The sequence below is a fragment of the Sylvia atricapilla genome, chromosome 2 (genome assembly GCF_009819655.1).
Source record: "Sylvia atricapilla isolate bSylAtr1 chromosome 2, bSylAtr1.pri, whole genome shotgun sequence".
NCBI classification, from domain to species: Eukaryota; Metazoa; Chordata; class Aves; order Passeriformes; family Sylviidae; genus Sylvia; species Sylvia atricapilla.
This window is the reverse complement of record NC_089141.1, coordinates 86,045,644-86,117,732: the sequence shown is the minus strand read 5'-3', so window position 1 is coordinate 86,117,732 and position 72,089 is coordinate 86,045,644. Positions and strand designations below refer to the sequence as shown.

General features: G+C 38.9%; 1 protein-coding gene across 1 annotated transcript; it reads right to left on the bottom strand.

The window, feature by feature from the left end:
• Positions 1-51,388: 51,388 nt before the first annotated feature.
• On the bottom strand, positions 51,389-71,311 carry TMEM182 (transmembrane protein 182). Its single transcript, XM_066313696.1, is given in 9 exon segments — positions 51,389-52,741; positions 60,595-60,722; positions 65,040-65,045; positions 69,161-69,263; positions 70,630-70,729; positions 71,172-71,213; positions 71,215-71,249; positions 71,252-71,290; positions 71,293-71,311. Coding segments are annotated over 9 exon segments (696 nt in total). The 3' UTR covers positions 51,389-52,517.
• Between the last annotated feature and the right edge of the window lie 778 nt (positions 71,312-72,089).

Below are 72,089 nucleotides of genomic sequence, written 5' to 3'. Positions count from 1 at the left end.
ACAGATTTTCTACCAAATGTGCCGGTTATCTACAAGAAAACCAGAAACAGATAACAGAGGGGGAAAAAATGAAAAGAGAGAAAGAGATTGTTTAGCTTTCAGTAAAAATGCTTATATTTTCTTCATTCTTTTGCTGATTGTGGTGCGGGATTTTATTTTTCCCAAAAGAAGGAGCACCCATCTCCTGTCTGACTCCTTTTATTGGTCTTGGATGTAATTGAAATACATGGCTTTGCGCTCTTTTATTCCTTAAAAAAAAATCGGCATGGGGAACTTTGAAATAAAAAAACAATAACATTTTGGGGTTTGATGGGTTTTTTGTCGATGTTGGGGTTTTTTTGTATTTCCCATGTAAACTAAATTACTTCTTCACCCAGCCAAAATATGCACTCAGAAACATGCTGATGCTTTTCGAATTGTAGTAGATAGAGGCACTTAATCACCAGTTTAAGTAGAAAATGTGCACCAAGGGAATTTTCCATGGGGTGATTTAGCTGTATGCAAATCTGATGTGTACTGTAGTACTGAGGCGCTCAGGAGCTGAACACTGTAGAGCTTGTCAAGGGATTAGGTAACAATGAAGATTTAAGAGCCAGGACAAAGCTAGATGTAGGTTGGGAATAATATCCTGGTCAATATATCCTCTGGTGTAGACAGCTAGATAAACATGTAGATAAAACTTACTACAGCAATGTTCAAGCAAAATGCACCGCAGGCAAAGAATTGAAGAAAAACTCCCACAAGGCTTTTTCCCTTTTTCTTTCTCTTTACTGAATATTATTGTATTGGATGGCAAAACCTCAGGACTGAGCCCATTGTGAACCCAAACCTCTGGGGGACGCAATTTGTAATATTTCTCATTCACTAACATGAATCCTGCTGATGAGGTGGGTGACTGTGGGTGCATGCTAGTTAGCAGATAATTTATATGTGTAGACTAAAAGCAGTACTGCTGTAAAGAATATGCATAAGGATTTTTATAAACAAACCAAAGGTGTAAATAAATTGGAGTTTCACGTGTTCATAGTTCTCAGTGTTCTGCATCATTGAAAGCTCTACATTAAGACATAGTCTGTCATCCTCCAAGTATACACATCAATTTCTATCACGCTTATAATGGCTCAGTTGCTACCTGCAAAGTAGCTACAGTAAAACTGCAACAAGCTTCCAGGCCACAAAGAAAAAATTCCTACTGTTGGACTTCCCTGCCATCGCACCCTGGATGGGTGACTTTGGGTGCAGGATGGTTCCCCTGAGCCACCCTAGACAGATGAAAACTCAGTATGGAGACAGGTCAGCCAACACAGGAATCAAAAAAGAGCAAAAGTGGATCATTAAAATGCAATATTGCAGACATTTTGTGCAGTGGAAAGAGAGCTGTAAATACACTTTAAAAATATTTCAGCTCATCTCACAGCTACCTCCATGCAAAGCTGAAACAGTGAGAACTTTACATAGGACAGAAAAATCATTCTTCAACTATCTGTATTGAACAGTGAGAAATGCTGATCCTTAAGTGCCCGTGAAAACAAACCAAACAACCCTTAAATTTTGTACCTCATGTTGAGGTCTGTATGTATCACTGGGTGTGAAAAGTGAATCTCCAAGTCAATGGCTCAAATACAAATGTTTCAGTCCTCTGCCTCAGTTTGTGATCTTAAAATGAATGAGATTAGGTTGGGTTTTTTTCCTTTCTTTTATCCTTCACATGTGTGTTTTGTGAATTATGAGTCTCTGGCAGTGTCTTTACTATAAGCACTCTCCTAATTTATATGTCTCTGTTAGACAGGAATGATGGCAATTAATATCAGTATTGCAGTTCATTATGTTTCCTGAGTTCTGGCCCTTTAGTTGAAAGAAAACAGCTTCTTAAAAAATGTAAAGTCAGAATTATTTTAACTGTGGTTTTGGTTGTTTCATGTGGAAATGCAGACTGAGAGAAGATGGATTTTTCTGGTTCTTTCTCTGAAAGTGCCCATGACTGTGATGGGGTAGATTGGAGCACAAGGTATAAGTATTAATGAGAATACCCTGATACAAGCACAGTGTACTATTTTAATGAGGCTGAGGCTTGTGGTAGTAGGAATTCTCAGTTTTCTGCCAGATACCAGGTTTGGCAATGAGGCTTTTCCTTTCCCAAAAGCCATCTTGTAAATTGTGGCTTTAGGTAGGCCTCAAAAAGACTTGGGTTAGCTGGAACAAAATCTGTCTCCACAAAATGAGCTACACAACCATTCATGATGACAACTTTTAATGTAGATGGTCAAAATTTAGGAAGGCACACTTTGTCCCAGACAACGTGCTGCTGAGGGAGAGTGAACTCAAAGGATAGAGAAGCAAAAGGCACAGCAGTGTTAGTGCCATGAAGTACAGGAGCACAAAAAATGGTACAGCACTGTCTGCACAGAGCAGCAAGCCAAATTTGTGCTTGAGGAAGGGTAAGTCCCTGAGCAGTGTGACATGGTTACACCTCTCACCTGAATGGTACATCTCATGGGCATAAAAGATCCAGAGATGTTGATCAGCTGTGGAGTGCTCTTCATAACTGGAGGACACATGATTACTTTTTATCTGCAAGATACTCTAATCATCCTGTAGGCATCCATTTCAGGTTAAAGAATTATTATTGAAAGCCATTTAATTTTCAGTGGCAGTCACTTGAGTGGACAAAACAGAGTATCACAAGAAAATTACTTAGCACAGATAAAGATCCTCCATGATTTCCGTACACACATATAATTTTTATTTTCTGCTTATAAAGAACGGCAGTAAAATACTAATATGTACTGAATGCAGTGTGTTGCTAGTATCAGACTCTTAAAAGTAGGAATATATATATAATTTTTAATTATACCTGCATGAATTTTCTGGGTTAAATGAATAGCAAATTTTTACGTACAATTGTGTGATATAGTATTGTTATACTGCACATATAGAACTTCTATGGGCAATAACCAAAGTATCCACAATTATTGTAGTAAAGAGAAGGAACACAAACAAAAAAGATTCTAAGACTTTTAGGAAAGCATCTAAATTCGTATGCTTCAAGGCATAAAACAGTCTGTGGATTAAAAAATTTTCCCTGTGGACAAGCAGTCTCTGTAACAACCTACTGCAGAGTTTCTGGCATGCTCATCTGAAGCTAGCCAATTTTATAAATGCTTTACTGAAGAAGGTGGACAACTTTTCTGATCCAGCATTTCCTCTGTGTACTCACATGAAAAATGAGAGTCTCTTATATTATGCCTACCATGAGCAGTTTTGTCTGCTATAACTCTGTTCTTGATACTTCTCCAAATGTAAATGAAACCAACTGGTGGATAAGGTTTCCTTTTCTGTATACCTTCTTCTCCTCCTATTCATATCCACACTGCAAAAGACTGTAAAATGCCATCTCCTTACACTACAGGCATATAACATGTCTGGGAAATAACACCTGGAGCTCAGAGTGGTGCTGGCAGTACCACAGGAAGAGAAAAAGAGGCCAGCTGCAAGGTCCTGCTGGGTTCCTGCCTTGCACTGGGTGATTCATATGAGGCTTCACTTCACCTGTTGCATATTTGTGTTTGCAGTCCTTCTCCATGATAAGGTGACTTTAATTAAAATGGTAACTAAAACTCACTACATGGGCCCCATCAGAAAGGAACGAGGTCTCAGTGGGTTGAGGCAGAAGCTACAGGTACACTGACCCAGGAGAGGGCAAGCTACCTCTTTCTAGTGTCTGTGCAATTTAGGGCTTTTTAGGGATGGGAGCTGTAGGCTACAGTCCTCAACAGTACTATCTGTGATGTGGTCTACTTAGGCTGTGACATACACCCGCAATTCTTCCCTCCACGCAGGATCCAGGCAGAGAAATCAAAAGGAAGCCATACTCCAGGTTTAAAGGAAGGGTTACAAAGTGTGAGTATCCAGTCTTCCTCCTAAGGAATCTCCACTGGGACAGTACTTCTGCTCCTCAAAAGGCTGAGGAAATGTGAGACCTGGAGAACCAGCATTACTACAGGCATTTAATGCTGTATTTATTGCTTTGATTTTGGGCATTTTAGTGTAAAGTCAGTAAAAGCTCCAGGAATTCAGCATGTTGGAAAATCAGACCCAGTTTGTCTTAAATTGACTATCTGGGGCAGAAAGCTTCTCTGGGAAAATTTTACTGTGGTTCTGCAGATGCAGTTGCATACCAACTTTTTTTTTATTTAAAGGTATAACATCATTCAGGTTGTTAAAGAGCTAAAAGTTGTTAAAAGCTTACAACTTTGCCTTCACAATGATTTTGGTATTTTGATAGTTTTCTGTGAAAATTAAATACTACATTTTTTATTGCTGGTGAGAAATCTTTGCTGCATCTCAAATTTCTTGTATTTATTTATTTATAGGGAGGTAATATAAATCACCTCCATATAGATCCTGAGATTTTCCCACTGTATTCCACAGAAGCATAGTCAGTAAGACTGTGGTGAGAGTGAGACTTGTCAGTGAAGGCTGGTGTCTGGGCAACTCATCTGGTCCTAAACACAGAGGAACCTTCATTACAACCCATTTCTGGAGCCTACAGTAAACTATGGGCTCTGTCTCCCACCATGATATCCAGCCAGCTGGAAGTACCTCTGGGTACAGGGCCATTTCCATCATTTCCGCAACAGGATTAATTTTTGCAGTACTGACAGAAGTCTGCAGCGCTATTAGTTCAGTAAGTTTGGAAACTGCTGGATAAGAGGACAACTCACAGTATAGCAAGCTGTTGCCTGAGGATTTTTCAGAAAAAAAAAATAGAAGAAAAAAGGAGAGCAAAATAAAAGCATATGAGCTTATGCTAAAATGGTCCTCTGACTTGGGGCATTTCAGTTTTAACTCAGAGAGAAGATTGTGGGAACTCAGAATTTTCACAAAACAAATCCAAACCAAGTGTCTTAAATTGACCACCCAAAGTCAGAAAGCTCCTTCTGACACTTTTTGCCTTTTTTCTGGTGTGTGTATGAATTATTAAACTGCTATGAATTACACATTCATCTTCAGGTTTCTAAACTGAGTCTGAAATCCTGTACATTCTGTATAATACAGAAGATTAAGATTATACAGATGGAAAATACTTCCCTGCTGCAGTTTTCTCCTAAGATGTCTTACAAATACTGAGCACAGAGCCTCCGTGCAGAATGCAGCTGGGTGCCATTCAAGTAGTTCTTTCAGGGATGGTACAGGAAGATGTGCGTGGAGATAGGAGTATCTGAGGCATCCACCAAGAGGCAGTAATTCCAGGAAGCAGTGCTCACAGGAAGGTGTGGTGCTCCTTTCAGCAGTGGCATTAATGCTTGCTAATTTCCTTGAATGCTACTGCCTAAGCACTTTATGATTGCTTTTCCCATCCCTGAGAACTTCTGTGGAGACTGACAAACTTTTGTGCTAGGATTACTAATAGAGTTTTACAACATATCACCAAGATCTTGAGAGGCCTTCCTTCAGAATACTTGCAGGTATTCTGTTGATGACCAATGTTTGCTGAATCTGTTATTAAGTAATAGCCATTGATTCAATAATCTACCAGAAATTAGGACTCTAAGGTGCTTTCAGTATTGACTTTTATGGATTTCTCTGAAATTTCATCACATGACAGTTTTCAATCTCAGCAAGCTCCTCCAGGTCAACAAGTAAAAGGCAGCAACAAAGGAAAGGAAAACATTTAGCAAATTCAATGAGCATCTATTATCAGCCTGATTACACACTACACCACATAGAGTCCTAATGATTTCAGTGAGGCTCCATGTAGCATAAGGAGTCTCCCATGCAGATTAGTTTAAAAGATCAGGGTCTCCATATGGAACATCTCCTCCATTCACCCCTTCCTGTTCTGAACAGAGCACTACAAAACAAAGGCCTGCTTTTTTGCATATTCACAAGGTTAGAATTTTTGATGGGCTTCTACAATGATTCAAATGATATCAACTACAAAAATATTTCTCAGTGCTATTTAAAGCCTGTGTCGGCTTTTCTCACCTTGGTCACTCACTGCAATCTTCTCTGTCCAATTACCTTTCTAATAATCATTTTGCTGCATTTCAGCTGCCACAGCATTAGGTGTAAATGCCTAAAATCATACCATTCAGTTCCCAGGAATAATTTCATGGGAGGACTGTGATGGGTGTGTAATATTAAGGGGGAAAAAAATCAAATGTCAGAAACTTCATATTGATACTTTGATCAGAAGCAACATGAGACCGAAAGTTTTTGAACAACAAACCATTTGAGAGTGTGTAACATGCTTGTGAAAATATTCATAGCATAATTAGATAAATAACAGATCCAGTGTCTATTTTTACTTTCCCTTGATGAGAAGCTTTGCAGGAGAGACTGCTGGTAGTTAATTCTCCCTAACAACAATCTGTGTAATCACAAACCCCAATTAGCTGTGCCTGTTCTATGCTATACAAACTATTTCCTTAGCGCTTCACATCACTACTTTGTAATTAGCTTTCATCTACACGAGCTTTGACTAAAAAAATATAAAAGAGTGTAAGTGATTGTACTGCCACTCAGTATTCTGCGAAATAATCGCTAGCGATTTCAATCAGATTAATTTTATCACCCGTATTAAGGAAAATTACCTCCCTCTTCACTCTCTACAGCTGAGGGCTATTTCATTTCCTGAGATGTTCATAAAAGCATAATATAAAGCAATCTGTAATTGTAAATATCCTTCCCTAATAACTTTGAGATATTTCCTTAATACATCTTTACATTTGGAGTTTCCGTTCCATAAAATACAGTAACAAGTGCTCTATTATGTTTTAAGTGCGTGCTGTTAAGCTGGACAACTTAGCGCTGTCCTTCCTGTTTTTACATAGGGTTATATTTAACTTGCAGATAATGGGAACAAGGTTTAAAAGTGATGGAGTGGAATAATGGCGTTACAGCAATAATATATCTTGCCTTTGTGAGGAATAGAACTTTACGGCCTATTTCAGGTCAGCCAACACCAATTCCATTTTTCACAGCCTGACAACTTTCACCTTCACCCACACTCCAGATGGGTACTAAACACTACTTTCCAAACAAAACTGAGGTTTGGCTATATCCATATTTTACACCTGGGGAGAGCCCTTTGATACTTAAAATCTACTAAAATAAAATAAAATAAAATAAAATAAAATAAAATAATAAAAACTGGCGGCCCACAATAGCCACATGCCACTGGCTTGTGTGGTGAACCTCACAGTTATTCAAAGAGCACAACAAAGCTGCTCAGGTCCGGTGGGAGGGGTCATAGGGGAATTTCTGCAACTGCAACACTTGCATGTTCAACTTCTGCAGCAAGGACATGGCATTAGTAAAAATCTAGCTTCTGGTTTGGGAGAAACATCAGGTGTGTGCTAGAAGGACCACAGCAGCTCAATATAGCACCATCAAGAAGATTCATTTAGCTGTTCAGGCCACCAGCAGTTTTCTGAACACAGATCCAGATGTGTGGTGGTACACATGTGATGGCTTGTGTGGGAAGCTCTCTCCCTGAGCTGACTGCACCCTGGGTTGGTCTGTAAGTGTTGTTCCTGAATATATCTATGTATTTTTAAAAAATTATACCAAAGGAAAAGAGAAAAAAGGCACTGGGTGACTAAAGTGCATTCTCACCCAGAGATGCGCATGTTGTGTATATTGCAGTGCTTTCCCCCAACATCCTCAGTTTCACCACACAGGGGCAAGGCCACTGATACAGAAAGCACTTATATCAGGGCCAACACAGCTTAAGGCTGTGTTAAGCAGCCCCTGTTCTCCTCAGAAGTTAGTCTTCCACCCTTTCAAAGGTAAAGGCATCTCATCATCTGAGTGGCTCTGTACTCTGCTTTATCTGGCTTATCCCTTGGACTGTCTCACTCATCCCTAATTATTGCAGCTTGAGAGCTGCCAGTACTCAGAAGTCTGCCTCTCATATTGGAGAGATGACAAAGATCAAGATAGGTAAGGGAGCGTCCCCACTGGAGATGGAAACTCTCCCTGCCTGCTGCAGTGGAATCTGAAATGTTCCCAAATGGTGAAGCTCCAGGGATAAATGAGGGGAGCAAATCACACAGGTTGCCCCAGCACACTTTGAATCACTGCACATTATTGTACGTGCACTTGGACACTCTGCACTGCATGTGAAATGAATAACACAGTGTATCTTGAAATTTAGGAATGGGGTGGAGGTTGGAGATGTAATGCAGTTTCATCAACGTCAAAGTGACAGGATATGGCAGATGTTATAGATAACATCTCTCTGGAATCAAACATATTTGACTCACTTTTCTTTCTACAGGAGCAAGACAAACTTTCCAACCTTTTAGTCAAGTATGAGAAGACGTTCATTCTCATCTAGAGCAGCACCTTGACTGTTTGTAAGCATGCCTCTTTGTATACCTGGATGAGACACATCAGATACATAGGCTGCAATGAGTTAATTTCCTTTGCTGTTCACTGGAGAGACATTTTTGTCCTCACTTTATCATCGTCCTCATTTCCATGTCTGTAGAAGACAGTGAAGACCAGATTACATGCTTCATCTTAGCATGACAGAAATTCTAAAAACTTACCAGAAATTAATTTTCAATTGGCCTGAGTCTCTGCAGGAATCCCTGCGCCTGAACTTTTTCCAAGGCTGTTGTCAAAAAAGAGGCCTGCAGCTGATATATCTCCACATGGCACAGATATTCCCAACAGAAGTGTCATCTTCCACTCCCTTTTTTTCTGCTTAAGGAGCGTGCAGGGACAGGGATGCAGCAGAGAGAAACACTGAATCCCCTGAGGAAAAGGATACAAAATCATTGCAAGAAGAAAGGCTCAAGTTCATACATCTCCAAAAAAACTCGAACATACGCTAAATTTCAATTTTCTCATGCTCATATTTCCACTTCTGAAAAGGCCAGCTAATGAACAAAGTCACCTATTACAGTTGTACAAATGTTGTATCCCTACTGTTTTATATTGTCAGGAAATAAAGTGAAACTAGTAAAAATTCAGCATCCCTGGCAAATATCTGAAACTCTTTTATGTGGAACAAGGATACAGCCAGGAACATGTGTTTTCAGTCCCACTGAAAATTTCACTGTCTTCATATTTGCTTTTATCCCAATTTGGAACAGAAAGTTAAACATTGACTACTGAAACTTCTGAAAATCACAAAGTTCAGAAATGTCAAAACATGCCACTTTAGTATTTCTGATCTAAAGGAAATGCTGAATATAACAAAACTGCAACAGTGAATAACATTTTCTGAATGAAACCAAAGCATTTCTTTTTAGCTCTGTTCAGTACCAATGTATGTCTGACATGATCTTGATACCTCACAAAAGCTGGAGAATAGACGTTTTGTTTTATTAATTTTTTCCTATGGACAGATTTTCTGAGTGTGCCACAAGGTACACATCACCCATCATACAATTCCCCAGGTAAGACATCCAGTTGCATCTTGTGAAGTGTAATCCACTGACAAGATGTTTCTATATGGATCTTGATCATCAGGCTCTTAGGGACAACAGCACTGCAGACCAGCGCCAAAAATTGTCCAATAGAGCTGATATCAAACATTTAGCTTAGTTGAACAAGATAAACGCTTTGGGTTTGTGTTGATCCAATCCCAAGCAAGACACACTTCAGCAAGACACACTTCTCCAGACTTATAAAAAGACATTCATGTAATTGTTAAATATTATACTGAATTACATTACATACTGTACTGTCTCTGTACAGTGGTCATTGATAAAGATATTCTGGACTCCATTTGGGTAAAAATAATGTGCATTATTGGGTAGTTATACAGATCACTAGTGCCATTTTTTGTTAGAGATTAAAATACTGTGAGGTTTTTGACTGAGATAAAGTTAGTTAAGATAATGACAAGTTTTCTGACCACTATAAATACATTTTGCTGTCACATTTATAACAGTAGATAATTAATGCAGAGCCAGCTGCTACTAATATACAGTATTAAAACTTGTTAATATAAGGCTATAATAAAGCTGTTAATACTGATAATATCACATAGCATTTTAAGTTACAGCAAAATATTCTTTAGAATTTTTTTTTCCTTGCTATGGAAGGGTTTATTACATTTTTGGTTTCGTTTCCTAATTAATCTCCAACAGCATATATCATGTTATATGTCATAAATAAAGTCAGCCTTTGCCTCAAGGGCCCTGCAGTTTAACAGGCAACAACAAGAAAGTTGAGATGTGTTAGAAATCTAAACCAAGTAGGATTCATTATTTGCCTTATAACAGAAAAGCTGGATACCCCATCAAGCACAGGACTTCATTGTTTGCATGTGCATTTCAGGCAGATTAGGAAAGATAGTCTTTGTCCTGAAGAGTTTGAATTAAAATATAAATTTAGAGGAAAGTACAGCTTAAAAATTTGCTTTTTGCCCTTAAGGGTCTCTCTTCCTTCTCCTTTTCACTTAAACTCAAGAAAACCTGCAGTGGGGATGGGTATTCAAAGATGCAATCAAAACCTCTTGAAATCTATGGAAGTTCTGATGTATTCTTTTAAAAATTGAACTCCAGTTGTCCAGATGCCTGAGAAATATCCTACTGTAAATGAAAGGAAGGCATTCGCTACTAATTCTCTCACTTTTACAATAAAGCTAACTGAAAATATGAATAGTTCTGATCACCAGAGTCCGAAATTGGTATTCCAAGAGTTTCATAACAGAAATTGCTTTGCCTCCATTTTACTAAATTATACTGTTCAGTAGTTAGAAATTCATTTTATAAGCAAATACGTACTTACCTATTTTTTAAGGCTCTGACCCACTGATCATCTTAATGGCTTATAACTACGAGTGTTCCAACTGGTTGATACCATCTGTCTGAATCTGCTAGACAAAAGGGTAGCAGACTAGATCTGTGGCTTTAGCTCATTTAGTTTATATTCAAGAAAATGTGACATTAGTCTTTGGTATGGAACACTGTTGAAATATTATGAAAGCCAAGTGATTGTTCTTCTTTAACAGAAAAAGTAAAAGGCAGTGACTAATTAAACAGCAATAAAAAAGAATGACATGGCAGCTGTGGACTGTTATTCTCTGGTCCCTAGACACAGATGGGCATTAAAATAGCCTGTCTTCTGGGAATGCAGTAAGATACACAGGAAGGAAAAAAGTAGGTTTCCAAGTGCCCAAAGTTAAAACTGCCTCACTAAAATAAAGGCAAGGAGGAAGAGGAATAGATGACTGCACTGAATTGTGTCTGGGGACCAAATCTGTGGGCTTGTGTATCATAGCTGTGGAAGGTCCTGTGGTTGGTTCCCATGTGAATTCAAGGAATACAATCACCTCCAATAAGCGGAAAAGAATGTCAGTGATAGATGGAAAAATCCTCTCTGCCTCAGGAGGTGTCAGAAGAGTGCTCAGCACACGGATGTTAACTGCCTTCAGGCATAAGTAAAAGGCAAGTTTCTGTCAGTGACCAACATAGTTTCTGACATGCAATGCCTATGACATTGAATATTAAGGGTAAGAGAGATCAATGCCTCATTTTATCGAACTCAAGGTCTATATTCTACAAGCCTGTTTAGAACAGGCTTGGTTATGGTTTTCCCCATAACAGTTAAAGACTGACTAGAACCTTTTGAACATAAAGGGTCCAATTTGCTAATGATCTGTATCCATTGTATCCATGTACAAATAAACTTAATAGCACTATTTCTGGAAATATTACAAGTAGAGAGATAAATTTCACATTCATCAAAGCTGTTCAAAACCATTAAACCATTTGGAGCCTTTTTTTAAAAATTTGCCGTTTAAGGAGACATCAAGGCTGTTTTCAGGCAATTATTTGAAATTGTTAAGATCTGCCTCTGCTTTTTCTAAAATGCACGTTGTGATCTCACTAGGGCATCTCTTTAAAAAGTGTAGACAATGAATATTTTTTCCTTCTCCTTTTTTTTTTTTTTTAATATTGTTTGGAGGTGCTTTAAGGACTCTGACCTTTTGGATCTGTATCTGTCTTGTTTCCTTGAGAATTCTAAGTAGCAATTCCTGAAGAATCAGAGATTCATTTGTCTTTTGATACTGATGAGTATACTTACCAAAAGTCCAAAATCTTTCCAACTGACAAATGGTCTTTAAAAAGACTTGGTGTTAGCAAGAATTCTTTTCTCCTCAGCAGGAGGAATGTTCACAAAATTTAGATCAGGGTAAAGCTAAAAATTTATTTCTTTCTTTTTTTTCACCAAAAATAATTAAATGTATACTCAGCTTGGTGCATAATATAGTTTGCCTAGGTTTTATAGAGCTTATCAATCCCTGCGGCAGTTCTGAGCACCATTGCTCAAAACTTATACAATAATGTTTTTACCCAAATCTCATTTGTCCTGATTCAGGGAACATAGTTAAAATACAATGAACAAAGTTTCCAGTAATTACATCAAAATTAAAATTTCCTTTTACTCCAATCTAATTAAAATTAATTGAAAGAATATGCTTTAAACCAGCTTGCCATACTGTCAATGTGATCAGTTTGTCTTATTGTAGATAAAGCCATACCTGCTTGCTAAAAGTACACACGTTCTGGCTTCTTCTCCTCCCTTTGAATATTAATAAATTACCCAGAAGGCAGGTGAGAACAGTTTTCTCAGTCACTGCTTTGACTTTTGGTGAAAAATACTTTGAGAAAGTAAAAAAGAAGTCATATTATCCAGAGAACTCAGCCAGGTCATGAAATGAAGCTGAAATGGTCTTTCAAGGGACACTTCCTTCAGTGTCTTCAGAGATACATGGTAAGTGTGATTTTAAAAAGTGAGTTTTAGGGAAAGGGAAGGGGAACACAGACTCAAGATTGAGGAAAGGGCAGTGGAAATGTTTAGCATGTTCATAAATCACAAGGCAAAACTCCTTTCCTCATCTGGCACCAGGACTGCCAGTTAATACCACAGGATTCTGATGGTACATAATGTATGCCTGCTTATTGAATGAAATGAGAGAGTTAAAAATAATAATCTGATAAATATTTCTACAGGATTCAAAAAGGCAAGGAGCTGCCTTCTTTTCCTGCACATCCAATATTTTCCCTTCTTTCAGTTGAAAAACACAGCCCTCTAAGTGAGGTACAGACAAAAGTACACACACACACACAGAGAAATACACACATGCATCCATGCATGCACACATGTTTTAGCTTGATATTTGTTTTAAAGGCTCCTGTGCAAAGTCTGGTGGATTAATATTATGCATCTGCAGGACAAACACACACAGTGTGTTTTGGAGACACCACTTTGACTCAGAAACAAACCCACTTTTCCCAGCATTAAATAAACATGCTAACTAGAAAGAAGAAAGAAAGAAGAAGAAAAAAAAAAAGTGAGTTAAAAATCAAAAGACAGAATTTCCTGGCACTGCCAGCTAGAGAAAGTATGTAGGTAAAACAAATATTTCAGCTTCTCTTATGCTCCTTTCTTTTTGTTTTGTTCCCTTTTGTAAAAATGGATTGATTCTTTTATGAAGAGTTACTCACTTTGCACATTTTGCAATCAGAAGTGAGTGTGTAGAATCAGTCCACTAATGCTCTTCATCTCCACTGTCACTTTCGTCTAAAGTTATCAGAGGATGCCACTACAATATGTAATCCCCACAATGCTAGTTTGAGTATGAGCCACTCTTTTTTACAAGTAAAATCAAAACTGCTTTTTGGCAGCAGTGGAAATATAATTAACCCCTTTGCTTTCCCCTTCTCTCTTTCCGAGGTCCTCAGCACATTTGTTCTGACCTCTAAGTCTTGCACAAATGTTGGTGAGCCACTTGGTAAACAGTATCAGAGAACTAAATATGCTGAAAAACTCCCTTTCTTTGGGGGCAAAAGAAAGCTGTGTTCCAGCCAAGGCAGTCCACAGCTGAGTTTCACCATGCACGTTTGTGCCAGGACAGCACCAGGGCAGAAAAAATTTGCTGACAGATCAAAGGGCAGTACTATGTCTCCTAAAGCTCTCACTGCCTTTGCATATCTATAAATAATCTAAAAAAAGAATAATTTACATATTTGTTTTGGTTCTACCTCTTCTAGGATCAGGGTCAAAAATCAAACCTTTATTTACCCAGCCAAGGTCACAGAGAAAGTCATTAGAGGCAAGATATGGGTCCCAAGGTTTGTTTACTGGATCTGCATCATCCTGATAGATGAACACTATTCAAAATAGCTTTTTAAAAGTTTTCAGGAACTAGCTTCTCAGGATATATACTTGCACATTACTGTGGTATTTTAATCACTTCTGAAAGTACTGTCTGGAATTGTAAAGTTATTTGAAGACAAAGCAATCTCCAGCATGCATAGTTTAAAATGGGCGAATATTAGAAGTCTGTGCTGCTCGTGGGCACATTAGCCAGGCCTTTTTTCCCCCCTCCTCCCCTAAACTGCATGCCAAAAGATGTATGATGCACTTTCTGAGCCAGGTCACCTTAAGAGCACAGTGACATGCCACAGAATTATTCGCCAGTCCTCACCAGAGATGTCTGCAAGTGCAAAGCCTGTGACAAAGGACTGAAATGACAGCACTTTGACTCACTTCTACATTGTGTTTGTTTAGGAAGGTCCTAGAAATTGTATTTCACCAACCACATTCGCTATCAACACACAATTATCTGGCTTAATCATGTGGAACAGTGGCAAATTCACCTGGGGCTTAGGAACTAATGACATTCTCGTCTGAGCTGCTTTAGTGAAATGGCCTAGCACCTGAAGCAGGAACAGCAAGATTGCTCAAGAAAATTTGGTTTTCTTTTTTCATTTCACAGCATAGGGGCTCTGCTCAAATCAACAAACGCTCCTGATTAAATAGCTGTGGTAGTTGACTTATTTGCACTTGTGTGTATGGCTCTGAATGTACATTGAGAATCCCTAACCTTTACAGGAAAAGAATTGTCTGTGACTTGTTTTTAATATGTTGTGTTTTGACATAGAAAATAGTCAAATAATTTTGCATTTTATAATTTTGGTATGATGATATCTGTAAGAGCGGGTAACTCCAAATATTCCAAAACCAGCACGGGGCAACAGCAAAAAAAAACTCCACCTTTTCTTACACTGAATGTATTTGTATCTATTTTTGTCAGCAGCCTGGGCAGGGCCATTTAAATTCTGCTTGCTCAACAGAAAGTCAGATTCTTATGTTGGTCTGCCCCCTAGTATACAGGAGATGGGATGAGTTGTGTTGCTGCTGACTATGCCACTAAATCTCAAAAGTTTAGAGGCAGCAAAGATGAGCTATTGAATGTTCAGTCTCCTGAATGCTTAAAAAAAGGGATAGGGAGGCTTTGGGACCGCCTAACTCCTGCTGTTTTGGCCATAGGAAAGAAACTATCTCTATTTCCATTAATAAAGTCTCTTACAAAGCATTCAGAAAGATATAGTAGGTGAGATTTTCAAACTCAACTTTCATGTTCCTCTTTGACATTTCATGTTCAAGGACTCCAGAGCAAAATACCGACAGTCTGGCACAGACAACTGCAAAACAAGCCAGCCGACTGTCGGGCTTGGTGTGACCACTTTGCCTGTAATGAAAATTAATTAGCATTAAATGCAATATGGATATCAGCTAAGACTGGTACACAGATGAAATTGAGTTTATATGGATAAGCTGCAGAGCCACCCACTCAGAATTGATTCTGCTTTTGACTACTACTAATACTCTATCCTACTAATGCAGCATCAGCACAAAGAAGGATTTGTAGCAGAAGGCCCCCCCTCCCCAGCCTCTATACCCTTATTACTCCCACATCAGCAAGAGAAGCAACCACATAAGGTTGTGCATAAAGCAGTTTTTGCTAAGCCAGCCTATGTAGCCCCCATTTTGGAATCCCAGTGCCCTACCACTGATTGCCTGGCTCATTGTAACAAAGCTCTGGCAGCAACAGCTTTGGCAATTTCTGGAGGAGTTGGTAATTCAGGATTCCTCTCAGTAAGTGGTGCTATTTCAGATAGTCCTGCTAGGTTATGTGAAAATATGCATTTCCCCTTTGTGAATCAGTGCCTCAACATAGTCAGGTATAAATCTGGCCAAAAAGGTCACTGAAAGATTGAAAAGGCAAGTCCAGTTCTGTAAATACAGGAATAAAAAACATCCATAGTCTCAGAAGCCCAGAAGGAAGCTATTCTATATGGTCAGAAATGAAAAGAGTTAGGTTTGATGTTGATCTCCAGAGGAAGTGATGGCTGACACGCCATGTCATTTAACTGGAAAGAGCTGAAGCTTTGCAGCAGATGGACTGAAATGGAAAAAGGGTAGAAGGGCAGAGTTGTTCAGATTAGCTCTAGTGTAATGTTCAGGCATCTCAGGAGGAGCCTAGAATATCCTTTTGTTTCTTGAGCTATCTCAACGAAAAAAACTAGGTAAAACAAGAATAATTTTGGAGGCTCTGTAAGAAAATAGTTCTTCATAGCAAGGCTTCTGTGCTGTAAGCTGCAGAGGCTCACCTGCTCATCACAGGATAGTCACCAGGATAAGCTGACACCAGTACCACCTTCAAAGCCCTAAGCATATTATACTTCCTCAATCACTCAAAGACTCCATTTCTAACATAACATATATAATGGTGTAGAGGTATCTACACCATTACTGTTGCTCTCTTGGGGAGCTTGGGGTTTCCAGGACCCCCGAAGATATTCCATCTATTTCCCTAGCACTGGGATTGGCACTGTCTCAGCAACCACATGAAAGCCTGCCTTTGGTGTCTACAGCGAGCTTTGCGTGACTGCAGCGATTATTTCCCCTTGATGTCTCAGTCTGTCATAACTGTAGGGTTTTTTAGCACTCCAGGTCATGGTGCTTTTTAAATCTTAGCCCACCACCAGTATAAATCAGTATAGCTAGACTGAAGTCAACAGTTACAGCAGGTAGTATTGAGAGAGCATACAGACACTAAATCCAACTCACTGAAATGAGGAAAGTTCTTCTTCAATATGTCTATGTCACTGCTTCTGTAAGACCCCTATGTGCTCTAAGACCATACTTTAACACTGGAATATCTAACATCTCAGGGGAAAGATCACAGTCACCAAACTGGCTGTATTTCGGTGACAGATAGAGGGATAAATGCAGTCAGCACGGATTTGTATGGCTTCTGTGACAGGAGTGCATTGCCATCAAAAGCAGTTAAGTCAGTGAGTTCAACAGTTGGAGGACACAATAAATTCACTGTATGCCAGCTAAAGAATGTCACTGATAATGGGAAAACTTGCTTCCAAATGCTCTTCCCCTATGGTCATTTTGGATATTTTTCTCTTAAGGGTGTAGTACTGGTTAAGTGACAGAGAAGAAGAAAACGTGAGACTGGATGCATTAATGCAGATATGTATGTGAATCCTATCATTAATGCATTTGATTCTAGTCCCTACAAAGAAGTTACCATACATACAGTCACTTATCACTAATACTAGGTTTCATCAGGCATATCTAAATCAAGAAATAATATGGTAATTTTCACAGTCACCAGGTGGAAAATATTTATGGTGCAGTAGTTTAATATATCTGTATTTTATATTTCTAAGATTGTACCTGATGACATAATAAGAGTTTGAGTTTAAATAACAGCTGGGTGATTTCAGAAAGAAAAAAGTGCACTGGTAGAAAGCTTACTCCTTTATAAAAAATCTTTTCCACGTTCATCAGGATTGCCAGCCTGGGGCAAACTTAATTAAAGTCAATGGAGAAAAAAATTGAATACTTAAAAGTGCTATTTGGGGCTCATAGAGCTTGAATGACTCAAAATATGAAATATTCAATTACTAATAATTGTGGGGTTTTGTTTGGTGAGCATTTTGTCACTCACTCCACACTTCACATCCTCCTCCTTTCATTCTCTTCTAGATAGAAGGGTTAAAAGAGAAGAAAATTAGCAGCTCAAGTTCCAGCTCCCAGAGTGAAGAGATACGTAGATTTCACCAGACCATTGCTCTTCATCATCCTGGTCTCTCCCTTTGATTCAGACCTTGTGCTTGTTGCTATCTTGCTGGCTCCTTTCCTCTCTCCCTGAAACATGTTCTCTCTCCTCTCAGTCTTTTTTTCACTTTTTCTGGGTGTGATCATGATTCATGAAGTGATAATATGACTTTGAACATGTCCTTACATTTAGCAGCTCCCTGGCTTAGGTGCCAGGGAGGGTTTGAATTTCTTACTGACTTGAACACACCATTTAATAAACTCAAATGCTTTAAATGGAGATTTGAAGGAAATAATACCAGGACATATTTTTCAGCAGAAGCTCAACAGGGCTTGTAAAGGGAAATCTGTTGGGCAAAGGCAATGAAACTTGAAATGGTTTTGTTTACTGGACTGCAGTATTAGAGAAGGTGAGCTAGAATTTAAATATATCCCCTGCCCAAAGTGCCTTCTGATTCCAAGTATTTAGCTTTATGTCTTGAGGGGCAGAGTTGATTGGGATTGATGCTTCAGTGAAATACAAAATACTATGCAAGAGGTCAAGCAAATTCCTCACCTCTGAAATTAAAACCAAATCATATCAATTTTTTAGATATATATATATATATATCAAAATAGGACATGAAAGAACTGAAGTCAGCCTCACAGACCAATGTTAAAGGTTTACTAATTTCAAATATTCTCCAAGAACTATGAAAAAAAGGACAGTTTGGGGTAAGTTATGAGATATTCAACAATTCCAGAATTACTGGAAGAAACCAGAGTAGTGTTCATTAAGTGACTGATGAGGACAGGCTATTAGAGTGAAATTTTTTAAAATATTTTACTGTCTTACAATAAAAGAAAATCCTAACCTGGAGAAATAGCAAATTAATTAACATATTCTCCAGTACTTAGTGACACCTCAGTAGAAAGAAACTCTTAAAATGTGAAACCCTTGACATTGCCAGAATAGAAAAATAAAGTACATGTCTCTCAGTGGGTACCAGAGACCTATATTATGTCCTACTGTTGGTTACAGAATTTTCAATATTTTCTTATCCTTTTTCACTCATATGAACTGCAGCTTATAGCAGTGGTAATCATTTCCTGTGTTTGAAAAAGAGATGAAAGCATTCATGGATGAAAGCAAGTTGGATTTAATCTCCTTCTCTCTCATCCAGTGCACTGTACTGATCATTTTCCAAAAAAACAAGACTTAAGCTCATTTTTGTCATGACAAAACTAGTTTCATAATAATCAGATGGCAATTCCTAGTGTACACAATTCTAATATAATTACCAGGAGGAAATGTAGAGGGAGTTGCAGGTTTGAGATAAAGAAAAGCCTGTGAATTTTGTATTAATGTCTCAGACTCTCTTATTTGTGCAAGTAATCAATCTTTCAGGGAGTAGAATAGTAATTCTTTGTGAAAAAAATGACAAGAGTCTGAGGAAGAAAGAAGATAATCTGAGTTTCATTCTGTACACAGCAGGTCAGCTGTGATTGACAAAGCTCATCACAAAACTATAGCTCCCGGAATAATCCCAATAGCAGAGTTTCATTTGCAGCCGAAGCAGTGTTAATGACATGTTTAACAGCTGCTTGTTGAAGTTTGGAATCTGCATTAACCTGCAGAGCAGTGAACAGAGAAATGAGGGGAAGTATTGAAATCAAGCCCTCATTATGCCGACAGCCCAGGGTAAGGGGTAGCAAGGGGCTGGTGGAGCGGGAGGGCGGAGAGGCAGGTTTGGAGGGCTCGGTTGCAGACAGGGATACCGGAGGAGATGGCAGCATCTCATCAAGGAGCACAAAAGGCTGCACAAGGGAACTGACGGGCTTGACTCACCGAGGAAGGGGGAAATTCAACAACTGGATTGAACAAAAAGGGAGAGGTGGAAAATGGAGGACTACCAGCACGGCTTGTGAAGAGAAGAACCAACAGCACCGTTCCTTGCAGGTTATCACACTCCTCAGCCAGCCCATTCTCCAGTTCTTCTCTTTTACCCAGGGGCCTTTGTCTACCCTATAAAGGGGACTAATTTCACAGCATTCAGTCTCCTGCTGATATTACTTTTAAGATCAGATGATATTCCCTAATGGAGAAACAAAGACAAGACACTGAATGCCTTTCCATGCCACACGGATATCCAGCAATCAGAAATTTAAAAATGCTCTTCTGACTCCAATCCTCCTACACCAGTGCACACGTTAAGAGCCTGACTGCACTTGAGCTGGCCGTAGACTGTACTGTTCTACAACTCCCTCTTTCATACTGCTCATGCAAACATCAGTTTCACAAAAGCAAAGGGCAAAGGCCTGGAAATGTCTGATTCCTATGTGCATGCTTCAAAATGTTGGCAGTGCCAGCAGGCATCCTTTGATAGAGATGACAATTAATACAGACATAGATACAGTACCTTCATTGGTTAGACAAAATGGCTCATTGTTATTCCTAGAGCTGGATCAGCTATGGGGTTCCATTAAAAGTCATTTGAAGGCCATTCCTCACACCAATTTTACTGACTTTTTTTGTCTGAGGGGCTTCTTAGTCAGTGGTTTTCACTGGACTGGGTTCCTCTCTGTTGCTTCCTGACATGAGTGGAACACATTTAATCCTTTTAAAAATCATTTGATTTAGTCCATAAATTGTAGATGAACAGCATTGAACTTTCACCTAAGTCCCAGATTGCCCTAGGCTTCCAAGCATGTAAATTCAAGCACATAACAGCATGAACTGAAGAGTTTCTTAAGCACCTGGTCTAACGTCTTTCTGAAGACCAGCTTTGGAAAAGATAGGTACAGTATTGGTAAAGTCTAGCTAGGCTAGACTCAGCTAGCCCCTCAAGGTGCCTCTGATCTGCTACTATAGGGGCCTTTACCACTAGCCCAAGTGACTAGTCCTGTGCAGCTGGAAAGGACTTTTGTCTTTAAGAATATTTGTCATTTAAAGCCAAAACATCCCAAGGATAAGTAATGGCCATGAAAAGCAAAACAAAATTTTAGAGATGTACAAGTCTGACAAAAGTTTAGAGGTCACGCTAGTGGTAAGGTCTACCATTCAAACCAGTCACAATTTTCTTATCATGCCTGCATCTCCAGTGTTCTATTTTCAATCTCTTTTTTGTTTTTATTTCAAATGTCTTTGTGTCTATTGAGGGTCAAAATCTCTGCTCTGGAACAACACTGTCTGGGAAGCAAGCCAAAACACAGTTGATGCTCTCTGAAAAAAACAGAAGAAAGCAGAACGACATTGAACTGGCATGGTCCAGAGGCTAGAGCAGGAGTCAGGGACCTGTGTTATATAAATACCTTCACAGTGATTTACCATAACACCAATGACTATATTTCTTGACATTCTTAGTCAGAAGAGGTTTTGTTTACAAAAAACAACCCCAAAATTAGGGTAAATATGGACTGTTCCTGTGGTAATTTTCTCTCGCCTGTTTGGTGTCATGTGGTGAACATATTTTAGACCATTTTGGTTGGTAGTCTTTTCACAAACATTTTTGCAGTCAACGTTCTAAAATCTTAAGGCACATAGCACCTCAAAAACCACATCAGGGCAAAACTGGAGGTAGAGGCATATGTAAGGTAGAAGTAATATACCTCATCTCTTCCAGTTAACATCTTCCACAACCTCAGAAAATACATGTGGTTTGCCATTCTAGCCTCTTGCACAGAAAAATTTTATATCCTGCGGAAAATTTCACTTACTCTCTTTGCTGTTCTGTGAAATCAGGCATTAAAAATCAGACAAACTTTGGTAACATTTTCTTATGTTTAAACAACCATTTTCTGACTCTGAAAAATGTCAGATACTGCTTGTGGTTTTTTCCTTATGCATACCTGCTAGCTATTGCATTATCAAAAGACTTAGATAGTATTGTTAATTTGTCCCCTAAAACATATGCAATGGATTTGCACAGATCCGGATGGTTTTGACAGTAAAATCTACTCCTGGGAGAGTCTTCTTAATCCGTGTTCCCAAACAAACCTGAGGGCAAAGACTGAATGATAGTAAGCCGTTGAACATGAAAATAAATAACAAACAAAAGGAAATGAGATATATCTATGGAACAATTTGGCAATGTGTTTGAACACTTTTGTTGAGATTTTTCAGAGCTATTTTTTAAATAAAATTACTCTGTTAGATAATTTTCTCAGAAAGGGCTTAGGAAGCCTTATTATTTTCAGCTCAGCCTTTAATTTGGCAGTGGCCAGGAAGTTTATTACAGAGAATGTAAGGTCAGAAGAAGGGTTAGTCTTGGAATACAAATACATAAAATTCAGTCACTAGAACTAACCACTGTTCAGTTGCCACTTCATTCTCCTTCACAGTATCAGAGGTCTATAACTTCTGTTGAATTTGAGCATAATTTATGAATTTTAATACTTTCTATAGCATAATAATAATCATTGAGGGGTGTTCCTAGCATTGTGTACTGCTTGCAATCTCCGTATCCTACTTTGTCAAGTGCTTTATCTTCTCCTATTTGGCTTCTCTGCAATACATACATTCTAGTATTACACTTCTAACAGTAAAAGCTCAATTTCACTGCCTGTGCAGAGTTTGGAAGGCAGGGATTTGCTGAAACTTGGAGATGGAGTATGTAGGAGCCCCAAATTATAAGAGTTTCCTTGGAGATAAATATTTTCCACTGTAAGCAGTATAACTTTGTTTTAGGATTCCCTTTGGGAAACAATAGTGCTGTTGCCATCTGCAATGACCATGACTTTATACCAGGTCTACTTAATGTTCTCCATTAATAGTATCTAGTTTTGCAAGTGCTTTAGAGAGACAGCAGAGTGTTTTAGTATCACAGTATCTGAAGCACAGAGAGTTGAAGTGACTTAGCTGAAATCCCTCATCAGACCAATGGAATGCTCTTTCCCATTCTCCTGTCACACAACTTCTCTATGCAGAGTATTTTGTAACCTGACAGTTGAACTAGCAAGTCTTTCAGCTTTGCCAAGGTGAATGGTCAGCAGTGTTACAGGAAACTGGGATAAACATGTAGAAATTATGCTGAAGATACTGAAACGTCAACAAAGCCAGCAGTTGGTCTAAAATATAGACAAATATATACATACGTAATGTATACATACAAAAAATACATATTTTTGTTGACTTTACTGACCAACAAACACCCTTACCAAAAACCCCTTTGACACTAAAGATGTTAATCTGTGATAGTGTTTGGGCTTCATCATGAAGAAATGTCTCCACAAGCAGTGGGATCGACACCTCGCACAAGAAGGAATTGTCAAAACAGGAATTTCCCTGTAAGAAACTGGGAGTATGCACAAATAGAGAATACACTGATTTTCATTCTGTTTCAGTGTAAAAAAATTACAATCATCCTGTGACTTTTCTAAAGTTGTTTAAGTTGTCTAATTTCAGACCAAAGAAAATTAAAATTAAATAAAAGGAAATACAATAAAATAAAACTATTTTTAAAAGAAAAAAAAAAAAAACAGAAAAGAGACTCAGCTTTTGCCTAAATACATGTACATTACACACACACACACACACACACACTAATTTGGTGTAAGGAAGCGAGAAGATTTTGACACCTTTTATTGGGAACATATGCTATATTTGCCATTAGCATTTCAGGACCTTTTTTTATAGCTGGATAAGAATGGGCTGGCAGAAACATAAATGAGACTCCAACTCCATACCTGTCTGAACAAATTTCTTGCACTAATGGGTTGAATTACAGGAGACGATCTTGTTGCCATATGTGCGTTTTGCTGCTCTTAACCATTTGGCTTTACTGCTAAGCAAAATATTTCTAGATTTCTATTTTTTTCATCCTCAAGCTGGGACAAATGTCAGCTTTTTGAAATTTTTCCCACATTGAGAATCAGGGAAAAATTGTCTTAAAGCAGTTAAAATATTTCCTTTATGTCTCAGACTTTCACAAAAGTTTACAGTAAATTACTCTAGCTTACTAAGCAATCATTTATTTTGTGCTGGGAATAGTGATAGTTTTAATACAGCTAAGTTCAGGGCAGACTGATAATCTATCAGGTTTTTGAAATTTTGCATTCAAATGAATCAATATATTTAGAAAATGAGTACCATTTCAGTTGAAAACTTTTTCAAGTTATGTCAAATAAACGTAATGCATGCTTTATAATTAGAAGGGAAGCCAATAAGCTTTTTCTTAGTGCAGGCAGTGACTTAGCAAAATGTGAAGGGGGGTAGAGGGAAGGTAGCCAGAGGTAGATTTTGTATAAGATCAGAGGTTTCAAATGGATCAGGACAAAATTAAAAAGCAAACAAAATGAGCAAATAAATCAGGAATGTAAAAGCAGAAAACACAAAAGAAAAGGAGCTTTGGTAAGGACTGTGGCTTCACCCGTGGTTAGGAGCGAAAATATTAAGTCTGTAATTTGTCACTAAGCTAGCTATGACTTAAGCAAATTGCTGCCCTTATTTTGAGTTTGAGTCATAAAACCATATGGTCATAAGAGAGCATTGAAATGGGCCACAGAGGTGGTAATGGCAAATAACTGCTTACCTTGTGTGTCTCTTAGTTAAGTTTCAAGCAAAATTCACAGATCCCTAGTCTACCCCTGGGTAGACTGGTAAGAGCCAGGGACAGATTTGTTTCAACAGCACGCTTATGAGCTGGGAATAAAATGCTGATGCACGGGATCCTAGACTAGCTTTGTAGAGAATGATAGAAGCAGTCAGAGCACCTCCCCTTTGAAATTACTTCTTAAATGGAGGGAGAAACAGTGGAGAGCTAGATGGATGAGTAACAGCCTTCATTTAGCATTTTCTCACCAATATCCATGTCTCAACAGAATAAGAAAATATAAGTGATCCTTCATCTTTCCCTTGATCATGAAAAAAATATCAACATCACTGATTACCTGAAGAGGATGGTAAAAAGATGCAGAAATTATGTCCATCACATTGCAAGGCAGAAATACTCTTTCTTCTGCCACATTTTGGGGCAGAATGCAGCAAGAACTGCCCCTGCCCACTTGCCATGGCTAGGAAGCATGTTACCCACCTACATGACCAAACACTGCAAACAATTTTCCTGGTTTTCTATTCCATGTTAAGAAAGAAGGCACCTGGGATGCTCACCTTGACAGAGCTAAAGGGGCAGAGAGGGCCTGCTCTTCTTTTTAGCAAGTCTTCCCTTTCCTGATAAGCCCTTAGAAAACTCATAAAGAGAAATGCTTAAAAATGTAACATGGATCTAAAAGCAGATGCATTCTCTGTATTAGTGGGAGAGAAGAGGTGGGCAATTATTGCTTATTTCATAATCATTTTAGGTTTTAAGAAATCAATTAATGCAAAGCTAATGCATGTCTTCCCTGATGTTTTTAAAGGTCACCCACCCTTTTCTTTCACAGATCAAAAGCATGAACTAATACCATAGTAAATGTTCAAGCCTGCAAAGTGTCCCTCCTCCGTGACATGACTTAGGTGTTTGTTCCTTTCCATGCTTTGATCTTTTCCCAGTAGCATGCAGGCACTGTAACCTTTAAGTCTGAATTGAACTTGCAAACTCCTAATGACTGAGCAGGTTGAAAACTGAACAGAAGTTGTCTTTTCCATTCATTTCCAGTAGGAATAGAGGAGTTTTCAGAGTTTACACTGTCAGCATGAAACAAGTTGCCTATGAATATTTACCTTCAAATTAAAGAGAATTTTCTACAGCTTCTGCTAAAGCTAAATTTTAGCCAGTTTCATGATGAGGCTGCTCTCACAGAAAGCACAGTTCTTGTCAGTATCTGTCAGGAAAGAGAAGTATTATATGAACCCTTCAATGGCAACCCCTTTTTCTACCTAGCATGGCAGTAAATATGCTCATGAAGCATCTTATAAAAAAAGACTGTTGTCCCCCAAAACCATAAGCTAAGAATTTAGGGAAGAAATTAAAAGACATTTCTGGAGGCTAGGAGCTGATGAAATTTGGCCATTACTACCTCTGCTGGATTTTGGAGCACTATAATCTGTATTGAAGCTCTTGTATCAGAGTCAGCTGTTATAGTAACAATCACTGAATGCACAGCTGATCTCCTACACCAGTTGACTCCCACTGATCATTTGCTCACCACATTTCCAAAATTTATATTAAATGGAAAACACTAAAACATTAATATTTGATTTCTTTGTAAACAGTTATATTTTCCTGCAGGGATGGACTAAGACGTTTCATTCTTGCTTGGGATGAAAAATTACTGAATTACGACAACCTGAATGTCAGTCTGCTCAAGTCATACTTCTAGTACATGCTAAAGCCTGTTACAAACATACCAGCATTTTCTCCTTGAATTTAGAAGTATGACTTCACTTATGGTCCCGTGCAAAGACAGTGACTCAGTTTCTAGGGTTTTTTTTACTATGTGGGTAGAAGGCAAGATACTACATATACCCCTTTATTATTATAACATTACAGATTTAGTTATTTAAGAGCAAAATAGTGAGCCACTTAAAAACAGATATCTTGGAGACTGGAGTGAGCAGTAAATCACTGTTAAATTTAGCTTTCTTGTTCACAATTCTACCCATTATTAAAATATCTTTTCGAGTCTGTGAATTGATTTGAAGCAGAACTCTGTGGATATCCGATATACTCTCTCCAGGGGAATTTAGAGATTGCAGCATGTTCTGAAAGAGCAATGAACTTACTGCCCCTTTCCATGTCAAGAGAAACTCCTGTCCTAGACAGATAGCAGCTGTATCTCAGTAAGAAAAGAGATTGGAAACTGCTGTTTTGTTCTGCAATGGTCAGTTTGGGTTTCTCATTCAATCTCCTTTTTGGTGGGGATGAACTGTGCTTCTAGCCAAATTTTACATTCAAAAATTGAAAAAAAAAAGCTTTTTATTTACTGCATGTTTATTTGTGTACTTGAAATCTACTTCCCATTAAATTTGTATATGCAATGTCAGACAAAAAGGACACAGACTGCAAGAAATATTTCTTCTTGGCACGTGATCAAATGAGTATGCAGGAATCGGTTTTAGCATACTTCTTTTTCTTCTTGCTTTGTTTCAATCTGTGAATATTTTTGCATTTACCTATTCATTTGCCTCCAATTTAAGAAATTTTTTTTTTTTTTTTTTAAATAGTACTTGGCAAAGAGCACCAGCATACTCAGAATTTGCCCAGAAATAATCCTACCAAAAGTGGCTGATAACCACAACTTGTTTTTCTGACTCTGAAGTATTATGAAAAGAATAACAGTCCTCTTGTTGCTCTGGCAGCCGGCATGCTGCACCAAAGCTAAAATCTTACTTGAGGTTTAGTTATCAGAAAGGAGAAAACTTTGATTCTCAAAGTCAGGAGTAGATGAGTGCACATCATAAAAATGTTATGACCATTTAATCGTTTTTCCATAAGAAAAGATTAAAATGCCTTAGTTATGCTAGATTAAATGCTCATTGAATAATTGCAATGGACAGTATGCTTTCAGAGAAGGAGAATTAAATTAAAAGAAAGACAACTACAGAAAATGTACTAGTGGTAGAATTAGACAATGTTTCATCAGTCCCTGATGTCTCTACAGTAATGAACCTGTCAAAAGATAATAATATTTTAGTGAAAGGTGTGATTGGATAAGTCACATTATTTATTAACTGTTACCCTAAAATATCACTTTTGTCTTATTATTAAAGAATGGTTAGAGGGCAGCAGGGATGCCTGACACAAAGCATTAAAACATGGATTATGGCTATAACAGGCCATGAAGTGTATATGCTGTGCTGTAAACTCTGTAGCACAACTGGATAATACCTGAAGACTCAGAGCATTCGAGGAACCATAAACTAGCAGACTTTCTTCAAGGGCTGTGGATGGGTCTGCTAATTCAGGAGTGTATTTAGCTATCTTCCTGGAGCTTTGTCAAAACATCTTAACTGCCCAGTGGCTACAACCTTGGATTATAAATTTGATTTTAAAAGCACTGCAATTTCTTCTTCTGTTTTTTGGTTGGTTTGAGTTTTTTTTTAGTTGTGGTGGCAATGGTAGTAGGCAGGAGGGTGTTATGGAAAAAGGAACTACACAGAGCAGTAAACTCAGCAAAAAGTCATCAGTCAGAGCTCACAACAAGCTCTCTGGTACTCCCACACCATGTGCATTTTATTGCTAGTCCAGCCTAGGTCATCTAGTTTTACGGAAAAGAAGGAATCTCTACAAGTCCACTACACAAGAGAATGAAGATTAAAATTTACACAGTGGTGTTATGGATGAGAAGAAAAGAGCTATAATGAGACAGGAAGGATGTCTCATAATAATCTCCTATAATGAGGAGGCCATATCCGAACCGCAGATAGTATTGTACACTGAAAGTTTCACTCAAAACACTCCATTCTTTGATTTTGTTAAAGCAACAGGAGTGAAAAATCAGGAGTCCAGACTTCTACAGCAATGTCTGACACTTTTACAAAAAAAAAAAAAAAAAAAACGGCACAAATAATTTTTCATTTTTTTAATCCATATTTCCTTGGCTCAGCTCAGGATCAGCAATTACAAGTAATATTCTGCCAAATCATATTGCCCTGTAGCAGTTGCTGGTTGCTCAGAATAATCTGTCTTTCCTGTGGCCGTTAGACCACATCACACTAATGAAATGCAAGATGTGGCATTGTATATAAAAGCAGTTTTTGAGCAGCAAATGTTGAACTTTCAACTAAGCATATGAGCTTGCCTAAAACTGGGCCTCAACTTTATTCTCAAGCAAAATGTATCTTGCACTTCAAGAAACTGTTTTAAGAGAAGACAAAAAGTTACCAATTATATTCCAAGAAAAAGCTAGCCTTGTGAAAAGAGGAAAAGCTGTTAAAAGTGAATTCATACATTGATAAAAATGTAATTACTCTTGTCAGATGCAACTTGATCCAAAGTGCTGTGTGGGGTTATATCCCTCATGTTCCTTGAAATACAAACCCTTTGATAATTCAGTGGCAGCAGCAAGGTTTTGACTTTTCCCATTAGTGCCATAAGAACTTCTGTTAAATAAATTAATTTAGGGCATAATAATGCAACACTGGACAGCACCAAACTGGCAAAGTCCTGCAAGTACACCTAAATGTTTATGTTTTGTTAGAAAGTTTACTCATGAACAAACTAAGATGAGTGACACAGTGGGGCAGATACCAGGAGTGTGCACATCACCTCAGCTTTATCAGCATCATTGAACCTCAGCACATCCTCTTGCCAGCCTGCAGATGGGGCCTTCAGGGCTCTTAGGGACACACAGCACCTGTGTGGAAAGACCAAATCCCACAGAGTGTGTATTTACATACATAATTCTCATTCCTTAATATTGAGCAAATTCCACCAGCTTTTTTGAAATGAATTAATGTTATCAAGACCAAAGCAGATGCTGAGTTGCTGAGAAAACCCAAATCTTGGAGCTAAAGCTACATCTGTTTTTGGTAAAGTACACAAACCTTGTCCTGATTTCCTTTCTGTGAAAAACTGAAATCCTGGAAGGCCTCCTGAGCTGGTTCACTCTTTTGAAATTGTAGCTGAATCAGTACTCTGGTACCAGGTTTCTTCCATCCTCTGAATGATCATGAAAATCTTTCCCATGACAAACCAAAGCTCATTGATGCTGGAGAAATTATGTCAAATATTTTTTACTGTTTGACTCTTCCAAGGATGATTACTGCCAACCTAATATGTAAATGAGAGTATCAGAAATATGCAGATTATACATGTTTAAACTCTAATACAGGATTATATGAGAGCACTTACTATTGCAGTGTTTGCCATTGACACAACTTCATTGAGATAACTTGGCTGTACCAACCAAGAACAACACACATACCATGATGCTCAGTTTCACAGGAGGGGAGGAGAATGGACACAAGCAAAGCAAATTCGTGTTTTAATGTAAATCTGAATGAAGTATCAGAATAAACACACACCACAAAACACGAAGACAGTCAATACACCCTGTAATTTGGTGACCTCCCCAAATACACTGCAAATCAGTCATGGCAGGAATTGGAGGTGTCTGAGGTGGTTTGTGCAAGGGCTGTTAAACACCTTATTTGCACCTTTACGGTTAGCAATTAGATGTTGTAAACAACTATCTAATATCCCTCCAAATACCTCTACACAATTACAAGAATGTTCTTGTCCCAAGGAAGTCCTGGACCACACAATATCCTTTGGAAACAGATGCTTCAATGGCACAGAAGATAGCCCACTGTTCAGGTTTCTAGAAAAGCAGTTAAAAAAAACAAGGGGGAGGAAAGATCTGTTTTCGGCTCACAACAGATGGACTATTTGTAAAATGGCAAAGCAAGAGTTAATCTAATTCCCTAAAGCTCCTTATACGATGACAGTTCTTAAAAGGGTTGTACCTACACTTATAGCAAACGATGCAAGTTTCAAGGAAGTGGAGAATCAGGCCCACTTGACTCTAATCCTACTGAGTAAAATATATATTTGTACGTTAATCAGAGTGTGCACAGAAATACCTATATAACAATACATAAGGAAATGAATGGATTAAAGCACAGAAAACTCCAGATGCTGGAAAAGATTTTTGCGTCCTTATTTTTAGCAGTCAGCATCAGCAAGATTGTCTTTCAAAGGAAGGAGAGAAACTGACTTCACAAAGACCCTTGCATTTCAGGTCAGCGGTACTTAGGGAGTATTTCGGTTCCCAGATGGCTTCCTGAGTATATTTATAAGATGCAGAAAAAAAGGACCTGCAAATATTTCCGCACTCACTGCATTTTAATCTGGACAAGGGATTAAAGGGAGGTGCTTCCCATTGCTTGCATAACAGTCACTAACACACTTCACATGCCCATGCCTGTCTGAACAATTTCCATGCCAAAAGGACAGGAGATACTTGGCCCTTGAAGCCCTACTACAGGAGCCACAGAAAACCAAAGGATGCACATGCACATCAGTGCCAAGGATCAGACAAAAGTTATTGCCACTCTCTGTTATTTACTCCTGAAATTCTTTGTACAAGCAACAACAATGTACAGGGATCAGATAAACAGTACTGCACTTTTTTTTTTTTTTTCTTTCAAGGTCAATTCCAAGAAACCCTTGCTAGAATCAGCTAATTAATTTCTGGCCTCTTTAACTACAGGGTATTTGAAGCCACATGTTATGAATCATTTTCAGTTGAGATATTAAAATCAGATTACAACAGAAAAGCCTTGTAAATATTTGCCTTCAAATGAGGCTAAGAATAAATATATATTCAGTAATTCATCCATATTTAGCAGATATTAAAGAGACAAAGCATAGCTTTAAATTCACTTATCATTTTATACAAAGAGGGGAAATATGAAACTTGGCTTGATTAGCTTGTTTCTTCCTATGCTTTGTAATACCTTATTAAAATTTGAACTTTGAAATTGATATTATCAGTCAAATAATGTCAGCAGAAATATTTAATCTGTGGTTAGAGCTTTATTAATAGAACTTTTATTTGAAGTGTTTTATGTCCAAAGAGGAAAATGATAATAATAATAATAATAATAAAAAAAAGCCTGAAATGGATTTGGAAGGCTGATTTGACTTCACCAATCTCGTTTTGAAATAATGTGCTGTTAAAGAAAAATCTCTAAATCTAGCTTCCCACAAACACACACTTCAGACTTCCAAGACTACAGATCCCTCACTGAGTAACCTGTTCCCTTTTGACTGGCAGGTATTCAGGCAACACAGGGTTCAACTGATCTTCCACATCAAGCAACAAAGACTGTTGGGCTCACTGGACTCATAAAAGACATTTTCTCTCTTCCTCCCTCCTGATAATATTTTAACGATTAAAGAATGTCGATACAGTATAGAAGGGAAATAGGGAAATGATTGCTTCTTGTCTGGTTTTGACAAATGAATAGTATTAACTTATAAAATAAATTTGTAGACCTCTGATAGACCAAACCCCAAAATTAAATATAATTATTCTGACAAAAATGAGAATGACATTGCAGAGCCTCCAAGGGTGACATTAGAAATAAAAATCACTTCAGAATTTTGCTTATACAGGATCCACATTTATGGAAATCTGAGCGACTGTCATTCATAGTATTCCATTTTGTGCCATAGCAATGACATTGGAAATAGATTTCAGTTTCCCTGTAAAGTATCTTTTCATCTCCACTGACACATGCACCAAATACTACAGAACACAACCTATAAAGAAATATATATGAAAAATAAAATCATGAAGTCTTGCTGTGTGTTCTTGTTTTTCCAAGTAAATATTCTAGTTGTCAGCCCTGTCAGTTATAAATTTGCAAGGACAGGATTTATCGTGAAAATAGAGGAAAGAGAGAGGGACAGAGAGGAGGGAAGAGGGACAGAGGGAAGAAGGGAAGCGGAAGGATAGATGAAGGTGACAGGTAAGGAGAAGAAGGGGAAAGGGAAAGGGAGAGGGAGAGAGGAAGGAAGGAAGGAAGGAAGGAAGGAAGGAAGGAAGGAAGGAAGGAAGGAAGGAAGGAAGGAAGGAAGGAAGGAAGGAAGGAAGGAAGGAAGGAAGGAAGGAAGGAAGGAGGGTGACGGGAAAGAAAAAAGGAAAATGGAAAGAATTAAGAGACAGAAAAAGAAATCTGCCTAACTAAATAAATTTTAATATGACTCACAGTATTTAAGTGAATATGGCAAGGAATAATGTGTTGATTTTACAGGGAATCTGATTTCAAAAGTGTTCAATAATCTTAAAATTTGAAAAATGTAATTCCTCTATTCATTACTTTGTTACCACCAAAGTCTTTGTTATGTAAGGACAAAATAGAAGAATTCTGCATGTAGTCAAAAGATCCCCACTAATGTACCAGACTTTCTTTTTGTCACACATGCATAGGTCCAGATATTTGATTCATACAAAAACTACAGGTCACAGCTCTTAGGAACAAAGAGGGAAAAGATAATGCTCACCACTTCATCAAGGTTTTATCAAGTCTAGTACAAAGCCTAAAACCTAGAGGTACTTGCAAAGAGCTGATCATCCTTCGTCAAAACTAAAAATAAAACAAAAAGCCTTTCAGGTCTCTACCTCCCTGTTGATTTGTGAATGCCTGCCTTTGATAATACTCCATTATACTGGTAGAGGTTATGGCATTATCCACTGTGAGCAGTTCATGAAGACAGATACAAAAAAGAGGACTTTGAATTCTCTACTTGACGTTTTCTTTCATAATGAAATTTATGAAATGTGTTAGAAGTCACTCTACAGTAGCAGGGTGAAACACATTGTTTCACTACTGAAATTTTGACTAAAATCACACAGCCACAATTGAATTTCTGTACATAGAAAGGGCACTAAATAAATTGGTTTCCCAGGACTGTGAAAGTAACGGCGAGAAGGGGGAAGAAGGGTGCTCATTACAAACATGAAGTATTAAAGGAAGTTATATAATCACCAAAGTTTGAAACAAGGATTCTGCTGCTCATGCTGTTTTACAACAGGTTTGCAGAAAATCTCCATGTCTAATGCTTTTCCTGCTCTTCTTGGCACTGCTCCTTTCACCCCTCAGCCCCATCCACGGGAGCTGGGTGCAATCCAAGGCAGGAGGATCACATGCCATCTGTGGCAACCCTCAGGAGACCTCAGTAGATAACCGCAGAAATTCACTTGGATTTTTATTTCAAGCAGCATTAAGCCTTAGTCCCCCTCCTAACCCTTGCACTCAGTGAAAAAAAACTTTATTCAGGTATAGCAAAAAAAAAAAAAAAAAAAAAAAAAAAATTCCTGCCAACCAAACACTGATCAGAGGCAGAAGATTTGGGTCCAACTGGGACTCAATTTACAGAGAAAAACAACAAAAAATAATGCAAAACAAGAAAAATAAGAGAAAATATAAGAGAAAATTCAGGAGTGAAGGTTTCTGCTTTGTGCCACTCCAGTCCCAGTCTGTTTTCTTTTTGGCTTAGGGATTTTTTTTTTTTCTTTTTTGTAGCAATATTTTTTGGTGCATAATAGATGCTACTATTTTGTTTGTAGCTTTTATGCTGCAGAGTTTTCTTTGTCAAGACAATGTTAGCACTCACACTTTCTTAGTAGACCTTAGCCATTCGATATTACTGGTATATTAATATGAGCGTTGATATTTTAGTTACTTTTATAACTAAAAAAATGCTATCAGATTCGAGATTGGTCACAAACAGAAGGGCTGAGAGCTGTTACATAAGATCAACATTCTCTTAAAAGCATCACTAATTATATAGTCGAAATATTTAGATATTATTTGGTTTGTCTTAATATTATCTTAATATTCACAACTTACAGTTTATTGTGGGAGAATTTGTAAAAAACAGTGACATTAAGTGTGAGATTGTCAGAGAGAACCATAGAATTTGTGTCACTGGTCTGCAGAAGAGGTACTTCCCTGAAGAGTAACGGGAAATTTTCAGAGTCCCACATCAAATTGGCAATAATATTAAATGGCAAATGTTGCATGATTATATCAGCACTTTTCATATTTTCTCTCCAGCACCCCAGTATACTGAATTAATTCAGTATTTCCCTTGGGTTGGAGGCAGAAAATAGCACGAAGAAATGCAAAATAATCTGCCGCCATTTTTAGAAGGGGACTTGTTTGTGATGTTTTCTTTAGGACTGCAATCTCCTGAAGAGCCAAAGGGCATGGTTAGTTTAACAGGGTTTATATGAGACAATGGCTCCAGTATGCATCCTTTGGGCAAGTCTGTAGGACACGGCAAGCTGGGATGATCAAGCTGAAATGTGCATAGACATCTCCCCTGAAAAGTAGCTGTGGTCAGAAAAGCCCACATTCTCAGGGACACAGGGATAGCTGGGAATCATTTACCACTGGCAGAGAAGCAGTAGCCTCATCATGGACCTGACCTGAGATTTACCTCCCTCCTCCTTCACTGAGCCCATGGCAACAGCCAAAGCAGACACACAGAGAACATTGTGGGAGCTGGAAATTTTGAAATCTGGAATGGCAGGGGAAAATTAATTCTGAAGGAGACATGAGGCTGCTTAGGAAGGAAGGGAGGGAGGAAGGCAACAGCTCACCCGGCTGAGCCCTCCGCGCTGCAGAAGAGGAGCAGAGGAGGCTGCGTGTGTGCTCTTCCATCCAGGAGGTATGCCAAGCATATGATTGCTGCTGATGGGGAAAGAGTTTGAGCGAACAAGCACATTCTTTGTAATGCAAAGATGTTCCATTCCTAACGGGTTGAGGAGTGTTACTCCAGCTCTGCGGGTGCGTGGAAGGGAGAGGCGGCATCCTGACCCAGCTGGCGTGACCCAGCTGTCGAGGCACCACCGCTGCACGGCCCAGGAAGGCGGCTTTCTGCGCAAAGTACCGCACAGTCAGCGCCTAGGTCTGGGTATTTCAACCCCTGAATTTAAGTGTGTGGCACTCCCAGAAGGAATAGATCATACAGTTGCTCAGTGTGCAAGACTAGCTACAACCTCAAGATTTAAAACAATATCTGAAACACATTTTAGGCAAGAAAGTAGCAAAATCAGTTCAGTAATGGCTTAGACAAAAACACAGACTGACTGGCGTCTTTTTGGCTTATAATACCACCTACATGGCCACAGTTTGAAACTTGCCCTGGCAAAACCCTGCAACTTGAGTTGGAAATGTTGAGAAATTTTAAGTCCCCTCAAGGGACTTTCATTTTTAACCAGTTTAAAATACTTTCATTAAGCATTTCTATCCAGTTCTGCAGTTTTCCCCTCTAATGATTTACATCAATGCACAGGGCCCAACTTTTTTGCTGCTCTCCTACCATATGAAAATGATGCTGGTGTGTGCTTCATACTGCCTTTCCCCATCACCCAGTGGGTGAATTTTGTAGCCTGCCTTGTTAGTGGCACAGCAGGCCGCCAAAAGGAAACCGAGTTGTTTGTATGAGATGAGATGTTGGGCTGCCAACTGTTATAAATCTTGTGCTACTTACAGCTTCGGCTTTTCTTCAAGTCTACTCCACCCCCTGCTGTGGTTTCGACTGTTGGAGCAACATTAGGAGGCACAACTGAAAGCAGTAATATTGGCATTTGTGGGGAAAATAAGAGAAAATGCGAGGCACAAATATTTCACTGCAAGAACTATATGCATAAGACCTGTAGCCGCAGACATTTGGGCTTTGTGACAGTGGAAAGGGGATTTGCCCCCTGCAATATTTACCTATAGCTGTATACATTGCCACCAGCTTGTTTTGTAAGTGTAACTGCTTGTAACCTTGCACGTGCTTCCCCACTGTCATATCATATTAAATGAGCTATAATTGTAGTCTATTAGAGTGCAATAACCTAAAAGTGATAGTGCATGACAGCACCTGTCAACACGTCATGGAGGATTGTACAGAATGCTGAATTATACCCATTTTATACCACATTAATGAGGCAGCTCATTCTTATCCAGTCATAAATAAACAGGTTTCAATTTCTTTATACTCCATGAGAAGCTGGTTGTTTTTTTGGGTTTTTTTTCCTTTTGCACAGAGACACAGAGAAGTCATGATAGGGTGATCTATTGCCTTAAAAGGAATTTCAGAGTGTGGTCATTAAAGACAGCGAGGATATTATTTTTATCATTATTAATTGTTTTATAAATCCATCTTGGTGTGACTGCTTCTTTCTATTTTTTCTAGGGAAAAAATATAGAAACACATAACAAAAAACAAGACTGGTTGTCCCTAGTAAACTTTTAATATGAAATAAAGCAGCACCCAAAGGACAGAGAGATATGGGCAGAAACTTGATCCCCTTAAGATCAATAGCTGTTCTGGGGTCTGGTTCTCCCTATAAACTCTTTAAGTCAGGTTTGAACTGGGAATGGGAAGAGAAAAAAGGAAAATGACAGTAGGGAGAAGAAAGAATGAGAGGCTTTCAGACAAATCAAAAGAAAAGGAAATGTATCAAAGCACAGGTATAGTGCCCATTATTTTCCATATCCAAACTAGATCATGGTGTCTTCATTTCAGAGAGCTGCTTAGGCTTCAGAGCCATAAATAACTGCCTGTGTTCTTCTGCTGAGCCCACATGAGCAGAGTCAATACAGTCCCCGTGAGCGAAGATCTCACCCAGACAGAGGCCCTGGGCACCAAATATACAAGGTCAGTGATTCTGAGAGGTGGATGTGAGAAGGCTGGTCGTGTTAGACAGCTCCTTTCCTTTTCGTGCTCAAAGTTACTCAGCTAATCTAAGAAGCAGCGATCCATTCAGGAACTTTTAAGTGTATATATAAAGTATATATAATGTTAAATAAAGCACACTTAAGAGATACAACCAGTAAAGAGTAGATTATATTTATAAGAGAGAAAATATGTTCAATGCAATGAATATTAAAAGACTGGAAGAAACTGCTAACAAACAAAATGATCACTAAATTCTGATCCTTTGCCAGGCATCTCCCACAGGGTCAGTGTGATGGGCGTCTTTTGGCTCCTGGGAAACAGCCTCTGCTCCTTCTTTGATCTTTGAACTGTTGCAGGAAGAAGAGCAGGCTTGAAAGCACAGCCCACAGGAGGCATGCCAGCTTTTCCTTTGGGAGTGAAAAAGAGAGATTCAGCCTTGGGAGCTGACACCTGGGCAGTCAGCGTGACCAGACAATGATCTCGCCCACCCTCAACTGCACACAGGACCCCCAAACTGCTCTCTGCACCTCGGGTAACCACCAGCTTGCCACAGGAATGATGACTTTGGAACTACAGAGAAAACCCCTGATGCTTATCTGAATACTCTGACACTACAGGCTATTTTATTTTATTTTTTCCTGAGGACTGGTGATGGATAATTTTGCCACTAGTGAGTGTTATGGGCTGCTTAAGTAAAACTTTCTTAATTTGTCAAGCCTTATTTACATTATTTATTTATTACTTAAATATAAAAAACTAAGTTAATTCTTCACTTGAATATTTTCTCTCTAATCTTAGCTTCATAATAGAGGAATAGATTTAGAATTATGTTGTTCATGTTGAACAAACATAGGTTTAAAATCCTCATTTGAAAATCAAGCCATCATTTCCCTCAGAATTTGCTTACAACCTATCTTTCAACAAGTGCACAGTCCTGTGAAAGAAGGGTTGAAGGACAAAGGGAAGTAGTGTTGTTAGGTACTAGACAAACAAGTCAGGTCAAAATTTTTTCTGAAATTGGCTTGATTTGGTTAATAATTTTGATTGAAAAGGAACATTATTTCGTTATTTCAAAGAGAAATTATTTTTGTATTTTCACAATATTTTAACATATTTTTTAAAAAAAATTGTTTAAAAGTTATTTCTAAACTTCTCTAAATTTAAAATGCACTTAATGAGCATTTGAATTCCTCCAAATAAATGAATCATTAACTTTGACTTCAACCCCAAATCATTTCCCCTAATTTTTTTTTTTTTTAATTTTTCCGAGAAAGCCAATAAAATTTTATGCTTCAGGTCAATCCAAAATGAATGGGTTTTTTTCTTCAGTTTGACCAGTGAACTGAAAAATCAATTTTCACACAACTCCTCTTTAAAATGGCTTAGAACCGTCTAATTGTGCATATAGGCAGTTACTTACTGTGTGATCTTATTACTGCTGTCCTAATTCTTGCTCTTTTCCCGCCTTGCTTTGTTGTGTTTTGTTCTATGTCAGACCATAGACTGTTGCAGTCAGGCATTTTGCCTTCCTGACATCTGAGATATGTGTGCAAGGCAATTATTCCTGCACCAGTGGTACATAAGCAGCACAGGGCTGGGTCCTTCACGTGTCCATCGGTTCTCACGAGCATCTGGATGCCTTCTTTGTCACTGCAAGTGACATCCCCAGTACCCAGGATTCATGGGCTTCTATTTTCTCCTGAAATTAATAATTCTGTTTCACAAATTAACCATTTAACCTTTCCTATCTGGCCTGTCCACTGCCATTTGAACTGGAAGCCAACTCAGGAAAGGGAATACAACAGAAGCCTTTCAAATGTCCATAGCAGAGGGAGAGCTAAGTGTTTGATTTCCAAACTGGAAAGCAGGTGAGAAGAGAAAGTTGGAAGAGTTTGGTTTCTACCTGCTCAAAAATGTCAGCAAAGCACAAATGGATTAATGAATGAATGATCATGCAAATATATCTTTATCTTTCACTGTCTTTCCCAGGTGTTTTGTTGTGTGGTTTATTAGTTGATTTTTTATTTTCTTTCCTTTTAAAAGAAACATATAGTAGTGTTTTCTGGTCTCTGCTTAAATCAGTTTTGAGTTTATTTCAGTGGACTTACGTCTCATTTACAGTGTGGCAGTTAAGGTTTTTTGCAACCTAAGAACAAAATTTTAACTGAGATTCACTGTAAAAATGCGTGATTCCTCCTCAAAATAAAAAGGATATTTCACCTTGACCCAGACAAGCAACAGATGCTGCCAAACACTTACTGTAGCAAGCAGAGACAGAGGAGAAATCAAGTTTTGATCATGCACTGCCCTCAGATGACTATCAATCATCCGTAAATTATTCCTATGTTGTTTTGATTTTACTTTTTTTTCTTTAATGATTTTTAGTGTCCTTATAAACCATCAGTGCATCTCTCTTCACCACAAACTAACCATGTAGTTGAACCAACCTTCTCTCAAACATGATGCATAGTCTGGAAAACATGCTTCTCTCTGAAAAGGGACTCGCTGGAAGCTTATAAAACCAGAATCTTTCTATTTTTAAAATGTTTCCCATATATCCTCTGGACATATAAGTCATAACTCTCTGCCTTCTGTGACTGAAGCCAACCAAGAATCTCTGCATTAAGCAGAGAACTGTGCACTGAAAAAACACTGGTGGAGATGACAGTGAGTGATCAGCAGGAACCTTTCACAGAAATTCTGATGCTAGATTTGTTTTCCAGCAGCAGAGATTTAGATCTTGGAGATCCTAGCTTAGAAGGCAAAAGATGTCAAAGATGGCCAAATAAAAGCCAACCAAAGCCCAGACTCCCCAAGAGTTTGGTTCAACAGAAGACTTTACATTTTTGGTGTTAGTCATGGCCTCCTGAACCCCGGGTTCAGGCCACGGTCTGGCACAGAGGGGAGAGAAGGAATCAGCACCTGACAACAGGAGCCCAAGGGACAACTCTGGGAGCAACAACTTACATCGCTAGCAGAAAACCACACACCATTCTGCATGTAAGGAACAGACTATGGAATAAATTGTACCTACTTAATTAACTGTACTTTGCAGTTCTATATTATTAGCTGCTGAGGGCAACTGGTGCCTTGGCACTGCAGTCAGTGTGGATTGCATACACAGCCTGAACCTGCTAATTGAGCATGAGCAAGTGCATGCAGCTCGGCTGGCTGGCGGCCCAGGCTCTACCGCACAGCGAGAAAAGTGTCTCAGGGTCTTCTGCTGGACACCCAGCACAATTATGTGTGTTAGAGCAGCACCACCTCTGTAACCTATGAAGGAGGAACGACTTGCCAAGCACTTGCTTGCTACATGACATCAAATTTGACACCTGATTTGCAGGGGCTGTGCTGGGTACAGAAGGAGGCTTCCTTCTCCTCGGCTGCATTTCTAAATGAATCTTTATCTGACACCCAAGTACCACCCACATTTGCCAGCTGACACCCTGCGTCAGGCTCTGCTCCCGGTTTTGTAAATTCCATTAGGACCCCAGGGACAGCCAAAGAGCAAGAGCAAACAGATCTGGGGGCCTTGTTTTGGAGTTTGGTGGTGGTTTTTGCTACTCTTCTATGCCATTTGAATTTAAAAAGATAAGTACAAACGATACAGATTTGTGTAATACTTGACATAGATTTCTTCAATATCTGAGCTCTCTACAAAAGAGTTTGCAGTTTAATTAGAATGGCTTACATCCAGCAACTGTATTCAGAACAAACAAAAATTAGAACATAAAGATATTTTCTTTCCTGAAAGTATCTCAGATAGGGAAGCAGGAAGAATTTATTTACATTCACACACTGAGTTTACTTTAGAAGTATACTGCCAGGGCAAATACTTGTGGCTGGAGGCCAAGGGGAAAACCCTGCAGGCTCTGTTAGATGGGGTCCTTGCTGTCCAAAGTGCTAGTGGGAAAAGGAGAGACTGATATTAGGCCTCTGCCCAGAACCCTTTTTTTCTTTATTGTGTTCCAACAGGAAAAGATATGTGAAACCTGATTGTCTTCATAGATGATTTTCTATCTTTTGAACTCTTCTTCTTGTTGAAGGTATCTTGGGTAAATCACATTAGCTTTGATCTGAGCCTTTCCCAACACCCCATAAAACGCAGCTTGCATACCAGGGCATGAACAATAGCAATAAAAGGGGTGCACTTACATGTAGGATTTTATGGATCCATCTGCCAAGCATTCTTCACAAGAGGAGAAACACATATGACTCTAAGCAGATGCCAGGTCTCACCAAACTGCAGCAAAACATCAAGCCGTACTATAATTGCCTGACTGGTTGTTACACATTGGAGATGATCTGAGGAAATCACTGATGTGCTCACTCCGAGGGAGCACTTCAGGGACTGGAGATGTGAGGAGATGATGCTTAGGGCACTCAAGTCCTTTCTCTTTATCCTTGACCAAATATGGTCCTCACCAGCAGAGTTATTGAGTTTCTCTGAGGATACAGATGAGGGAAAGATGTAGACAAGATTTATGATCAGTTGAGGAGATGTCACATTCATCCTGATCACATTCCTGACCTCTGAGAATGGCAGAGCAGAAGAACAGTCATTGCTTCTGCAAAAAACAGATAAATAGTATGCAGGAAAAAAAAGGGCACTGTTCAAGATATGGATAAGTAAATATGACCCCACATTCATAGAATTACAGAGTTATTTTAGGGTGGAAGAGACATTTGGATGTCGTCTGCTCTGATTACCTTCTCAAGACTGGTCTTGCTTCGATGTTAGTAAGTTGGAACTACTGTAGCAATGGGGTTCAACTAGTTGTAAAGGCCAAGATGGATTTTAGAGCCCTGGCAGCATCTTCTGACATCCTCAGTGCCCCTGAACACACAGAAGTTTCCTGAGACCCTGATGAGAGGCCAAGGAGGGACAAAGGGCCCATGCAGTGTTCAAGTGGCTGTATAGCACTTATTGAGCCTTCCCACTGGAATAAAACTCTCACAGACTGGGTCTAGGTCAGTTTTCCCAGCAAGTGAGGCAATCCAAGCCATGCCCAGTGTTCACATACCCGTGTGTTCAGAGCATGCCTAAGAAGAACTTTCTGTGAGATGGCCATGGCCAATTCCCCTCTGCCTCTTCACAGTTCGTGTTTGCTGTCACAGAAGACATACTACACAAAGGTACTCTGGGGTCAAGACATGTGCAAAATATCTCTAAATAAGTGTTGTTCCCACTGTCTCCCATTCATTTTTTCCTCTCTTCTCTCTTCCCCCATTGCTTTTGCTGATGTATGGACTCCCAGTATTGCTTAGGAGAGGTGACCATTTGACTTCTACTTTCCCAGGCCTCCAAACACCTTCCCAGCTGCAAACACAAGGGCAGAGCATGGGCAAGCACTCACCAGAAGGGCCCATGCCCTTAGAGAGAGACATTTTGTTTGCACAGATTAAAGCTCCCCCTGCACACCTAGGTGCTAGAAAACCTGACCACCCAAATGTTTGTGCAAAGGGAATAAAAGGAGCAGGAACGTGATCAGATGGAATCACTAGCTAGCTTTAGCAAACATGGGCTCTAATTAATTTTTTCCTCCCATTGTTTACCCAGCTTTGTATGTAACTGAGAGCTGAACTGGGCTTATCAGTAATTACCAACAGTTCTGGAAACTTTACACATTATGTGCTGTGTACTACACAGGGTAGTGATCCATGAAGATGAGTGTCTCTGCATTCATTGCTAAGCAATGCCCTAAAACAATCAAAATTTCCCCAACCCCCTATTATGGTTGCTGTGATGAAGGGGAAGAAAGGAGGGAAAGCAGAGGGTGGCAGCACGCCTGCTTCAGATCTAATTATGAAAGTTTCCGGGACACAGTGGCACGCTACCTCGGCAGCAGTGTCAGAGGATGCTCTTCCTGCAGCCAGACTTCTTTACCAGCCCTGGAATTGCATTTTACCATTCCATAGTGACACCTGCTGGGAGCAACTGAGCGGAGACTTCCCCTGCTGCTCTGCTTGGCAAGGGGCTGAGCAGTGCAAAATGAAGGGTCTGTGGCAATCAGGCATATTGAGTCCCCTCCTTTCCTTACAGATTGAGCCAGGCTTCTTATCAAGAGAGAGAATGGATGTCTGCAGCATGATTAATGCTCAGAAACACCCCACATGAGCAGCCACTGAGACAAGACATGGAGTATCAGCTGGAGGCCTGCAGGAGAAAGGAATGAAGAACATCAGAGGGCTGTTTTGCATGCACAAGGCCAAATTAGCCCATGTAGCAAGGAGGTGAAAGCAGGGTTTAATTTTTCTCCTTTGCAGGAGCTGAAAGGTCATATGAAAGGAAAGGTCATGCTCCACTTGCTGTTTGCTAAGAGTCTTCTGTAAATATTGGGCAGTGTAGGAAGAAAAAGATCTTGGGCCAGCACCTTTGGTCTGATTCGATATGGTCATTGTGATGGCAGGCCCAAACTGTGGCTTCTCTTGCTTTCTATTCCTCCTTTCCTCCTGAGGATTTCACTGTTCCTGCCCAGCATTTAGATTCCGTCATGCCTGGATGTGGGCTGCAATGCAGGCATGCAATAACCAGGGAAATGGAAACTCTTGCCCTAACCCTGCACTTTACTTTCCCCTCTCAATCTGAAGAGAAAAGACAACTCGAGAGGAAAAGTGCCAAAATGTTTTAGAAATAAACGACAGACACCAGAGTCATCACACATTTTCCTAGGCAGGATAGTAATTTCTTGTAATGTATTTTTTAACCGTGAGGAGTGATGGGAGGGAAGCCACTTAAATCTAATGCAAATGAAGGATTTGTCAGTTACGCAGTTCGTATAATGTCATACGTAGAAAATGTTATAAAAGTGGAGGGATTATGGTGAGGAGAGACATTTCTAAAATGGAGGCCTATCCTTTAGGGCGTTAGCCCCTCACTCTTTCAGATCACTGGGAACGTTTTCCTCCAAGGAAGGGCAGGAGTCTCTCTCAGAAACTGTCACAGCTCTCTAAGCTACATGTTACTTAAGAAACTTCACTCTCCTCACTGCTACCTATTCCGTTTTTGCCAAACTGCTCCTTCTCCTTATTTCAGTTCTTCAGTGATCCCCAACACTTTAAGCACAGCAGGGGCAGTTTCCAAGTCTTCCAGGCTATTTCCTTACTCCCTTCAAGGCAATGGCAGGTTCTGTGGTCAAAACCCATAGCTAATATGGAGGCCTTTCTACCTGTTTGGTTTTAATTCCAGATTGGATTAAAGGTGCTAGACACAGGACGTTTGTCTGGCTGATGCCAAGTGACAGCATCAGTTTATGGGCACATCTGGATTTCTTCGCAGCAGTGGTTCAACAGGGTTAATTGCACGGACCTCATTTATTAAAGCACTTAAGATCTTACGAACGAATATAAGTGTTTTCTTAAAAAATCCAATGTATTATAGTTATTAATATGTATTACTCTCATGGATAATTATTTTAAGCAAGAAATTATTGAAGCACCCATTTACCACAAAAGTAGAGCAGCACCGCAGCCACAGGAGCCTGGCAGGCGGAAGGAACATTTAGCCCAGCATTTGGGGCCATCCTGCCCCACTAATGGCCTTGGTTGTTATCAAGGCTCCCGCGAAGGGTAAAACGTGCTTAAAGCGTATTAGCCTCTACTCGGTTGAAGGCTGACAGACGTGAGACCTTCAAATAAACAGAGAGGCCGAGATACCTTTAAATGGCTAAACCTTGAGCTAACAGCAAACGCCGAGCCGCGGGAGCAGAGCAGCCGGGCTCTCATTAGCGCTAACAAGCCGCTTTCCCGGGAAGCGGCTCCCGGCAGAGCTCCTTTCGAGGGGAAATGAAGCCCCCCGGTGGCCGCCGGACGCCTTGCAGCCCCGCTCCGTCCGGCACGGCTCCCGTACCCCTCCGGCACCACTCCGGCATCGCTCCAGCACCGCTCCGGCACCACTCCCGTACCCCTCCGGCATCGCTCCGGCACCGCTCCTCGCCTCTCCGCACCGCTCCCGCGACCCCTCGCCTCGGCCCCGCTGACCCGCGGCTCTGCTGGGCACCCTGCGGGTTCCCCCCCGGCCCGGCCGGCCCCACACAGCAGCACACCCCTGGCCCACACATCCCCTCGCCAAAATTCTGAGCGCCGGCTTTCCCCAGCCCGCCGGTATGAGCGGCCAAGTTGCGAGTAAGCGCCTCTCAGGCGAGGAGGTTTCCGTCCTGTCTGCAGCAGGTTGCACTGGGGGGGCGTGAATGCCTCCTATGTTCCTCTGAGATAAACAAAATACAAATCTCAACAAACACGACGCAGATTCTCCTTTTCACAGGGGGTGAAACTGGCGGGCTTCCCAGTCTCGTGAGGGGCGAGTTTGGTTTTGCCAGCCATTCTCTTAACGCTGGAGCAGTTCAGATCAGACACCGATACAGTACAAGTGTTCTTTCCAAACCTAAAAGGCCTCACCTTTGGCATTCTTCACCGGCAGGATCCAGGTGCACTGAGAAGCTGCTTGTGGGCCAAAATTGCTTTTTTGGTTAAATTGCTCTCTCGAAGTGCTATCTTTTTCTGTTATTGAGCAGTTTTTAGACAATTCTTGCATCTACTGGTATTCCTGCATATAGGCATACAGGCAACAACTGAACAGGCAGTTTGTTTGTACTGGAATAAGGATCTGACCAAATAACCCAAGCAAATGGCTGATCAAGGAGTTTCAGATACCAAGAAGTAGGGCCTTAGCTTCTAACTGGAGCTTCTGCTTTGTACTCTCTAGTTCATTAATTCCTTCCTACTCTGACTGCAGAAGCTTCAATTAAAATAAAGAGCCCATAGCTGATTCATGCAGAGTCTTCAATGGATTTGTTCATTTCACTGGAGCAGTGGAGATATGGACCAAGGGCAATCTGAAGAGTATTTCACCGCCATTGAAATATGCATAGAATTTGTTTGGGTTCTTTTCTGCAAAGAAAAATGTCAGACATGTTTTTTTTACAGCAATTCATAATTGGAATATAATTACTTAATATTCCCATGCATCTGATGCAATGTTCTTATTGCAGAAGGTTATTGAAATATTCACTGTGTGAATCACAGGTTAGATTTATAAGAGAGTCCTTCTGCAATAGAACCAACTGTCCACCATCCTGTCTTTGAGTGTGCATGTCACTGCCTTTGTCACAGATTTCAATAGGATCATCTTTACATAAGGTACTCCTAGGTTCTTATTAGAGCTAGAAAAAATTAGGCTGATAGGAGCTAGCTCTTTTTTTTTTTTTTTTTTTTTTCCCCCTTAGTCGGACCTGGAACTTTATTTTCTGATAGATACTAGAAGCAAGTGCCATGGATTGCATTCTCTGTAGATACAGAGAGTAGCCAGAAAAATCTTCCAAGGAAATATGAAACTGTGCACAGCTTTCTGTAGTAGTTATCAATCCGCTAAAGAGCTACAACTTACACATACCATGTTCTGTTCTGAATCCCACCAGTCTCATTTCCCCAGTCACACCGAACACGGGGAAACCCACAAATAATGGTGTATTGTGCAACTTCAAAAACATAACAGGCACTTGGAGCTACGTGATAGGATCACAGTACCAGTACCCTAGGCCATGTTTTTGTGGGGAAGGCAGAGAGCATAACCTGGGTTGTTATCCCCCTCTCTTTTCTCACACACCACAGACACACAGCCACCATCAGCTGGCAGAGTACACTAGTTGTAAGTAATTTTTTCAAGGTAGTTTCCACTTGCACTCCATAGACATGTCTGGAGACTGTATTCTAAGTTGTCCCACTTTTGTGATCCTGGAGCAGCTCCAAAAGCTCTTCAGGAGCCTCTCAGAACAGGCATGGTGCCAGGATGTTTGTGCATGGCGCAGCACACCAGTGCCTTGAAGGATGAGGTGCCTCAGGGAAGCTTACACTTCCCTCCTAAAGCTTGTTCTCAGAGAAGGTGAAAGGGTGATCTTGTACTGGATTATGGAGTAAGTGCCAAAGAACCAAGCTACTTAGCACTAGTCCCAGAACATACACGGAAATGCTGTACATATGCTTGACTAGCAACTGTTATTTAAAGTTCAGGGCAAAGATTAAACCCCAAAAAGGTTTTTCATAATTGCAGGCGGGAGTGTGAGGGGGGAGGATGATGACGACAAAGGGGACGTCAGAAAATAGGAGTAAAAAAGGATTACATAAAAAATTCAGTTCCTATTAAGACTCACTGGAGCTTCTTGAAAGCACTATCCCGTATTTCCTAAGACAGGTTAAATGCAAGTTGATCACTCCAGCTCCTGAATTTAATACATCTATCAGAGTTCACAATGAGTTGGGCATGGGATCAGTCACTTTGTTTTCCATGGAAAATTCTACTATTCTCCATTAATAGAATAGCTAAATTCTCTACTAAATACAGTGTATTATTGGTTAATTCTTCCTGGGACTAGCTTTTCTTGACTTTGTTCAATGTTTTGTAAAATTCAAGATTAGTCTTACGATATTAAGAGCAGGTTTCAAATCTATTTCAAATCTCATAAAGATATCCTTTCCTGTTACAAAATCTCACCCTGAACTGACTATGGGAAGACAAAATTAGTCCTTTTCAAGACAGAATCATCAAAGATCAATGACCATCAAAGAGCTTCACTTGGAGGAATAAAGAAAGAGGCCAAATTTCAAGATAACACAGACAGTCAGTGAGACTGGAGTGCTTGAAGCTGCTGGAATTTTTTTAAGTTATTCACAAATACTATATCTACCCTTGACAGGTCATTTCATTCTATTTAGCACTTTTTATTCTCTGTGGTTTATAAGCTCTTAAGCAAATGTAAGAGGGAGGAAAAGCTAACGTGTCTGATAATACACTATATCAGGCTGACAACCTAACTGAATTTCCCCTGTGGTGCTAGCAAATGCTGTTCCAAAAGTAATAATGCATACAAAAAGAAAAAAAAAAAAAAAAAAAAAAAGAGAGAGAGAGAGAGAGAAAAGGGGGGGAAAAGGATCATAGGGATCATGCCGTCACATTTAATTTCAGAGAACAAAACCTGAAGCTGATTTCTCTTTAGATCAGTTGTATACCAGTTGGAACATGGGTGCCTAGCACTGCGACTGAGTAATATGATCTGAGCTTTAAATAGCTGCCAAATAACCATGTGGTGGCTGGCAGCATTAAACGTGTTGCAACGAGAATGATCTGTTTCAAAGTAAAGCCACATAACAGAGGATTAGTCAATCTGATGTGGTATAGAAGAGGAGGGGGGAACGTTTTTCATTATCCTTCTGGGTTTCTTTCTGGTTTAAATGTGTTTCCAACTCAAAGATGCATTAATTTAAGGTCTTTCTCTCAACTCATTTAAAACTTGAACCATGTCCAGGTCATTTCAGATAACATCTCCTAAGGTACCCGGGTACAAGGTGGGGAGTAACAGTGTGACAAATGTGAAGTAACACCACAGAGACGGTTCCCTTGATTTAACCTAGTACAGAGTGGCTGCCTCTCAGTGTGAAAGGCACCTTTCCCTGTGCAGAGCTGCTCTCCACCTCCCACCCCACCACCATTCCCCACCTCCCTAGTTTGTACCAAATGCATCCCTGCCAGATTTCAGGAACAGATAAGGAACAGAACTACAACAAGTAATATGGGGTGATTTGTACTCCAAGCCCTCTCCTTATCCTCACAGCAAAATGTGGAGCATTGCAGCACTCTATGAGCCCCTTCTGGGCTCTTTGGGACATAGGGGAAAATAGGTGCAGTTTGAAGATGTCTAATATAGGAGTTGCTGCCAGCCTTCCATTGCTTCTTACCTTCAGTCAAATGGCTCTCCTGACCAGTATTGTAAATATGTCTCCTGGGTAAGGAAGGCACATAAGGACAGAAAGACAGACCAGTTTTGGTCTTAAACTGGTAATGTGAGTGAGAGATACAGGGAAAGTGGTGCTGTACGTACTCGTGATTCTTCCTTCTGTCACTTTTGATTACAGATGACTGACTTCTGTTTTCAATTTCAGTGTCTCCACCAACTTCAGCTGCATCAGTTCAGACTTACTGTGAGTTAACAGCAGAATTTCATGTGAACATACTTTATCTAGCCTTCACTGCCTGGGAATCACTGCCAAAAGGACAAATAAGAACAGGAGAGCCAGCTGCTGCATCAGAAGGTAAATAGCTCATTTAAGATGTTCAATATGACTTCTTAAAAGATAATAAGCACAACATACTTCGCAGCCAGGATAATGAAGACAACAATAGACACTTCTTACTACTGTCCTACTAGCAGTTTACTAGCACACTACAGAGCACAGTCTCAGCGACAGCAGGTAGACACCCTGCAGAGAAATAAAGCAGGACTTTTTTGCATTTCCTCAGAGGAGCACACTGTTTTACCTCACTAATGTAAATACCAATAAACAGACAAAAATTTCATGATTCAGTGAAACCTACAGCAGCCATCCAAATGAGTGAAAAGAATAACTGGGGCCAATCCTTTTGACTGGTCTTATCCACAGCTGCCTTTGCCACATTGCATTGGTGCATCCCCCAGGGATCAACAACAGCTGCACAGAGGGCTGGCAGACGGCATCAACAGAGGGACACTCACCTGTTCTTTCTCCCTCCTTTCTCACCTCCTTCTCCTCATTCCACACTGCCTCCTTTGTGGGCAGTCACAGTCCTTGCCATGTTTGCACTGGACAAATGGATGATTTACAGATTGAAAGTAATCAGAAAATGCTTTTTATTTACTCTTCTTCCTCACTCTTCCAAACATTTTTTAAAATATAAATCTCTTTTCTTCCAATATGATCACAGGCTATTAAGCCAGCTAGGAAATTATTAAGGCAAAAAAAAAAAATAAAAATCCCAAACTCCTATGGATTTGTGAGAAACACAGTTCCTTGACCAATTTCACAGAATATTTTGATTAGCATGTTTAATCCTCTTTACAATATTTTATTCAGCTCTCATGAAAATCCCTGCATCCCTGCCAAGGATTTTCTAGACAAAAGCATGTCTGGAAGAATGCCACAAAGCAAGTCTCCTTAGCTGGCCTGTCTTCCCCAAGTTCTTACAAACCCATTCCCCTGCACATAGCTCTTTAATGAAATCAGAAGAACAAGAGTTTAACTATGTTTTTAGGCAATATCCATCCAGAAATGCCTCCCCACCACCCTTAACACCATGCCTTGGTCTGCAGGAACTACTTATTACATATATGTGCTTACCTACATACATTTTTTGGAGGGAGCAAACAAACCCCACCATTTCAGAAGGAACCTGACTTTCAGTTCTGCCACTAAGAGGGAATCTGATTAAATCAAATTGATAGAGCTACAGACTGCTGCCAAAGTATGAGTTTGAGTGAAAAATTTATGAGAACTCAAGAAATTTCTACTGGTGTTGGAGAGGCTTCTAGGTATTTCCAAGGGAATCCTCAGAAACACCTTGGATCTCAACAGCCATTTCATCCACAGTCCAAAGGGTTGCCTCCAAGAGAGGATGTCTTGCACACAAAAGTGTAACTAATTTAGCTGCATAATGGAGAGAGTCCTGAAGATGCATATGGGCTAAATTAAGGGCGCCACGGGAGCCTTTGGCTCAATCCTTGCAGAGTTTATTAGTTGCTGCTCCACACATGGTTGGTTGGGTTTGCTGGAAGAGGTCCAAATCTGAGGCACCTCTCAATTCCTCCAGCTTCCAAAAGCTGCAAGAAAGTGGCTCAGCCATATTTCTCCCTTTAAGCTCTTGTGGAGAAGGACGCTCCCCTGCAGAGAAGCAGAGAGGGTTTGGGAGGGGGTACCTAGTCAATAACTCTTGATTATTGAATTTTCCTTCACAATTACCAGTGTGTGTCCTAGACTGTAAAGAGGGCAAATACCAACAGAATGCATTTGGGAAACAGTATGTGATTGTGTAATTAAGGGCAGAAATATAATATCATATGCACAACGAGCAGGGTAAATTTCAGCATTTCCTGACTAACCAATGGCATTATGGTGTAACCCTAATGTTCTCCGGATGGCTATCATTTATGTGGGGTTCATATATATGCTTATGAATATTTGGTTAAAATTCACCCATCATACTCTCTGACACAGTAATTAAAAACACCGTGTTATTTGCCAATAAAAATATTTTTGTGAATTGGTAATTATTCTAAACCCCACAGTCCCAGCTTCCCTATCTCCCACTCTTGTTGTCTTCCTGTTCTATAATGTATAACACTAATCTTGATGAGGGAAAAATAAATAAGTAGCAGGAAAGGCTGGAAAGCTTCCAATCACAAAACCTCCCAAAATGGAAGTAACATTCAGTCTGGCCCACCACATCTTCTCTGTGGGCATTCCTTTCCTGCCTTTTAGCAATGCTTTCAGTATTCATAACAGCTGTGGAATTAAGCATTATGAACAAGACAAACTGACATGCAGCCTTTACTTTTCCCCATCAGCCCCAAATAGTCTGCATTGAGTTACAAAGTGAAAACCAGCACACTCTCGGATGGAAGTAATTTCTATTTAGGCCCAATGCCAGACGAAGTTTTCCCATTGTTAAAACTCAACCCCATCTTTTCCATACCATGCATACAGTCTCATCCTTACCCCATCTTCCACAAATGTGTGCACACACAGAACCAGCCACTCCTACAATGCAGAACCAAATCCATCTCCCGCTGTCTTTGCTAGGCTCATTGCTTTCCCTAGCAAGCCTAGTAGGCAAGTTGGATTTGGTCTATAATGCAGATCTTTAACATGTGGGAAAATGAAGGCTGCATAAGACACACATTTTAATGTCCTAGATATTGTCTTGATATAAACCTTTTTTAATAAAAAAAATAATTTTACACAACCATGAAATATTTTTAGAGGAGCCAATTGTTCCACTGAAAAATAAAAGGGTTAAACTTAATCAAAATATTAATGCTATAACTCAAAATACAATTTTGGCATAACTTTAGATAGTGATTGTACTATGGCGTTTTGGCTTACAGAATCATGCAATACATGGATTTCAGAATACAGAAGTATACAGCTTTCAAATGCATACAGAAAAGAGAAATGGGTAATAGAACAGTTAAGCTTTTACACATTCATGGCAATTGTCCTCTCTCTTGTCCTCTTCCTATGGATACTGCATGAACAACTGCACTCTATTTTTATAAAGTGCAGACATGTTTGCTGCCATTAAAGCTACGACAAGTAGTGGAAAACAGGAGAGGAGGTAGATTGAATTACTGTGTTTGCATGTTTGCCTTCTCCTCTACCTTGTGCCATTCTCTACAAACAGAAGTAAAGTGTAAATGCTAAAAGATAAATGTATAAAATGTTGATTTGAGCCAATTCATGTTCATGTTTTATTTGCAGAAAATTTTTGTCTTCTTGTGTTTGTTAACCAACAAAAATGCTGCTATAATAGTACACTGTGAAGAACCACAAGTGTACTTTCTAAAGAATTAAAAACAACTAGTTGGGACTAAAGGTGGTTTCTTCCTGTATTGAGTTTTGTGTCCTTTACCCTTAAGCAAGTAATAGAAGAACTTCCAGAAGTCTGCCTGCACACTTAGGATTACCATGTTGGTAATAATTTACAAAATTGTGCTCCAGTTTACACTTGTCACAAAGTTTCCCAAGTACTGCTGTATTCCCTTCAGCTGCGTCTGACTAGTCTGAGTGTAAATAAATGTCACGCCCTACCAACAAGAACAGCATTCCTGCTAATAAAGCAAAAAGTACTCCTATAGGAGCCAACATAAACGACCAGCCATAACGTACATAGACAGCAAAGTCTGGGCAATCCATTTTTTTCATGTTTGTGTAGTTTTCCAGATCAGCCATGGCCTGGACCCAGATGACATACATCACGACTACCAGCGAAAATAAGACACCTGGAAAAGAAACACCAAGTTTTGATAACAGAGTGTGAGACAGATGCTGGGTGCATTTACTGTATTACCTAAAAATCCAATCATGCTTGAGGTCCTATCTGCATGGCACAGTCAGCTACCATGGGATAATTTTTGCCTTTGGCTTCCTCTAGCTAGCATTACCTCCACCTTGCACCTTGCACTGAAAGGCATACTCCCATGACAAAGGAGGTATCTGGGTTTGGTAGGCAGTCTATGATGACAAAATTCATGCAAGTATTTACTGGTTTGAACTCAGGAGTCAAGGTGGGGGAAGGAAGGGGAATGGAATGGAACATCTGGAAAAAACTGTACTATTTGCTTCCCAAATTCTGGCAGTGTCTTTATCAGTCTTATGGATGATATAGAAAGGAGTAGGAAATCTTCCTATTATCTTGACCTCTCTGCTTCTTTATTCTTATGAAAAGGGCTGTGTATGGAATACAAAACTTCAGAATATTCTACTTAAATGTTTTGCATAAAAATTCAAATATATTTAATTCAAAATCATCCACATTTAGAAAAAACTCTTAGTAGAGGAACAAAACCTAACAATAATTAAATATAACTATGAAAAAGGCTATTAGTAATAACCTCAAATTGGATACAACAGTTTCCTGAAATTAATCCACCACATAATTCACAGCCTTTTCCCAACCACTCCTCTGAAAGGCCTTTGAATTGATTATACATGATAGCAATAGGAGCACATGTCCTTACAAACTTTGATAATCTCCTTGTTACTATACACCAGAAGGAGATATAAGAAGAAAGGGCTTCCCAAAGTATCAGTTGCATTCCTAATATTTCATTTCACTTTAGCGGAATGTGGACACTTGAGAAATGCAAGCCTGCAGAGCAGATGCTCCAGAAGAAGATTTGCTGGAGGACTGAGGGCACGAGCCTAAATTTTTTGCATGCTTCAGCCTGTACCCATTTGCTCCCTGAGCTCCAGCTGTCACAGCAGAGTTACAGCAGTAGGACCATCTATTCCACATTAAAATTTGAGGGACCCCACCACGCCATCATTTTTCATCCCAGAATGTTTAGGTGCCTCATTAAAACACAAGTCAGTGCACAGTCCTGGGAACACTTCACTGCCTAACTTGAGGCTACAGGCTGTCATTCAAAGGTATTTGTGGTCTCTTCTCCATCCTGCTAAATACTTGCAATGCAGCCTTGAACAAATGTGACATGGTTTTTTGGCAAAACCCGCAAGTGCACTTTGTAAGCACCCATGGCAAGGCATTTGCTTCCGTATCCACAGGTCCTGGTAACCTTTGATGGTTACATTTCCCCATCCCCAACCTGAGATACTGCTACACAATCTCCTTTTCTCACCCTTTATGCCCATTTACCAGGGAGCAGCTGTTGTCCTCACTCCCTCATTTGATGCAGACAAAACCAGGCAAGTTAGATGCAGCAGCTTGGTGACCTCATGATTTTCCTGTTACTACTTTATGGACAAAACATAGTATCTTTACATATATCCTGAACATCTGACAGGTGAGAGCTCGTGGGTCAGTCCTTATAAATACTGTCTTTTGAAGACCAACAAAAAAAGGGTTGAAGTACTTAAGCTGAGGCATAATCAAAACATACCCAAAGGATCTGCAATTTCTAGGAGGCTGAAATAATAATAGAAAAATTAAATAAAGAAGGAGGCACACACATTTCACGTCTATGAAATACACTTCCAGGATTACGTTTTTTGCTAAGGTTCAAATTCCGAACAAAATTTGAAAAAACCCAACACTAGACGCTAAGAGGCATAAATTCAATTTTGAAATATTTTACCTAAGTAAAACTCAATTTTGATGGAATTTAGTAGTGTGCTTGTATTACACATAAAACCACTGAAACATCAGAGAGAAGGATCGCCTTAGGGCCAGACATGAAGAATGAGAATTTAAATTGAAGACTCTTCAATATAATTCAAATTGAGCAGAAGATTCTTAGAACAGAAATCTAATGATAGCAGATAATGTAGAAAAAAAGCAGGAAAATCAGAACAAACAGAGCTAGTAACTTTTGATTTAAAAAGTAGAAAGATTCCGGACAATACATAAATTCAGTTATTATATATTGATTTTGTTCAAGGTTTCAAAACTTGAAAAAAATATAGCCTTAAGATTTGGAAAGATACATTAATAATCTGGCAAAACCATAAGGACATTGGAATTTACCTCTCCAACTGGCTGTGCCTATGCATTTTCAAACTAGTCGTCTCTTTTAACCTCTACACTGGGGAAAACCTAATCCAAAATAATAATAATTACAAAAAGTAGTGATGCGTATTCCCTTACTATAGCAGCAGGTAAGTATAACCAGGCCTTGCACATCTGGAAAGCCCTCTGGCACCCTGGGGAGAAGCAAAGCTATGTAGAGCAGTTAGTCAAAAACATCTGTCCTTAAAACAAAACTACATCAAAGGTGCTTTAATCTAGAAATGGGCATCCTTTGCTTTTCAGGCACTCTGACAGCACCTAGGTGGTTAACTAGAATCATTTTAATCAGTACCATGTAGGTGCAAAATAGCAAGCCAGTGGTGCCAGTGGTAAACAGCTTTGGGGAATCCATCATCCATTGGGTGTGATTTCACAGCAAGCTGTTACACCTGTGAGTGGCAAATTGTCAGGCGGGAAATTTGCACAAGAAATGTATGTCAAATAGAGATAAATGTCCTTCCTTAAAAGGAAAAAGGAAGAGTATGTAACCCTCAGTTAATTAAGTACTGAGGATCCATCACCTGCTAATGGAGACTAATTAATAGGTGTGTTCTTAGCATGTTCAAAAATATCTTGAACAATAGAATCAGACTAAGTAAAACTGACCATGTCCTGTTGCATCTACCAGTATTTCATTCATTACATCTTTTGTCCTTTGTCTAATTTTCAGAGTTATGATTTCATAGTTAAGCACTTAGACAGCTCACTGAATGTTATTTATCCTGAGAAATCTGCTCCTGCAGTCTTGCACTGACAATCTATTGTGAATGTCGTGGACTCTCAAAGGCAGCTCCAAGAGAAAATTACTGAAATTGAAAAAATCCATAATTTATGAAACCAATATTTTTAGGAACAGTGTGTGCTGTGATATATTTCTATGTTTTTGGCATTTAGACCTTTTTCATGGAGTGCAGGCGTCCTTTTCCCTTTTGCCTTTTAGTGAATAAAAATAGAACAGCAGTTGCATGACTCGTAATGATGGGGGAAATTATTCCTAGAACACGAAATATGTCTGAGAGAGATTAAGACAAATAATACTTTCCTCCTGCCTCTTTTTTTCTTTTCTTTTTCCATTTTGATTTTTTAATAAACACACATGTTTGAAACAAGCTCTGTGCAGTGTGATAAGACACGGACTCTCTGAGGTCACTCTTTTTCTGTCTTTCACATTCATTCTTTTGAATTTCTTTCAAACAAATACTTGTGCATATTGTAGAGGAGAAAGATACAGAACCTTTAGAAATGTCTGTGAATTCAAGAAGCAGTTTGCTGGCCTTTAGTGCTGATTCTTCCCACGTAGAAATGCCTTTCACTTGTCAATGGTGAATGGCTGTTTATGGCATGAATCTTTTACTATGCAGACGTGAAGACAACAGGTGCTGGAAAGAATGATGTGAGCTTTTTACTTATGCCTGAAAGTTTAGAACCTTTATCTCACTTAAAGAAACTTCATTGTGTGTGTGTGTATTTTTTTTTTAATTCTGTTCTTGTCCTTATTTCAGATTCTATCACCTAGCTTGGCCCCTTGTGACCTTTATTTAAAAAATGGTTGGCATTCTCTGCTGAAGTACATGCAGAGGATCCCATACAAAAGTTATGGGAGTAGCTACAAGTCTCCGAAAACTGATTTTTGTCTTCATCTAGGATCTCAAATTAAAGTACCATCTTTTTCACTCTTTTGGCAGGAAGCAGCAGTCATAATTCTAATCTTCTTCCTCACCAGGGTGTGGTTCTGTAATGCTCTGTGCACATCCTGCCATATTGTTTATTGGTATTATACAAAGAACAGTTTTCACCACTCCCAGGCAGAAAGAGGCACAAGGTAATCATGGACATTATTGAAGGCTGCTCTAAAGATCACTTTATGGCAGCTTTCCAGCTTTCCCTTCTTTTCCTATGACCTTTGAAGCAACTATAAGCTTCCTACAGTTTTCAGTACCATGGCTGCTCTTGGACCATCCTCTGATGCTGCAGACATGCAAAGGCAGCACTCAAGTCACTGACTGTAGTATCATTGAACTGATACTCACTTTTCCCCACAGGTATTGCAGGTGTAGTTTCACCTGTGGCCTCAGGTGGTTAATAGGTTACAATTTTTCTACTCCCAATTAAGGAAAAATGTGTCAGGAAAATGATAGATGGTGCTAATTGTAGTTATAATGGCCATGAAATGGCAAAGTTTAATATCCTAGGAGGTACAGAAGGTAAGACCCAGAACTTGGGAGAACACACTTCAATCTGTGAAAAGAACTGGTAGGCAAGATCCCAGAGAGACTGCCTTAAAGGGCAAAGGGGCCCAGAATCTGGTGTTGCTCATAGACCATTTCCTTAAAGTTCAAGAATGGTTACCCTTTATGTGCACGAATTCAAGTGAGTCAGGCAAAAATTAAATTAACCTCACACAGAGCTGCATTGGCAAGAACATCCATCAGATTTGAAAATAGCAAACATCACCCTTTATTCAACACTTGTGATATCATATGTGTAAGCTATGTCCAGTTTGGGGTCCCTGTGTGAAACAGAGATAGTGATAAACTGAGGCAATAACCACCAAAATGGTTAGGAGAATGGAGAACAAGTAGAGGCTGAGTGAGCTGGGGAATTTTAGTCTAGAGAAGAGTCCAGTCTTCATTTTTCTAAATGGAGTTATATAAAGGATGGAGGTAGACTTCTCAGAAGTCTACACTAGACGGGATGAGAGGCAATTGTCACAAACTGCACCAAGGACAGTATCAGGTGAAAACAAGGAAAAAAGAAAGTATTTCTCACAATGAAGTTGGTCAAACTAGGACAAGCACCCAAAGATGCTGTGGAACATCAGTTACTGGAGATTTTTAAAACTAGATTGGATAAGACTCTGAGTGGCCTGATCTAACTTTGAAGACAACCCTGCTCTAAATGGGATGTCAGACTTGATTGCCACAAGAAATCCTTTTCAACATAAATTTGTTTCTGTCACTCGGGATCTCTGTTCAGGCTTCTAGAATAGGTCACTCCAAAAGACAAATCTATCTGCCTTATGTCAGAGAAGGTGAGGTGTCCATCTGAGTGTTTTTTACTGTTGATAAAAAATTTAAGCAGCTGGCTCGTACAAACCACTTTCAGATGGCTAAACAGTTGGCAAGAATCTCATTCCTAATAATATCTTCAGCTACTTCCTGAACCCTAAGACATCAGCGGATCATGCAACAAGCTGTACTCTTTAGTTGAGGAGAGCATTTATCTGCTGCTCGTTTGTAAGTTAAGGTTGTGGAAGGACAAAGATGATTTTGTCCAATAACAGGTATTAAATTATTTCATCTAACTTTTTTTTAAGACATGTAGAAGGAAAATGACTGATCTATCTTCTTCCTAACTTCCAAAGAACAGTCATCTTGTCTAACTTCCTTCTCAGAAGACTATTGTCTACAGTACAACACATACTTGAATTTTGCGGTAAGACAGCATCCAGACTCTTTCAAAACAATGTGTATAATTCCTTCATTTTCTTCAAAACAACCTGCCAGTTTCTGTCTTAGAAGACTCTATCTTCACCAATCTAAGTCACATTAATCTAAGTCCCATCTTTTCATTTTCCCATTAGGTCTGTGTTTAAGTAGATGCACATCCTGGCTTCATCCTGATGACATGTTTGAGAAGTGATAAATATGCACCACGTCTCCTCACTCCTTTTTCATGCCCTGCTTTGATTTGGAAGGCAGTAAGAGCAGGCTTTCTAGTCCTGAAGAAGATGGGCAGAGGAAGGGATCAGGGCAGCAGGGACACAGTAGAAGGGTGTCAACACCCTCTTCTGCTGCATCAGATTCTTGCTCTGTCTTGAGCAAGCTGAATGAGTCCTATTTTTCCTGCCACCACTACTTTTTGACAAATTATAGCAAGATTTTGCTAAAGACCTTTGCTTTTCGACAACAGTAATGGTAATAGTAAAAATAACATACATTTTTTTCTAAACCCCCTGATTGAGAACAGTCCTGAAGTTGAAACATGCTACATACAAAGAGAGTAAAAAAATCAGGATTTCCCTTGAAGAACTTTTGCTCTATAGGGACAAAGGGTGAAAGGGGCAAAGACACAGACCCAAGGTCACACACTAGGATAATAAAGCTCACTTAACTTCACATACTTAAAGAAACAGTCTCTCTAGATTCTCCTAGTAAAGGAAAGAGAGGTGTAGGGTTCCTCCACAGTACATTCATCTGATCCAATTAGGCCCCTCTTTCAGTAAGAAATGAATCCCCAGCTGGGGGAACTTCTTACATACCTACTGTTTTACTGCCAATGAATGTTATTGCCTCTTGCAGGCCTCCTAGGGAAGCCAAGGGAGGCTAGCATAGGCTTGGGGATCAAACTTCCCCCTACCTAAATGAGGGCAGATGAACTGACCCAGAGTGAAGAACACAAGCACAGCTTTGCACCTCTGCCCGTCAGTTCCTCGTCTTTCAAGTGCCCTTTTCCTCTCAAACAGCTTCTGCTACTTTCTACTGACAGCTGAGGTTTTTCACACATTACAAATGCAGAAAAAGAGCAAGACTCACATGGGCTCTTGCCCAGCAAATTAGTGACAAAAAGCATTGAAATACCTTAGAATCTCCGTCAGCCTATGAATATTTTTTGTACGTCTCTTAAAAGTGTGGAGTAGTAATTCTCAAGAGATAAAATGTAAGTATGCAGGATTTTCTTCAACTAAAATATTATAAAATACTTCCCCACTTCACTGAGAGCCCTTTGGAAGGTCATGATGCACTAGCTGCGTATGAAGAGCTTAGAGGTGCAGCGGGTAAGCAAGGTCAGGGGGTCAGTATGAGAAGCAAAAAGAGCCCAGGCCTTGTGGTCCTGACACAGGTGGCTCTGCCCTGTAACACAGTATGTTCTCACAGGGCTGCCTCTCACTAGGCTTCAAACCAAGGAGAACAGCAAGGGAGCACATCATTTACATCCTATATAACTATATCTTTCACACCAGTGTGACATCTTCACAGACTTTTCAAGGTTAAGCAAACAGCGTGCCAGTGAGCTGTCCATCAGCTGAATCCTGGAGCGTGCATCCTCCACTGTACGTGTGGGTAATGAGGAAGGAGGGAATTCAGTTATTTGTTATCTTTCATTCACAGAGGTTTAGGGCTCCTACTTACTCATAGATGACAACTATTTTTTTTAGTCCTATCACATCCAAAGCAGTTTCCTGAATTGGTCATGTAAATGTGTTCTGTCTCCCAGCTTCTTCAGAGTCCAATGTAATCTTTGTATCACTGATAAAGGACAAAACCCTCTCCTTAGCTAAAGCACTTGAGAATCCTACAAGGCAACATCCTTAAATATCCATTCTTTTTCCTACTAAAAAAGTAGATTGAAACTGCAGTGTAATTCCATGATTTCTCCTAGATGTGGGGTTTTTTTTAACCTTAACCCCAAACCAGCTTTTATAATAGCTTCATGACTAAAGAACTGTGCAAAGAATTGTCTCTAAGATAGGCACTCCACAAGCCAAAGGATAGAAGCATATGCTTTCTCTTTTAACCATGACTGATATAATTTTTGGTTAAGGAAAATGAAAGAAAAAACTTATCCTTTCTACTCTGTAATTGATTGAGCTAACAGTATACCCACCAGCAATGATGAAAATGCCTCCTCCTGCTTTGTATAGAATGTGACTGGCAAAAGGAGCTGCACAGATGATGAGGAAACTAGCTGCCACAACAGTGAGCACTCCCAGGAGCATAAGAACTGTCCAGAACCTCGATAAACTGGAGAAAAGGAAGAAGGAAATAAAAATACAATGTTTTTTAGAATTTACCCAAGCTGGCTAACAAAGATTTTCCTTTCCCCTTCTCTTATCACTTGCCTTATTAACAAATGAAATATTAATTCTATTTTGCATATACATTATACATCACGTGGATCAAAATAGGTTTGATTACTAGTCCTTACCTGGTGATCATGGAAAAAAAGCATGTAAGTTATTGTGAATGAAATCCATCTGCTAAATATTTAGCAGTACCTTGTAAGATGGCAATCTGACCAAACTGACACTCTTTAGAAGATGGTACAGCAAAGCTATTGCGATGATTCTTTGGGATAAATGACTGGACAGAATACAATAATTTTACCAAAATTTTGTGGAAGAACCAGAGAGCTGCAACATCTTGACACTCTCATTGCTCAGACTATACACCAATAACATTCTGTAAGTTCTCTACAATTTACGGCTGGATAATCTCCTTATATATAGCCATATTCAGCAGAAGGAAATTAATCTAGGAACAAGGAGAAACTAAGAAAATGTAAACTGTATTTCTGAAAACAGCTAAGTGTCTTAAACCAGCCTATTTCTGCTCTAAAGCTCTTTGTATTTATTAAATTTAAAATGTTATGTTTCAGAAGCCCCGTTAGGCAGTGCAAGCAGTGCTGAATTATGGATGCAGCTGGTGATAAATGAGCTGAGAGTTTTGTGACATACTTGGCCAAAAGAGTCTTTCTAACATAGTTTTTAGCTGGTTAATTGCACAGCCATTTAACAAAGTCATCATTTTACAAATGCTACAGAGTGACATAATTTCTCCCCATGAATTTAAAAATTGGTACATTAACACAACCCATTAGTAAAATTATGAGTTGTAAAGATCTCCATCGTCCAGATCTGAAATCTTGAAGCACTGACAATTCAGTCAGTGAAAACATTTCCACCCACTGATGGAAAGCATATAAGCCAGCTGGCAAGTCAGGAAAAGTGTATCACAAAAGAAACTGCCACTTATCATCTGACAGCACCTACTTACTGTTATGGAAAAAACACAACCAGCAACTATATACTGGTTCATATCCTGAAAGATTCAAATTCATACAGCTGTTAGAGACAGCTATTCAGTAATAATTCAGGTTTGCTCTCATCTGAAATTTGAAGGTGCTCTAGGCATTAGCAGCTCATGTTTCCCACTAATGTATTCCAAAAGTCTATGGTTTTAACTTGACCAGCTTAACTCAAGTCAAAGTATACATCATCAGCCTTGTAAATGTATTAGCTAGCTCACACTCGCCACATTACATTAGCCGCACTTTTTAAATAACACCCTTTTTAATCCAGGCAAACATTCAGAGACATCATTTTTCCGCCACACTGATCAGCAGATTTGGGCATAAAAAGGATGATTGTCTGAAGTACTGGCAGAAGGGTTAAAATTGTGGTTTGGTTCATATCCAAGTCTCCGCTTCACATAACAAAAAGTATTGGAAAAGCAGGTAAGAAATAAGGCTATGGCTCAGCAAAGCAGTTAAATGTGTGTTTTGCTTTAAGTACTATACCTCTTATGGGATTTAGGGCACCTGTTAAAAGTTAACACATAGTTAAATGATTCACTTAATGCAAATGGACAATGAATAGAGACCTAAAAAGGTAAATCTCTCAAGTCCTTCAGTCTTGGGTTTCTGAAGCAATTTCATATTATTTTACTCATGAGGCTACTTTGATAAGCTTCATTGCAGTCTCCAACTCCATGGGACATTACTTCCTCATTTAAAGCCTAATACCACTAAATCAATCTATAACCACCCCAACTCTTTACATGGGTGGCCCAAGATACTTCAAAGTCATACTACATAATAGGACACATTGGCAAAAATGGACCTTGAAAAACCTTTCTTGTGTATTATTATGGTCAGTCACCTAAGTCCTGGAGCAGTGTTTCCATTTTCTGAAAGGAGGAGGACATGAGATTCTCCAGAATTACGGAGCCAACATCCATTTTCATTATCTGCTCATCATACAGGAAGCTTAAAGCCTGCTTTTAGTGAAATTTCATAGGAAAATCTTGATTTAATGCTTAATTATTCTTAGAAACAGAGCACAAAAGAAGGACAAATGTAACTTGCAAAATTTGTTTCAACCTCTCTGTAACTATACAGAGAAAAGCTGTTTCTCTGCTCCAACACTGTAACCAGTTAATGCATTATGTGTGAAATACTGATTTCACCTTGCTATCACCTGACAGAAGCTTCCATTCTATTTCTCCAAAACACTTATTTACTCTAAAGAATCATGGATAAAGTCTGATTATCCTAATACCTGTTTATTAAGCTTATTCAGATCATTAACATCAATTAAAAAATAAGAGTGCAATTGACAGGTACAAAGTCTGCTCACAAATCTGTGACTTTTCAAGCAAAACACTACCCCCCCTAATCTGCAAGGCAGAAAGTAATTTGTGGCACAGGTCTGAGGAAACACCCTATGAGCACTTAGAATTTTACTTTTTTAAAGGAATTAAAAAGGCCATCATTTCCCTGCAAAGAGGGGGAAACTTATTTTATAATCTGACCATTTTTGCTTAGATCACATTTCCCCTCTTCTCTGCCTAGAGGGCAAGATCAATTTCTACAGGGCTAGTCATTCAAAATTACAACTCAGGCCTACTGCTGTCATTTAGCTTAGCTGTCACCTATAGATGAACACAAAGAGCTGGCTGAAATTAAATCTTCCTAAGAATGAAATTACTCTTCAAGTCAAAGACTTTGCTGCTCTGAGGCTGAGACACACAATGATAGATAAAATCCAACAAAAGATTCCGCTTTGAATTACTCTGAATTACTGAATCCCATGAAAAGGGCTGACACTGCTATCCAAACTGTCTGCTTCACGAAACAACGGGTTGGTGAATCAATACAGAGTGTATCTATACAAAGTGTTAACAGAAGTTTGCACAATTTCAAGTCCCATTGAGGTATTTCATAGAATAGCCCATGTTCTGGTCCAGATGACAAGGAATACCCCTATCTCTTCCAGGTACTTCACAGATATGTTAAAGTTACCACCTCAAATACATGCAATATTCCAAGTGTTTCCTACAACAGAAGAAATAAAGTACAAGCACTATTGCAGAGTGCAAAGAAAACATATCTGTAGTGCTTAAATTTTAAATACCATTGCTCTGTGTTGCAAGAGTGCTAAACAGAAGCTTTTGCAACACATCTTGGTAAGCCGCCCCTTTGAGTACAACATTTGCCTTGGAAATGGCAGGCAGGCCTAAAAATAAAAAAGACTTAGTGGAAAACAGGAGTACACACAGCTGCATCATCAGCCTATATCGGAACATTATATTCTTCCAAATTGCATGACCTGTAGTTTTCCCTTGCTACTTGTTTTTCTCTATAAATAGCCTAATATAGGTCCCTCCAGAGACTTTTGATTATTTGAAAACTAGAAATATCTGGGTTTGTACAATGGGACCAAGTTTTAGAGAAATGGCTGAAAATTACCAAAAGCCTTCTTTTCTGGTATAGTAGATCCCAGCTGATTACAAACTAAAATTAGAGATTAAAATATTAAGATGTTACTGATACATGATATGAAAGAAAAGCAATAATACACTTGAAAAGTTACAGGGCTTTGTCATCTACAACACACACTTGCATAGCAGTCATGGACACGTCTGGAGCTGCTTCATAGTTAGTCAGGAATAGCCTACCTAATGCCACAAAGCAAAACCCTTCCACTGTTGGAGATGTTAACATCAACATCATGAAAGCATACCAAGTATTTCACTACCCTTGCTGACTTAGTGTTTAAAAACACAGCCATCAGTCCATACAAGTACTGTGGTCTACCACAAAACCCCAGCCACTTAATCTCAAATTTAATATCAATATGAATTATTAAGTGCTGTAAGGATAAAAAGCCTTTGAAATGTATTAGTACAATATCACATAAAAATTTCCAGGGGTAGGCAAAATGACTTGGAAAAAGTTTCCTTGAACTTACCATGGACAGGCTCACATCTGAAAGGAACATTCCTGTGATATGACAGTGGATTGTATTTTAGAGTGTGTGGTTTTTTACCTCTCTATTCAATGTAAGAGATATTGAAATGCTTTTAACAAGAGTATTGCCACACACAGTGCCAATACAGTGGAAGGTGAAGTGTCTGAACTGCTCTCGAGCAGAACTATCTTCTCCGCAGATAAACAACTGTAAATGAAATCACCTATCTCAGCAGCAGAACAGGAGACACACCTGACAACACAGTAAACCTTGCGAGATTTTTCACAGCTTCATTCAGCACCCTTTACTATCCCTTAGTAATAACTTTTTTTCAAAAATAACTTTTTAACAGTAAAACAAATACAATATTCATAGGATGGATTCACTGCTTTTATAAATGCTTCTTTATTGCTGCTTGGGGGACTAAAGAGATCACACTTATAAATGTACTGTATTACAATCTCTCATAGGCAATTATATGACTATTACATAAGAGCATTTTTTCCCCCTAGAAATAGAGTACTGCTAACATTTCACTTGTACAGCTTCTATTTTCAGATTTCATTGCTGATATTTTCCAGATTACAATAGTTAATTTCAACCCATTAACAAACCTGCCAATAAATTTGATCTCACCATTTTAAATTTACAGTTGCTGAATCAGATTTTTGCTTCAGTCCTATAAACATTGTGTATTATCCATTAGACATTACTTCAAAAGCTGGCAATGTGCCCAGTGCTGGACAAAATAAGATATTAATAGTTGTGAAAAAATACTAGCAGCTACAATCAGAGTATTAAACTAATGTGCCAGTGCTGCCCCATTAAGCTTCCACCTCAGGTTCAAAAGGTGTTGCGGTGATTACAACAGTTAGGGAACTATTTTTTATTTCCAGAATAAGTTGAAAAAAATCCCCTCAAAAATAAAAATACTGAATTAGTGACTAAGTGTTATATTTTCACTTCTTTTCTTAGGAATAATCTCACTATGGCAAATGGGACTATTTCTACAAGTGAAAACTTTGCACATTTTTCAAAAATAGGCCTAGTATTGTCCTATAGTAGAAAAAATTTTAGGAAAGTGTGATAGCCCTTGAATATCAGTGTTAAGTAATCTAATGACATGATATTATGCATGAAACAAGCCAGCAATGAATTAATATTAAAGCACTAACTATTATGTTTTCCTAATGGGACATGATGGGACAACTAATCTGTTTTTGATTATGCAAATATATGTTTATTTTAAAATATATAGGTTGCTGCTGTGTTATTTCTATTCATGGTCTAATTTTTTTATTATTATTCCTAGGTTGTAGTTTATTTCACTTATATATTTGAATCATCCTAAAAATGAATCTGCTATCAACACAATGAGGTGCTAAGTCGACTTAAGAGCTGCACACTATAAAAGTTGTCACTCTAAACCTCTGTACATCACAGAAAGTCTCCAGAGTCAGGGTTCCCCTGAAATCATTTAGAACCTATCACAGGTTAAGATAAATGATATGGACAACAAATTTCTTTAAGTACATTAACCATAAACAATGGCTCAGACAGCTTTTGACAGTACCTTACACCACAGCTAGGGGAAGCCTTCCCCACTCTGTAAAGATATTTAACAAAACCAATGATGCATAAAAACATTATAACCATGATAAAATATATGGAAACTGCATTTTCAAAGCAGTGCTATCTAACCCTTTGAAGCTGATCATGCATCTAACAGTAACAATTAGAAGATATCTGATCCTTAAAGCAGACATTCAAACTTCCAATATAAGCACCCCCCATATGATTTTCTATCTTTACATTTCCATCTAAGGGTGTAGTCCTTGACACCAAGAACTCATAGTCTAGGTTGTACATCAGAATGAACCGAGCCTTTGGTCTAAAGTTTTGTAAGGCACACTGAAACACTAGAATATCCTGTCCTCAGTGCTTTAAGGTTTTTGGAAACTATAATACAAACCCAAACCCAAGATACAAAGACATAATAAACTATGAGAGAATAGGTGATCCTGTTTTGAATTCTGGTCCAGAAAAGCTCTGGTCAAATTCCTACTAAAGTCAAGGAGTTATGTAAACAGAGAACATGGTCCCAGACACTGCACTCAAAAAGCATCAGAGATTTCATGTTCCTCAAGCAACTTATATTTGCCTGAGCTCTTCTAGCTGGATGGTGACACAGCACTCCAACACAAACCACACTTGTGACTCCACACAAGGGACTGCACAAGGGGCTAAAGTTAAATTCAAAGTCCTCTGATAAGACCCAAAAGTTTCTAAGCCAAACAGTCTTAAGCCAAACAGTCAGACAAAAAGGTCACATGCCTTTACTCGTTCAGAAACTAATAGTGCTCTGAACAGAAGTTAGAGAATTTAGAAAATGTGTTGTATAATTTGATTTTTCTAATGAAGTTTAAAGCTCTTTATTCAGCTGTTATTTTTCCATGAAAAGAACAAATGAGATGACAGAAAAATTCTTGTTATCTTACTGTATCTTATTAAAATAGAACTTGATTGACTCACGAAAATGCAATGATAAGCCTAGAGAGGAGATTTGGGCTTTTTATATCATCCCCAAAGAGAGTAGGTCGAGAAAGCCATGAGCCATGAAAATTGTAATATTTTATCAAGAAACAGTAGCAGAACCAAAAAACGGGATATAACAACAATTTTTTGGTAGTGCCCTTTTATTCCATGATTAGCTGATGCAAAGTATTGATGCAGACAACTGGATATACAAATCATAGATGAATCTTGTTCTTCATGAAACCAAACTGGAGCCTTTTACCACTGGCTTTATAGAGAACCACTTCCTGCACTGGGAGTCAGGAAGAGGATAACCTTCCAGCATTTTTTAATTTAGCAACTGCAGTTGAAGCAAGGTTTTTAAAACTTGTTTGCCAAATATCATGAGCAGGATTGTCAAACTAGACTAAAGGAGAAACAAGTTTGAACTAACAGAAGAGATGATGACATAACCTTCTTCATAAAAGTTGTGAAAGACTCTTGAACAATCATATCTGTTCTAGTAAATAACTCAGCTTGGATGCTGAAAATGAAATGTAGGCATAAAAAAACCCAAACCCTCTTCAGTTTTAATGAGCTCGAAAGCAATCCAACTGTATCTATTTATATAGCAGGAATGGCTCTGAATATACTCTACCTGGGCCAGCATCTACAGCATAGTTCTGCCTACTTTTAATCTCCTAATATGAAATATAGATAGGAAAATTATATTTGAGCAGTGGTTCTTTTGGCAAACATTAACTAAAATTAATTAAAGTTTTGATGATATTCCTTCTCCTTTCCTTTTTCTTGTTTGTCCACTTCTGTGTAATCATGCAATATAATTTGAGGAACCTTTGTGAATGTATGAGCGAATGGTGGAATACAAACTCTGTCTAGGTTATTAGGAGCTGATGACTCTGTCACTTTCAAATGGAAAGATAAACTGTTCTAGATGTGCTGTGAAGTTACAGATTGTATCTCTGAATGGTGAGGTCTGAATTCTTCCTGGACAAACAGTTCATAATTCTAAAGATTAACAGAACCATTATAATTCTAGTTTATTTTCTTTTTCATGTCTGCAGCATAAAATTGGATTCTAAAGACACTTCAAGGTTAGCAAAAGCATAATTACAGCTTCAGGACAGGAAGGGATCACTTAAGTCCCCAAGCGAGCTCAGAGACGTAGCATGCCCATATCCAGGGGTCATTTAAAAAGTCATACGAAATAGGTATCAGAAATTATTTACTTCAAATATGTTTGCACAAAGCTCTTAATCTGATGATGCACCTGATATTTTTAAATAGTTTGTAAGTGTAGTAAAGACAGAGCTTTTTAGGCACTTTTCAAAGCTAAAGTAATCTATTAATGTTTATCTCTCATATTTATATTAATATATACTTACATGTTTCTCTGTTACAGTACAAGAGTTTCTCAGTCAAGTATATCTGAGTCAGTTAAATAAACTTATCATCAAGGCTCTGCTCCTCCTTCCTCATAAAGTAAAAATGCAATACATTTCCATATGTGGTTATTATTAAAAAAAAAAAAAAATCCAACCAAAACCAAAATCAGTTTTATTGAAATACATGACAAAGTACTTGTTTAATGCATTCAGCCCCAAGGAAGATACTTACTACGTTGGAGAAAAATAGCACTAAAAAGGAAAAGTCTTTTTTTCCTCCCCAGAAATTACCTCTATTCTGCCATCATGCTTTAAGCTAAGCATTTATCTATGTGCTTTTCTAAACAGCAGCCTAAATATGCATATTGTAGAATTATGAGAAGTACAAAATACCAAAATTCTGCTCATTAAACTGTCTGGAGTGACAAGGCTGTTTATTTTGAAACATCCAAATTGTTTTCTTGAAACTATAGGCATAGTATTCACTTGCACAAAACAATACTTACTGATTGCAGAGTCATAAGAGGTGGAGTTGTGCTCATCCCGGAGAAGAGGGAATGGGGACAGGTAAGCATGTGTACAATTCTTAGAAGGCGACTGGTTGGCTAAAATGAAAGAAAGCTAAAGATTATATTTTTGCTGCCTTAACAATATTGTGTGTCTGTTCTTCAGATGGGCAAACTGAGCTTTATAGGTCAAGATTTCAGGGTCCTTTCCTAGGCAACAACTTACAGTGAATTTGGGTTTAGTAAGAGATGCAAGCCTTGTTGTACAAACAAAAATATTCCTTAAAGAGTGATACAGATTTGTACTCTGGGACAGTAAATGAGCCCTGCTGAAAGTACACTGCAATTTATATGTGATGCATATGTATGCCTTTTTATGCATATGTACCTTTCTCATTTGAGGGTTAATTATGTTTTCATTATATATGCAGAAAAAAACAACCAAACGAACAAAATCCAGGCAATTCCTTTTTCTTTTGTGAAAGAACAACAAAAATATCAAGCATCTTCACAAAGTTTGTACAATGTCCACAATACGAGTCTAGCCTACGGAATGAATATCCTTCAGAAAAGTGTAATTTCGCCCTTTACATTAAATACTTCTAAAAATAACCAACTTCTTCCTGACTAAAGACAAAAGATGACTATAACAATCTAAATTTCAGACTCCCAACACATAATTTTCTGGATAAATAACAAGGGGAAATTACTACAGTAACTATAACATTTTCCACCCAAGAAAAAAGCAATATATTTAGCAAAATAGGGCTATTGAAGTCAAACTTGGATGATGGCACCTGCTTTCTCAAGGATTATGGAAATCTTGCAATAAGGTGAGAGAGCTACCTACCTCAGAGGGAGTGCCAAAGACTAGAGAAGAAGATTTGCTTGACTTCTTAATGGGAGATTTTGATTGTAAAACAGTATCTGATCTTGGAATTCTATCTACTTTAGAATACTGGATGTAGTGAAAGAAGCAATGGGTCATCTGTGAGTGTAGTAAAAGAACTCTTCTGGAGATGGTGTGTCCACATCATTTCCACTGTGGAGTTGCCCATTCCCTTCTTAACCCACTTGTAGTCATTTAAGAGCAGATGGAGAAACTCTCCAAGCAAAAATTCATGGACCAGGATAACCACTAAGATCTTTTGTCCTTACTTCTTTAACAGTAGAGTGGTAAAAGACTGTAGCTAAGAATGGACTCAGGTTAACAGCACATCCATAACAATCACAGTGTAATCTGATAGCTAAACTTGCATCATTTTGTCCCTGGGTTTCCTATAGTACAGATTACAAAAGTGTGTGTCAAGAATTTATTTTAGGGTAGCTGAAGAACCTGATCCCCAAAGAAGCCATATGAAATCTAATGATTCATAAGATAGAAGACAAAACAAAAAACATACCAAACCCCAACAATTTTGAGAACAAACTACTGTAGATAATGTAAAAGTTAAAAATTACTTACTATACCAAAAATTCCACATGCTGGCATTATTATCTCCTACATTTCCACTAAACCAGCACCTCCAAAAGAAACCTTCATGATGGAAAGTAGCCTTCTCTCCCTACAGAGGAGGGAAAAAAAAAAAAAAAGAAAGCCATTATCATATGATTTTGAACGGCTGAAAGAATTAAGTTCAATTAGATTTTGAGGTAAAACCCCCACCATCATAATGACACACAACCCATCTGAATATAGGTCAGCTATAGCATTTATAAACAGTCATTCTTCTTTTGAAAGAATACCATAGTGCAAAAGCAGTATCACAAAATAAAAATTCATTTTAGAGCTGATTACAAATGATTATAAGAGGTTTTGAGGCAGGCTTGTAAGCCTCTAGATGGTCAAAAGCAGTATATGTTCAGAAGTATATACAGAAGTAAATTCTTAGAAAATAAACACAATTAGTATATTCAAACGTTTATATAGAGTAAATTCTTAGAAATAAACACATCCAAGAATTCTACCTATATAACTTTCATTATAAATTAAAAGTTCATACTAACCCCAGCACCTTCAGGTACTTCTGAACAAGTTCCTGTTTCGGTAGGCAAGAAGCCAATAATCAGTTCCAAATGCCACCAAAATAGCAAAACCCCCAGAGCCGCAAAGAAACCTCCAAAAATATCCCCACGCTTAGTTTCATTATCAAAGTTAAAAAAAAAAAAAAAAAATCTTAATGACTTAAAAGGTTAGCAGTATAAGTTTTTTTTCTTTTTGTGAAAGTACTAAAAAAGCTGTTTGGAGAATACAGCTCATATCTGAGGAAGTTTCTCTTCACTTGTCTTTCTGCCTGTGCCCTTCTTCCCAATGCCCTGTGAGTCATTTGTGTCTCCAAATTTGTGTTCCATGTGGTTGACTCAAGCCTGACGATGAAAAGGGCCTTCTATTTTAGGGACACTGATGGCAGAGCTTTGCTCTGTTTCGCTGTCTGGGCGAGGCCAGTCAGAAATAGCTGACCTTCCCCTAACTAATCAGGGATTGCCTTGAAATATTATTGCAGCTGGTGCATCAACATCAGTGGACATGGCGTTGCAATGGTTCTGTCCATCTATGTGAACGGCGTTACAGAGCACACAGCTGTAGCAAGGACTTCCAGAGTTCAGGCCTGGATGGCGAATGTTTCCTTAGCTGCTAGCAGGAAGGGAAACATCTGCAAACACTTCGGAAGTTACTGTAAGTCATGTTGTAAAAGAAGGCTGAGGATTTCTTATAGAATTTTAGAATATAGTAGCCAAAATGAAGAGAAGTCTCTGAAATATCCTATATAATAAAAATGTAGTTGTCTTTAAAATTTACATCGTACCTTTTAAGTAATAATTTTAGCAACATTTAACAGAAAACCACTTTAATGCTTTATTTATTCAGATGCATCTTTTTGGCATATATCAAAAATTTATGCAGTTAAAAACTCCTTCAAGCAC